Below are 72,089 nucleotides of genomic sequence, written 5' to 3'. Positions count from 1 at the left end.
GTAACTAAATTTGCACTTTCATCTATATTGCACATGTGAGAGCCTTGAGGAATTGATATGCAATAAAATTGCTAGATAGGCATAGTTGGGATGGATGAATCACGAGCATGATTTAAAATACTTCCCAACAAATGCACTCATCTCAAATTACTCACATTCACAATAAAGAGGTTTCATTAAGACTTTTGCAAGAAGCACAACATTTGCAAATCAAGAGATTCATGCCAAGATGCAACCATAAGGTTGGATACAAGAAAAGTTTGCATGAGAAGATACTTGTTACCAAGATAGCATTGGTGTGGATGTAGTAGATATGTGTTCGTTGACCATCCTAGCTTGACTCAAGTTACCATTGAGTCACCACCTCTTTCCAAGAGTGAGACAAGCATCCAATGCATATCCATTGTACCTAACACAAAGGTAAGTACAACATGGTCCCCAAACTAATTGGGTCCGAAGTAGTTAGACACACTACAACATATAGGACAAACTCCACAATTCTATGTGCGTATAGATATGAAATTGAATTTCATGCACATCTTAATCAAATTAGGATTTGATGGAGTTTACCCTATATATTGGATCAAAGAAAGTAACACATGCCATAAGATATACATATATTAAATATGCATGCATAATACTTTCAAGAACCAAAGAAAGATATAATTTGTACAAAACACCAAATAAATTAAGAGACAATGGTTGTCCAAATTATATCAAAGAATCAAATCAACACAAGATTGACTCCAAAGAATTATCTCATTATAAGAAGCTAATTAAACCTAAACACAAAGGAATGAGATAACCAACTCCCAAGAGAGCAAGGTTCCAACAAATAAACCGAACCCTCGAAACTTTTTATGATGGCACAAAGTACCAAAAAGAAAATTTATGTCTCCCAAAACCAAATTTTTGATAATGATCAAGAGAAGTTTAAGCATTATAACAAATATAGAAGAGCTCCCCCAAGATTAGTGCATTATCTAGGATTTAGAATATGGATACAAAATGCACAAACCTAGGATCATCACACTACCTATATCTACTAAAATTGCCAAGAAGTTTGAATAGACAAATTAGATCCATAGGATGCAAGGAAGACACATGGGAATCAAAGCACAAAAAATTCATGGCAATAAATAAGGCAATTTGAACACAAGAGCCAATGTAAATATGATCAATAAAAATCTACCTCATAATAGATTACCAATTGTCCTTGGACAAGAGGTATTAGGAAATATTTCCCGGTGGTAGTTTGTAGGTATACGAAAGATCATATTTACAACAAATAAAGCATATGGTAAAAGATAAGAGTTAACCATCATGCAAAGATAGTTTCTTGATAGCTTCATTTAGTCATACCAACATGCAAAGCAATTAATCGTATTCATACCAACATGCAAAGCAATTAATAGTATTCATACCAACATGAAAAGCAATTAATAGTATGACTTGAAGCACATGGTTTTCCAAAAATGTATTGAGGGACACATTGTGAAAGACCATGCCAAGAACAACTTTCACAAATAAGATCCACAAAGGTATTAGCAATGAAGCAATTTAAGCAAATTGGAACTTGTTTGAGCAAACATGCCACATAGGAGAGAGATAATTTACGGTATCAATTCTATGTGACACAGCCTCAAATGTTCACATTTTCTAGGCTTGTAATATGCACAAAGCTTATTACTCCCCCATAATGTGATAAGGAATTTATTTTCACAAGAGGCAAATAAGATCCAACTAGAGATATTAATGGACATTGGAATTTGAATTTCTCATGAAGATGACATACTACATAGCGACTAGATAATCTCGCAATATCAATTCTAAGTGATATTCCTCATGTACACACATTGTTCAGGATCATGAAATTCCCAAAGGAATATCACTCCCCCAAAATGGGATAGTCCATTAATCGCTCATAAGAGCCATATAAGATAGGGATTTCTATTTTCGTGCCCTCAGTTCCTTAGTTGTGCTCAGTTTTCCCCAGCTCTTTAGTTTTTCCTCGGTTTTCCCCAAGTGCTTGTTTGAAACCCGCAGAAGGCAGCTCAGACGGCAGGATTCCCGTTAAGTTGACCGCTCCGTGCTGACGTGTGGGGCCGCGTCGTGTGGGCCCGTGTCGCGTGGGGCTGGTAGAAAGGGACCGCGTGGGACAGGACGAGATAGCGTTTGGTTGCACGTGAGCAGGAGCTGGGTTTTGTCTCTCTCGGCCATTGGCATTTCCCTTTTAAGAGTACCTTTTCTGCCTCCTTCTCTCTGCCTTTTTTCACCTAATTAGTATCAAATCTAGAGAAGCTTGCATTTCTGTCTTGCTTCAATTATTATTTGTGCCTTTTGGCCCTCGTTGTTTGCCCAATATGGCAGCAAATCTAGTAGGGAGCCCAATCTAGTACTCCATCTGGTCCATATGTATGTAGTTAAATCTAGAAGCAAATCTACAGGGAATGTACGATAAATTCACAAGGTCATATAGTAGAATAGGGATAGATAATATAGATAATAAGCTGCATTCAGCAGCCAAACATAGTAGGGTTCGAGGTTCTTCACAGCAAGACAAAGCACCATCATACTAACAACATAACAACGAGGGATCCCTAGCTAACAACAAAGGGATCCCAACAACAAAATGGAGGAGGCAGCAGCAGCACACGTCCAGGACTCCGCCTACCCCATCTGCCTCTGCCTCCACTTGTTGCTCCCCTTGGGAGCCTTGGGCTTGAGCGGAGGCATGCGCCCGCCGGAGATCTCCACCCGCTGGATGCTGTGGAGGTGCATGCCGAGCGCCAAGTGCTTGGCGCGGAAGGAGTTGGGGTTCACCGACGCGCCGACCTTGGGGTTGGTGTGGCCGATGTTCTCGGCATGCGTGAGGATGCAGTTGAAGTTAGTGCCGCCGAGCCTCCTAGTGCAGAAGGGGCACCTGTAGACACCCTTGGCGACGTCGAGGTAGGAGACGTACTGGCCGACCTGCAGCCTCCGCAGCACCTGGCGAGTCTTGACGTCATGGTGCTCGTCGTCGCTGCCGACGTCGCTGCCAGACAACTGATCCATATCAAACGGGAATTTATTAGTGAATGAGTTGCAAACATGCATGATAACAAAGTTAGGAAAAATATGTGCCCACCGATTCATCATAGGCAAAGAAACAGATTCCAGATCTAAACTTGAACACATTCCAGATTATTTGCAAAATTAAACGGTTGATATCTTTTGATTCGTGAATAAAATAACTGATTGAGATCCTATGATTACTTGCATAAATTAACTGATTGAGATCCCATTATTACTTGCATAAATTAACCGAACGGCCGAACCCCAAATCTTAAACGAAATCAAGGAGGGATCAAAGCAAAATGGAATAAAATCGGCGCAAATATTAGCCCAATACTCATCCATCCACAAATCCATCTACACCAGCACAAATAGGGTTCAAAAAGGAATGGGGAACAAAAAAGGAAGCAAACCGTAGTTACCTCGTTCCATGGGTCCTCTATGGAGGTGTCGTAGCTGTTCGGGGGCGGGACGTACGGCACCGGCTCGTAGGGGTCCCATCCCGGCGGGATCTGACCGCGACCGGTGACAGCAGCCTCCGATGCACCGGCGGAGGCGGCGGCAACGTCCGTTGAGGGGACGGCGGCGACGTCCGTTGAGGGGACGGCGTCGAAAAGGGAGGCGTCGCGCTTGGAGCCGACGGCGCCGTGGACGATGGGATTGGCATTCTCCTTGTCCATCTCGCCGGCAGAGGAGAGGGAGAGGGAGAGGGTTTTTTGCTTTGGAGAAGATGATGGGACGTGAGAGAGGCGGCGTTGCGTAGGCGAGTGAGAGTGACAGAGATAGTGGGAGGAGGCGTCTATAAAGGCAAGGGGTGGTTAATGCGACCCGCGTCCTACGCGTCCACCGCTGCACGTCTGCACGTCTTGGACTTCTGCAATGCGCCACGCGTCCACGATTGCACGTCTTCGACTTCTGCACCGCGACCGGCGTCTACGCGTCAACAATTGCACGTCTTTCATTTCTGCACCGCAACACGCGTCCTCGAGTCTAACCCTGGAAATTTAGATATACTCAGGTATAACCTCGAGCATTATACTAGCATTTTTTGTGTGCTCAGTTTTCCCCTTGAGTGCTAATACTGGCTAGTGCAATATGCTCAGTTTTACCCTCAAGTAGCTGGTCAACAGACAGTCAACAAATGGGATTAACTAGTTAAATGAGTCATTTAATGTGCAAAAATTCCGAAAAATAGTGGCACATACTCATGGAGTCTTTACCACAAATTGCCAGTTCTCAAAACATAGATAAGTCATAGATAAATCAAGTTTTACCACAAATTGCCACTTCTCAAAGGCCTTCTCAAATCACCTAGTAGCTATGAAGGTGCATGGTTTTCCACAATAAGCCCTTCCCAAAACAGCTTTCCCCAAAACATACTTTGTCTAAATGAGGCCACAATTCTCACACTCATGTATATTTGTATTGCAAATAGTTTGAGATAGGCCAAGATGGGTTTTATTGTACAAAACACGCATTTTCCATTTTTTAAATCTCATATTTGAATCCCTTAGTCTGTTTATTACATAGGTGCCCTTGGTTTCTTGATACTACTCAGTTTTGCCCTCTCCCTCCACAAATTCTCTCACACGTGCAACATTGCCCTGATTGGTCTAGCCCATGTCACGCGGATCGTGCCCGCCGACCGTTGATCGTATGATCTGATGGGCAGGATAACCCCTCTCTCTCTCTATCGGTGGATACCTTCCACTCTCTAAGTATGCTAAAGGGCGGTTTTCTGTATTTATTTTCACGCGCTAAAAATTATAAACTCTTTTAGGCATTACTTTTCACGCAAAAAATGATAAACCATCACCGATTTGTTGTAGCCATAAATTTTCACGCAAAAAATGATAAACCGTCACCGATTTGTTGTAGCCATTAATTTTCACGAAAATCCCAAATGATAAACCATCACCGATTTGTTGTAGCCATTAATTTTCACGCAAAAAATGATAAACCATCACCGATTTGTTGTATCCATTACTTTTCACGCAAAAAATGATAGACCATCACCGATTTCTTGTAGCCATTACTATTAACGGTAAAAATGATAAACGAACCAATCTATCTATCTCTGTATTTGAAGTTTGGAAGGGTTCACCATCTAGTTATGTTAACTTTCGAGGTTTTGACCTGAAAACAAATGGGTATTATAAAGGGAAATAAAAGTTCAAAAAATGTAAAAACGAAACAATCTACCTATCTTTGTATAGAAGATCGTCTGTATGATTTTTGAGGTCATTTAGAGAAGGTAGAAAAAAATCCCTTTTGAGAAGGTCGAAAAAACCTAACTTGTTACAAAAGCTGGTTTCAGCGAAACCTAACCAAATTTGGCATACATTATGCCATATCTATAACAACAAGGAATATCTAAAAGGGAAAGTTTCACAAAATTTGAAATTTATGGCGAAAATGATGCCATACATGATGCTGTTTTTCGAGGTTTTGACCTGAATTTAAATTGGATATTTTAATGGGATATAAAAAGTTCGAAAAATATAAAAACGAAACAATCTATCTATCTATGTATAGAAGATCAGCTCTATGAAATTTGAGGTCATTTAGAGGAGGTAGAATAAATCACCTTGTTAGAAAAGCTGGTTTCAGTGAGACGAAACGGCATGCGTTTAAGCAAAGTGATTTTTTCGAACATCTCCAAATGATCCCAAATTTGCCATACATGATGCCATACGTGTAACAACAAGGAACCCTATCTAAAAAGTGTCAAAAAAGTTTGCCCAATCGTATAGCTCTATCAAAAAGAACCTCACCATGGCGCTAGTATAATTTTGGGCTTAGTTACAAACTTTCGTTACCTAACCTTCAACACGAAACTTGTTTCAAATCACTTTTGGCGTACAAGAAACAAATCCCTCCTTGATTCGAGCACCACAGCCTCCAAACTTTGTTGATGCCGATATCGGCATGGTCAGAACGGCTATGCTCGACGCCACTGCTAGGTCACCGTCGGGATGCACCCTCAATCCCGTCCCCTCATTCGATCACTGACACACCAGAGATACCGCCGAGGCCAATGCCGAACGTACATGCTGATGCCAATGCCGAACATGCATCCACGCCGATGTGGGCACGGCCACGCCGCCCGCTATGCCGGACGCCACGTACCACCGCGAGGTCTTTCCCTTCGCCACCACACTCTTCTAGCACCCATCTATACACGCCAGAAAGGAGAGACACTAGTTTTCTCTACATTGCTCGCGTTCGTGTCGGACACGGTCAGTCAAAGTTTTGAGGTAGTCGTCGATGTCGTCGACCATTTCTTCTCTTCTTTGCATGGTTAAACGCGTCTAGTTCATATCTATCTAATGCGTCTGGTCTCGCCTCATGCAGTTCTTTGTGGACGTCGATCTCATCTCGGCACCCCGTAGGCCACCTCCTCCGTGCCATCGCTGTAGAGCTCCGTTTAAAAATCTATTCCTACCCGTGTATTGCCCCTTGTATCAGCGCCATGGCCCACTTGTCATTCGATATACCGAAGCCCCACTCGTGCGTGTTTTGGTCAGGGATACAGCGGTGCTTACGGTCAAACAAAGATGGATGGTCTGACGTGTCTTTGCGGGCTCTACGTGGCCCCACTAGTCAGAAGATAATGGTCAACCGTCGGGCAACCGGCCGTTACAGCATCTGTGATGGTTTCAGACAAGGTCTTGGGGAAAACTGAGGAAAAACTAAGGAGCTGGGGAAAACTGAGCACAACTAAGGAACCGAGGGCACGAAAATAGAAATCCCTATAAGATACAACAAGATGCAAAGAGGCTCCAACACAAACACAAATACATGGTGTGCAACCCAACATGCATAGACTTGATTTCTCAAACAAAACAATTAGGAAGCACAACATATACAAACACATGTTAGGAACAAAACTAACACATGCAAAGGGGCGCGCAACTTTCAATATAAATGAGTTGAGCACATGTTACCGCAAGGATGAACATTGGGTATATGATAGAAGTAAGATAACCAAAAGACTTGGCTTGAGATAATATAAATGATGAAGATCCCTTAACTCTTCATGATGTAGCCAAGTCTCCAATGCCCTCCAACAAGCACCTATTGATCAAGTTTTGGATTGTTGGTCCCCAACTAAGTTGGGTCCTAAGAGGTTAGTCACAATAGGCTTGGCAACCCAAATGGTTCTTTTCTTGACACCACTTTGAGCACCAACATATTTGGCAAACACATTGCCACCCTCATCCTTACGAAGAGAATAAACATCATCAATGGTGATAGAGTTGGATGAGGTACCAATAGTGCAAAAGGAGGAGATGTGGCCCTTCTCACGGCATATGTAGCAAGTTCTTTTCTTCTCCTTCTTCTCACTAGATTTCTCCACAATGGGAGCATTGGCTTGATTCTTCTTGGGAAGTGGCATTTCTTCAACTTGAGGTTGAATATGAGTTTGAGCTTGAGGCCGCTTCCCTTTTTTCTTCTTCTTCAAAGGGCAAGATCTAACATGATGCCCTTCAATTTTGCACTTGAAGCAAACAATCTTAGCCGGGTCTTTGACTTGTACTTGGCCCTTGTTGTTGTTGTTGTTGTTGTTGTTGTTGTTGTTGTTGTTGTTGTTGTTGTTGTTGTTGTTGTTGTTGTTGTTGTTGTTGGACTTGTTCTTGTTGTTGGATTTGAATCCAAGTCCACTCTTATCATTGGGGGATTGTTGCACACTTAACATCGTGTCAAGTTTGCATTTCCCTTCATGACTCTTTACCAAGTCATTATTCAAAGAAGTGACTTGGGCCTTGAGCTCTTTGATTTCCTCTACATGGTTAGTAATAACACGAGTACTAGAGGGAGTAGAACCTTCATTGTTAGAGCAACAAGGCAAGGAAAATAATTCATCACAAGATTTAGCAATACTATGAGTGGATGAATTACTAGGACTAACACATGGCAATATACAATTTTGAGTAGTAGTGCTAGTATCCACATGAGGCTCACAAGGTGTTGCCTTTGATATGATAGCCTCATGAGCTAACTTTAGCCTATCATGGGAGGCTAGAAGATCCTCATGGGAGCTAGAAAGTTTTCCATGATTTTCTTCCAACTTCCCATAATTACTAGTTAGCAATTCAAGTTGAGCCCTTAGCTCAACATTCTCTCAAGATAGATGCTTCACAAGAAGTAGAGTTAGTAGCACAAGCATCATCACAACACATATTAAGAAGAGATGGTAACATAGCATACTCTTTTAAATAGGAAGCTTGAAGTTGCTCATGGGACTTGGTGAGGATAGAGTGTTAGCTCTCCAAGACCTTGTGGGTCTTGTCTAGATCATCTAGATCCTTAACAAGTTTATCATGACCAACACCAACTTTGGAATTTTCCTTTTTAAGCATTTTTACTTGAGCTTTAGCATGGTATCTTTCCTTAGTGAGTTTAGAAACTATTTCATTTTGAGACACTTCAAGGGTTTCAAGTTGCTCTTCAAGAGAGGCTACGGTCTCTTGTTCTTCTTCAAGATCATTCTTTAGGGATGCTACATCATTGGCATACTCTCGTTCAAGAGCACCCTTTTTATCAATGGTGTTCTCATGCATCCAAATAAGTTTTTGGCTCTCAATAGCGGTAGTCAAGATTTCAAAGAAGTGAGAGCTAGCAATTTTATCTTTGCAAAGAACCTTGAATACACTCTTACCCTTATCGCGTAGAGAGACAACCCAATCCTCTTCTTCATATTCATCCTCATCGTTATCATCACGAGAAGTATGAGGTTTCATGGTAGGAGATACCGTGGAACCCTTGGCCATAAGGCACATATGAGAACCGTGAGATAAAGATGAGGAGTTACTTGAGGCTTATTTCAAGATCTTGTCTTGACCAATAGAATTTTTGGTTTCCTCTACAATGTTAGTCACACAACAACTAGAGGAAATAGAAGCACTTGTATCATGGCCACAAGACAAAGCAAGCATATCATCATTAGATTTATTCAAGCAACTTACACATGATATGCAAGGACTATCAACACAAACATGTAAATCATTTCTAGTGCTAGATGTGTTTAAGTCCAAAGATGAATCATTGCAATGAGATATAGATGAAGGATCATCAATAGTAAGCTCAATATCAACATTGCAATTTCCATCATCACTCACCATATCATTACCTTGTGTCTTGACACACATTGGTGAAGTGGATGAAGATGAGAACTCATCACGGCCGGAAGTGGAAGCAATACAATCATCCTCAATAATATTGGACACATCATATTTATCTTGAAGCTTTGTCCATAATTCATGAGAGCTCCCAAAAGGCATGATTGAAGAAGTAACTACATTGCTCACAACAATGGAAAACACATGAGAAGCAAGAGCATCGAGGCAAGAGTTTTTCTCCTCCTCAAGAGATAAATTTTGAGGATCCTTAGGAGAAGAAAAACCCATGCTAAGAAATCGCTCCATGTCCGGGGACATACCCCGCAAGATTTTGAGCACATAAATTTTCCAAAGATCAAATTTTGTGCCATCAAATATAAACAAGTTATTGTGCACTAATCCCCTAACCGACATCTTTACTCTCAAGGCGGTGAAGCCTAAGAATGAGAGACCTTGCTCTGATACCAATTGAAAGGACACTGATGTCGCCTAGAGGGGGGGTGAATAGACGATTTAAAACTTTTACGAGATGGGCTTAACAAATGCGGAATAAAACTAGTGTTTACTTTGTCAAGCCCAAAGCCTATATCCTATGGTTCACCTATGTGTACCAACAACTTATTCTAAGCAATGGTTCACCTATGTGCACCAACAACTTATGCTAAGCAATACAAGCAAGTATGTGATAGCAAGATATATATAACTTCAAGCACGATGGCTATCATAAGGTAAAGTGCATAAGTAAAGATCTCGGGTATAGAGATAACCGAGGCACGCGGGAGACGATGATTTATCCCGGAGTTCACACTCTTGCGAGTGCTAATCTCCGGTGGAGAGGTGCGGTTGCTTAGTGCTCCCGAACGCCACAAGAGGCTCACCTTGAGGTGTGGTTGCTCGATGCACACCAACGCCACAAAGGCCTCACCCCAAGATGCGGTACTCACACCACACACCGAACGCCACGAAGGCGCCTCACCTAAATCTCCGGTGACCCTCGCCACAAAGGCCTAGGTCACGGTTCCACTAAGGGATTTCCTTCGAGGCGGAAACCGGGCCTTACACAAAGATTGGGGCACACATCCACAACTTAATTGGAGGCTCCCAACAAATCGCCACAAAGGCCTAGAATCCGTCTAGGGTTCCAAGAACTCAAGAGTAACAACCTTCTTGCCTTCACCACCACGAATCACCATGGAGAACTCAAACCGATGCACCAAATGCAATGGCAAGAACACCACAAAGATGCTCAAGTCCTTCTCTCTCAAATTCCAACAAAGCTACAAAAGCTATTGGGGGGATAAGAGAGGAAGAACAAAGGAACACCAAGATCAAGATCTAGAGAGTTCCACTCACAAAGAGATGGATTTGATTGGTAGAAATGTAGATCTAGATCTCCTCTCTCTTTTCCCTCAAATGGGGGCAAGAATCATGGAGGGATTGAGAGATGGAGCAAGCTTCTCTAGTTCAACAATGGAGGAGAGAGAGAGTGAGAGAAGCAACAGCCCAAGGAGGAAGAAGGGGGGTATTTACACCCCCCAAGAAAATCGAGCCGTTGGGCAAAACCAGGGCCGGATAATCCGGTCTAAGTAAGGGCCGGATAATCCGCCCCCCCGGATAATCCGGCCTTAGGGACAAAACCTGGTAAAAATCCGGCCAAAAGTCCAGCCCCTGTCCAGAGCTGCATTTGATTTCGAGGGGGCCGGATATTTCCGAAATATCCGGCCCGGAAAATCCGGCCCGGAAAATCCGGCCCAGAAAATCCGGCCAGGCAAACTGCAGAAACACCAAAACTAAAACGGGCATAACTTTAGCATCCGGACTCCGATTTTGATGATCTTGGGCTTGTTTTGAAGCTAGGAACAAGCTCTACAAGATCATGCAGGAAACCATCATAGTCCAACTAGGGAGGATAGAAACAAATGATGAAAGGTTTGACCTATCTAAAAAAGACATACCGGTAAAACCTCCAATCTCGAAAATGCAACAAGTTGCCCGTGCAAAAACCATTCTTGATGAACTAGAGCTTGTCATGAGAATAAGCACAAGCTCTAAATCATCACATGGATAAGATCCAAATAACAACCAAGAAAGATGATGAATCAAACTCGAAAACGCAACAAGTGATCTATGCGAAATCCGTTTTCGATGAACTAGAACTTGTCATGAGAATAAGCACAAGATCTAAAACATCACATGGATAAGGTCCAAATAACAACCAAGAAAGATGATGCAAGGATGCAAAGGTTTGAGCTCTCTCCGAACGATACGATCGAGTTACTTACTCGAGAGCCCTCTTGATAGTACGGCAACTAAACTATAAACCGGTCTCCAACTACACTATGAGACCGGTGAGAAAGAAACCCTATCAAGAGAAAACCTTATACTTGTGCATTCCACTTGAGCTCGATGATGACGATCTTGACCTCAACAAGATGGAACGCCTTTCTTGCTTGTGCTTGCTTGACGAAGTCTTGTGGATTGCTCCCCCATAATCCACCATGGGAGAGCCTCTTCTTCGGCGCATCTTCACATATCCATGAACACCATATGGATGGCAAGAGTCAATCAAAGGATCTCTTCGAGATGGCTCATCTTGAACTTGCACTTCATTTCTTCATTCTTCATCATGTTGATGTCTTGAAGTAACTTGAGGGCTCACTTCATCTTCATCTTCAAGACATTCTTGACACTTGATATCCTTTATCAATTTCTTCTTATTGCAACCTAATACAAACATGTTGATGTCTCGAAGTAACTTGAGGGCTCACTTCATCTTCATCTTCAAGACATACTTGACACTTGATATCCTTCATCAAATTCTTCTTATTGCAACCTTGAAGCCAACATATGGTTCAAGAATTGCCTATGGACAACTCCTACAAATATAACTCAATGCAAACATTAGTCCATAGGGATTGTCATTAATTACCAAAACCACACATGGGGGCTCCATGCACTTTCACCCTAGACACCAACACGAAGGCGGCTGCCCCAACCAGCCCGCCTCCTCCAAGCGGCGACATCGAAAACCTAAACGGCATCATCAAGGAAAACCAGCCTCAGGAGGAGGCCGTGATCAATGCCAGTGCCATGACCAAGACGAAACCTGTTGGTGATGGGTCATCTTGGAAACGTCAAACTAGGGTAGATCATGTCTACCAAAGGAATAAGAACAAGGAACGCGCAACCCAGGCCTTAACCCTAGGGGCTACGCATCAAAGGGAGGAAGATGAAGAAGAAAGCGAGGGACCCCAACCCACTCCAAAAAAAAAGATCATGATGGAGGTGCCCAGCCTAGAGGAATGCCTGGGCATAAAGGGGCTTCGCAGGCTGAGAGATTTAGAGGGCCTAAACCAGAAACTGTATGACCGTAACACCATAATGAACCAAAAAGGAACTGACCATGTATCTAGTCTGCAGACAGGGAACAATAAGGACGGAGAACAGGTGGATACGGGGACTGGGGAAAGCACGGACAAGGAGGCAGCCAGCCATGCGGCCGCTGGCCAACTGACCGGTGTGAATGAGCGCACCGGTCAGGAGCCATGACAACATTATGCTGGAACTGTCGTGGTTTAGGACGTGCTGCGACAGTTCAAGAGTTGGAACAGCTGATGCGTGTCCACAATCCAAAACTTTTATTCCTTTCAGAAACCCGCCAGAATAAGGACTACGTGGAAAACCTTAGATGGAGACTAGGGCTTAAGCATGTTGTCACCTTTAGTGGCAAGGGCAAAGGCGGAGGTCTTGCCCTCTTCTGGGATGAGAGTATCCAGTTTAGTCTGTTTAAGTTGGGTAGGAATCACATCGATGTAACAATCTGTAATCTGCCCAATATGAATAAATGGAGATGTACCTTTGTGTATGGTGAGCCCCGGGCCCATGAGAGGCATAACATGTGGAGTCTCTTGCGCAGAATCAAACCCATGCTGCATGGCCCTTGGGCGATGATGGGGGATTTTAATGAATGTCTCTGGCAATCTGAACACTGGTCAAGGAGAAGAAGAAACGAAAACCAAATGGATCAATTCAGAAACACTTTATCCTTTTGTAATCTTCATGATCTGGGATTCAAAGGGATACCCTGGACCTATGATAATAAGCAGGATGGCAGAAACAATGTTAGAGTGAGACTGGACAGGGTTGTTGCCTGCCCAAGCTGGACCAAGTTATTCCCTAATTATCAAGTTCTGCATCTGACTTCATCCAGGTCTGATCACTGCCCGATCTTGCTAAATCTTGATACCTCTGCTACTATGACCAGAAATGTTATCCAGCGCAGATATGATGTCTTTTGGGAGAGAGAAGCTAGCCTCACTAAAGAAATCAGTTCTGTCTGGAAGATGCACAGCAAGCCAAAAGACCTGGGTGATGTGGCTAACAACCTGCAGGGTGTGATGTCTTACCTTCACACCTGGAGCAAGGAAAAAATTGGTCACATCCCAAGACAGATTGAAATTAAAAGAAAGAAACTGGAGAAAGCCTACAAAAAAAATGATAATAACAGCCGTGCGCTGGCCAAAAAACTTTGTCTTCAAATTGATGAACTGCTGGAGAAAGAAGAAATTCGCTGGAGACAAAGATCTAGGGTTAATTGGCTCCAAGCTGGTGATAGGAATACTAGCTATTTCCACAGGAAAGCAACTTGGCGTGCAAAGAAGAACAACATTGCTAAACTCTTGGATCAAAATGGCAAGGAAGTTAAGGATCCAAGAGTCCTGCAAGACATGACCACTGCCTTTTTCAAAGACCTATATAGAGAAGACATGTCTGTGCAGCCCGAGGTTATTACCAGTGTTCTTGAACAAAAGATAACTCCTGATATGAATGCTGACCTGTGCAAGCCCTTCTCTGACGATGAGATATGCTTTGCCTTATTCCAGATAGGGCCCACAAAAGCCCCTGGTCGGGACGGTTTCCCTGCTTGTTTCTACCAAAGGAACTGGGGCACCCTCAAAGATGACATAATCCAAGCTGTCAAAACTTTCTTTGAGCAAGGAGTCATGCCCGAGGGAGTGAACGATACCGCCATTGTGCTAATCCCTAAAACCAAAAGTCCCACAAATTTGAAGGACTATAGACCCATCAGTTTATGCAATGTGGTGTACAAAATAGTTGCTAAATGCCTGGTGAATAGAATGAGACCGTTGATGCAGGACATCATTTCAGAAATGCAAAGTGCATTTGTCCCTGGCAGGATCATTACTGACAATGCTGTCATCGCCTTTGAGTGCTTCCATGCCTTGCAGAAGGGATCAAAGAATGCGGGGAGTTTCTGCGCTTACAAACTTGACCTTATGAAGGCCTACGACAGGGTGGACTGGAAATTCTTGGAAGAAGCCATGATAAAGATGGGGTTTGCAGATCAATGGATAAGTTGGATCTTGGAATGCATCAAATCTGTCAAGTTCTCCGTGAAGCTCAATGGAAAGTTGCTGGACAAATTTACCCCATCAAGGGGTATCAGACAGGGCGATCCCCTCTCACCCTATCTATTCCTCTTTGTGGGGGAAAGCCTTTCTGCTCTCCTAAGACAACAAATCGCCGCTAGGAACCTCCATGAACTGAAAATCACAAGGAAAAGCCCAGGAATTTCCCACCTTCTTTTCGCAGATGATAGCCTGCTATTCTTTCAAGCAAACTTTGATCAGGCTACAGTCATCAATGATGTTCTGAGAAAATACGAGAAAGGGACTGGTCAGTTACTTAGCCCTGCCAAATGTTCTCTTATGCTGGGTCAACATTGCCCGGCTGATGATGGCAACAGAGTTGTCGAAGTCCTAAAAGTCGAAACCATGACTATGGATGAGAAGTATCTAGGCCTTCCTATCCCGGAGGGCTGCATTAAGGAAGGTAAGCTAAAATCCTCAAAAGAAAAGCTGAGCAAAAAATGTTCAGACTGGAATGAGAAGTACATGTGTGCGGCAGCCAAGGAAACCTTAATCAAATCGGTGGCACAAAGTATCACTAACCATGCTATGAGCGTGTTTAAATTCCCTACAGGATTGTGTGATGACTTAACTCATATTATTAGAGACTTTTGGTGGGGTGATGAAGAAGAGAAAAGGAAAGTCCACTGGATGTCTTGGGATAAGATGACTAAACCGAAATCTCATGGTGGCCTAGGTTTCAAGGATTTGAGGGTATTTAACCAAGCTTTGCTTGCTAGATAAGCCTGGCGCCTGATAAACTCCCGTAATAGCCTGTGTGCTAGACTGCTGAAATCAAAGTACTACCCCTCCGGCCAGCTGACTGACACTACTTTTGGCCAGAATATTTCGCCATGTTGGCAAGGTATCTCTCATGGTCTGGATCTTCTGAAGATGGGAGTTATTTGGAGAATTGGTACTGGATCTATGGTTAGAATTTGGAGAGACAACTGGCTCCCTAGAGGAAACCATAAGCCCTTTGGTAATGCTAGTAAAAAAAGAGTGAAATGGGTCTCTGACCTCATCAACTCGGACTCCAGATCTTGGGATGAGCCCTTGGTAAGATCCATCTTTTACCCTCCGGATGCAGATGAAGTTCTTCAGATTCCCCTTTCCTCCGCTCCAAACGAAGACTCTATTGCCTGGGCTCATGAACCAAACGGACTATTCTCGGTCAGGAGTGCATATAGACTCGGTATGCAAATGAAAAATTGTGCTAACCAGGAAGCCTGTAGATCTAACCATCGCGGTGATAGACCGCTCTGGAAACTCGTTTGGAACACTAATGTCCCTCCAAAAATTAAAGTGTTTGCTTGGAAACTTGCCTCTAACACCCTTGGTGTCCAGGAGCTTAGGTGCAGAAGAAATATGGACCTGAAGCTTATTTGCACTATTTGTGGCAGAGAACCTGAGACTGCACACCATGCAGTGGTGGGTTGTACTAAACCAACCGCCTTGAGACATTACCTAAGGAAACCTTGGTCTCTCCCAGACGAGGACATGTTCTCCTTTACTGGGGAGAACTGGGTTCTCAATCTGCTTGACCAATGCAATGAGGTTACTAGGGCAAAGCTGCTATTCCTATGGTGGCGCTCTTGGCATTTGAGAAACAATGCCATTTGCAGCGATGGTAAGTGTGGCATTCAGCAATCTGCTAACTTTATCCAGTCCTATCTATCCACCTTCTTACAGGTCAATACCCATGAGATGGCTACTGATATAAAGGGCAAGAAACCTATCTTGGCCGAGATCAAAACTACGGTTAAAGCAAGGAAAAGTGAGGATACCTGGACGGCCCCGGCCCCAGGTTGGCTAAAGTTGAATGTTGATGCTGGCTTCTGTGCGGAGACAAACTCTGGGTCCTGGGGTGCCATCCTTAGAGATGCCTCGGGGTCGGTTATCCTTTTGGCCTGGGGTATTCTGGAACACTGTCAAGATGCTGCTACAGCCGAGTGCTTGGCCATGCTGGAAGGGTCTAAGGCTATCTTTGCTAATGCTACCTCCAGTGTTATTGTTGAAGGGGACAATGCGTTGGTGATCGAGGAACTGAAGAGCAGTGGTCCTAGCAAGTCGAAGCTGGCCAATATGGCTACTGATACAAGAAACTCCCTTCGGATGCTCCCAGGTTTCGAGATCAGGAAGATCAACAGAACTGCTAACAAGGCGGCCCATGCTTTAGCTAAATTTGCTAGACTAGGAAGCTCAGGGGGTGTGTTTTCGAATTATGTCCCTCCCTGCGTGCTGGGACAGATTCACCGTGATTGTAAGGGTATGTCTGACTTTGTTGCTTGAGTAATATAATCCCCAGTTCAAAAAAAAAGTGTGACACATCTCTTTTCATTCTACACCGTGGTACCCACATTGCCTACCTCCTCCTATACGTAGATGATATTATCCTATACGTAGATGATATTATCCTTACAGCCAACACCACTTCACTCCTCCAAACCATCATAGCATCCTTGTCCTCTGAATTTTCCATGTCAGACCTTGGCGAGCTACACCACTTCCTAGGCATAAATGTCCATCGCACAACCGCGGGAATGTTCCTGTCCCAACACCAATACGCGCTTGAAATCTTGGATCGGGCCAATATGCTCAATTGCCACTCTGTATCCACTCCCGTCGATGCTCGGTCTAAACTGTCAATCACTGACGGTTCTCCGTTCCCTGACCCATCACTGTATCGAAGCTTGGCCGACGCCCTGCAATACCTCACGCTCACCCGTCCCGACATCACCTATGCTGTGAACCAAGTGTGCCTGTTCATGCACAAACCCACCACCGCCCACTTTGGTCTTATCAAAAGAATCCTTCGATATCTCAAGGGCACACCACACTTTGGTCTTCAGTTGTTTCGCTCTTCAGCGCATGATCTCGTTGCATACAGTGATGCAGATTGGGCGGGGTGCCCCGACACACGCCGATCAACCTCGGGTTTCTGCGTGTTCCTCGGCGACAACTTGATCTCCTGGTCCTCAAAACGACAAGCAACTGTCTCTCGGTCGAGCGCGGAAGCCGAATATCGAGCTGTTACAAATTGTGTCGCCGAGTGCTGCTGGCTGCGGCAATTACTGGAAGAGCTTCGTCGCCCTCCGCGCAAATCCACTGTCGTGTATTGCGACAATGTCAGTGCAGTATATCTCTCCTCCAATCCAGTACAACACCAGCGCACCAAGCACGTGGAGATTGATCTTCACTTTGTTCGGGACAAAGTCACCTTGGGAGAAGTCCGCGTTCTTCATGTGCCCACTACGTCGCAGTTTGCCGATGTGTTTACCAAAGGACTACCGTCGCCAGTCTTCAATGACTTTAGGTTCAGCCTGAACATTGTTCCCTCCCATGTTCAGTCTGAGGGGGGCTGTTGAAGTGCTCTCTGTATAGCTGTATATGAGATGTACGTATGCCTGTACAAAACGGCACGACCTAGTCCTTAGGATAGATAAGGCTTAGCGTCAGAATAGTCAGAATAACGAGAGTGGCTTGGCCACCAACGGCACGATCTCATGCACGATCGCATGCCCCTGTATATGTATGTGTGTTTCTGTAATGCAAAGACAGTGATTGAGTGCCATTATTCAGTTTTAATATGATAAAAAACAAAGTTCATGTATGTATTTTACATGCGTCAGTAATCCAAGGTATTTCGGTTCAAAATCTTGTTGTACCACATTGAGAACCGATCAGACCCTCTCCTATTTTTCTTGTTGGCATGCATTGCCACTGGTAGAAAAACAGGCTTCGGGTGAGCCCCATAAGTCGCGAAGCTGTAGGAACCGCGACTAATGGTACCTTTAGTCGCGGTTCGGGAGGCGAACCGCGACCAAAGGCCTGGGCCCAGGGCGCTCGGTGGCCAGCCGGTGCACGTGGGGGTCTTTAGTCGCGGTTGGCCTGGCCAACCGCGACTAAGTTCTCCGAAGGCCTTTAGTCGCGGTTGGCCAGGCCAACCGGGACTAAAGCCCCCCCCCCCCTATATATACCCATCCAGCAGCCAACACTTAGCCATTTGGTGCCATTCTCTTCACAAACTTCACAAGTGGCTGTTAGGTTTGCTTTTGGTTCCTCTTATGCACATAAGGTGTTTGATGAAATGCCCCAAGAGCATGAAACAAACATGATATGAAGTGTTGGAGCCACACTTGAGCTTTCTCATTTATTTTTTCCTCCTCGATCGCGGTTAGCAACTTGAACCTTTGATGTGTCGTTGATAAAATGTGCATGTGCATGTGTGTAGTTCATTGTTTAATTTATATTGTTTGTAGCTAGTTAGTTTAACAAATGCATGATGGTTAATTATATATTTTATATTATAATAATGCAGATGAATCGACAATGGATGTACGGTAACCGACTCTCCGGCGAGTTCAAGATACGGGTTTGAAAGATTTCCTCGTAGTGGCTAATGCGAACAAGGTGGGGGTTTTGTTATCTGTCCATGTGTTAAATGTAAGAATCAGAATGGTTACTCTTCCTCAAGAGATGTTCACATGCACCTGCTTCGGCACGGTTTCATGCCAAGCTATAATTGTTGGACCAAGCATGGAGAAAGAGGGGTTATAATGGAAGAAGATGAAGAAGCGGATGATTTCATCGATGAAAGCTATGTTGCTCATTTCGGTGATACTTTCATGGAGGATGCTGAAGGTGAAGGGGAAGGTGAAGGGGAAGGTGAAGAAGAGGCACGTGATGATCCCGTTGATGATCTTGGTCGGACCATTGCTGATGCACGGAGACGCTGCGAAACTGAAAAAGAGAGGGAGAATTTGGATCGCATGTTAGAGGATCACAGAAGGCGCTCACCCCGGATGCGATGATGGTCTGAAAAAGCTGGGCTGCACACCGGATTTGCTTGAGATGGAAGGCACAGGCAGGTGTAGCTGACTCGGCATTTGAAAACTTGCTGAAAATGTTGAAGAATATGTTTCCAAAGAATAACGAGTTGCCCGCCACTACGTACGAAGCAAAGAAGGTTGTCTGCCCTCTAGGTTTAGAGGTTCTGAAGATACATGCATGCATCAACGACTGCATCCTCTACCGCGGTGAATACGAGAATTTGAATGAATGCCCGGTATGCACTGCATTGCGTTATAAGATCAGAGGCGATGACCCTGGTGACGACGATGTTGAGGGCCAGAAACCCAGGAAGAGGGTTCCCGCCAAGGTGATGTGGTATGCTCCTATAATACCACGGTTGAAACGTCTGTTCAGGAACAAAGAGCATGCCAAGTTGTTGCGATGGCACAAAGAGGACCGTAAGTCGGACGGGGAGTTGAGACACCTCGCAGATGGAACGCAATGGAGAAAGATCGACAGAGAGTTCAAAGATTTTGCAGCTGACGCAAGGAACATAAGATTTGGTCTAAGTACGGATGGCATGAATCCTTTTGGCGAGCAGAGCTCCAGCCATAGTACCAGGCCCGTGACTCTATGCATCTACAACCTTCCTCCTTGGTTGTGCATGAAGCGGAAGTTCATTATGATGCCAAGTGCTCATCCAAGGTCCGAAGCAACCCGGCAACGACATCGATGTGTACCTAAGGCCATTAGTTGATGAACTTTTACAGCTGTGGGGCAGACCTGGTGTCCGTGTGTGGGATGAGCACAAAGAAGAGGAATTTGACCTACGAGCGTTGCTTTTCGTAACCATCAACGATTGGCCTGCTCTTAGTAACCTTTCGGGACTGTCAAATAAGGGATACAATGCATGCACGCACCGCTACATGAGACTGAAAGTGTACATTTGCCAAATTGTAAGAAGAACGTGTACCTTGGGCATCGTCGATTTCTTCCGAAAGGTCATCCAAAGAAGAAAGAAAGGCAAGCATTACAACGGCAAGGCAGATCACCGGCCGAAGCCTGCGGAACACACCGGTGCCGAGGTATTTGATATGGTCAAGGATTTGAAAGTCATCTTTGGAAAGGGTCCTCGGCGGACAATCAGTTCCGAAGGGAGCTGACGGGCACGTAGCCATGTGGAAGAAGAAATCTATATTCTGGGAGCTAGAATATTGGAAAGTCCTAGAAGTCCGCTCTGCAATCGACGTGATGCACGTTACGAAGAATATTTGCGTGAACATCCTAAGCTTCTTGGGCGTGTATGGGAAGTCAAATGATACAAAGGAAGCACGGCAGACCAGCAAAGTTTGAAAGACCCCGATGACCGGCATCCGGAACGGTTTCAAGGTCGTGCCGCCTACGCTCCGACCAAAGAAGAGAAGGTCATCTTTTTTGAATGCCCGAGCAGTATGAAGGTCCCGTCAGGATTCTCGTCCAATATAAAGGGAATAATAAACATGGCGGAGAAAAAGTTCCAAAACCTGAAGTCTCACGACCGCCACGTGATTATGACGCAATTGCTTCCGATTGCTTTGAGGGGGCTCCTCGGAAAATGTTCGAGTAGCCATTGTGAAGCTATGTGCATTCCTCAATGCAATCTCTCGAAGGTAATCAATCCAGAAGTTCTACCACGGTTGCTACGTAACGATGTGATCCAATGTCTTGTCGCTTTCGAGTTGGTGTTCCCGCCATCCTTCTTCAATATTATGACGCACCTCCGGTTCACCTAGTCGATGAGATTTCCATTCTCGGTCCCGTATTTCTACACAATATGTTCCCCTTCGAGAGGTTCATGGGAATATTAAAGAAATATGTTCGTAACCGTGCTAGGCCGTAAGGAAGCATCGCCAAGGGCTATGGAAATGAGGAGGTAATTGAGTTTTGTGTTGACTTTGTTCCTGACCTTAAGCCGATTGGTCTTCCTCAATCGCGGCACGAGGGGAGACTAAGTGGAAAAGGCACGATCGGAAGGAAATCAACGATATGTATGGACGGCCATTCTCTGACTGAAGCACACCACACGCTTCCGACCAATTCCAGCTTGGTGGCTCCGTACTTTGAGAAACACAAGAATATTTTACGCTCGGACAACCCCGGGAAGCCCGAATCCCGGATTAGGAAGGCCCACATGGAGACTTTCGCAGCTTGGTTGAGAAAACATTTAATGCATGACAATAAGGTTGTAGATCAGCTGTACATGTTGGCCAAAACACCATCTTCGACTATAACGACTTTCCAAGGGTACGAGATAAATGGGAATACATTTTACACGATCGCCCAAGATAAAAAGAGCACCAACCAAAACAGTGGTGTCCGCTTTGATGCAAAGAACCGAGAATGGGCAAAAGGTCACATATTATGGTTACATAGAGGAGATATGGGAACTTGACTATGGACCCTCCTTTAGGGTCCCTTTGTTCCGGTGCAAATGGTTCAAGCTAACAGGAGGTGGGGTAAAGGTGGACCAGCAATACGGAATGATAATGGTGGATTTCAACAATCTTGGTTACCTTGACGAACCATTCGTCCTAGCGAAAGATGTCGCTCAGGTTTTCTATGTGAAGGACATGAGTAGCAAACCGAGGAAACGGAAAGATAAGAAAACGATCGTACATCATGCGATGATTCAAAAGCGCCACATTGTTCTTTCAGGGAAAAGAAACATCGTGGGAGTGGAGGACAAGACAGACATGTCAGAAGATTATAATATGTTTGCTGAAATTCCGCCCTTCAAAGTGAACACCGACCCAAGCATTAAGTTAAATGATGAGGATGCTCCATGGATACGGCACAATCGTAAGCAAGCATGGACACAAGGGAAGAAATGATGTGTAATAATTTATTGAAACAAACTTTGTTGAATGAATCATGTGAATTATATTAGACGTGATGTGTTTGGTGGCCATTTTCGAATGATTCAAGTGACTCGAGATAGCAATGATGATACATGAAATTTGGAGTGATTCGATCATACTCCCGCATACAAAAGAAATTTGGAGTGACTAAGTCATACTCCTGCATACATGAAATTTGGAGTGACTAAGTCATACTCCTGCATACAGGAAATTTGGAGTGACTAAGTCATACTCCTGCATACATGAAATTTGGAGTGATTTAGTCATACTCCTGCCTAGGCGTATAATATGCATACTCGTAGTCTTCATAGCCGCCGCCGTTGTACTGGTAGTCGTCGCCTTCTAAGTTGCCGAGCGTCGCTGCCGTCTTGTCGCCGTCGCTGTCGAGCGGCGCTCGTGGCTCGAATCGAGGGTAGCGCAAAGTGGGGATATCGCCGGCCGTGATGTAGTCCATGACGCTCGCAGAGTCCGGCGGTACCACCATAGCCGACGGCCGGCCTCGTGGAAGTTTCCAGAGGCACCGTCCTCCTCATACCGGCGAGCGCCCTCTCACGCCGATTGATGAAGAAGGCGTCCCAAGTATGCTGGTTATCGGGATGCTGGCGGGGATTCATCCACCGCTCCGGCGTCGGGTCGAGGTAGTAGTGGTTCGTGATGGCCGCCGGCGCGGTACTCGAGGGACGGGGAGGGACCGGCACGCCGCCGCGCTTAGGCTCCAAATGCCGGTGGACGCGGTAGCCCGGTGGGCAAGGGTAGTTCGAGGCGCAAAGCTCCTCCACCTGCTGGTAGGTTAGAGTGGGTGCGGTGGAAGCCATGAGAGAGAGTGATGAGAGATTGTAGAGATGTGATAATGCTGGCCAAGCCGGGCTACCTATATGGCGGGAAAAATGGGAGCGGGAAGACACGAGGCGGGAAGAAAGAGGCGGGAAGAAAGTGACGGGAAGAAAGAGGCGGGAAGAAAGTGGCGGGAAGAAGTGGCGGGAAGAAAGTGGCGGGAAGAAAGAGGCGGGAAGAAAGTGGCGGGAAGAAAGTGGCGGGAAGAAATAATTTTTTGATATATTATTTTTCTGATTTTTTTGATATATTATTTGTATTTTTAAGAATTTGAATTGAATTAGTATTATTTTTTTTGATTTTTTTGATATATTATTTGTATTTTTAAGAATATGAATTGAATTAGTTTAATTTTTCTGATTTTTTTGATATATTATTTGTATTTTTAAGAATTTGAATTGAATAAGTTTTATTTTTCTGATTTTTTTGATATATTATTTGTATTTTTAACATTTAGAAATGAATTAGTTTTATTTTCCTGAATTTTTTGATATATTATTTGTATTTTTAACATTTATAAATGAATTAGTTTTATTTTCCTGAATTTTTTGATATATTACTTGTATTTTTAAGATTTTTAAATGAATTAGTTTTATTTTCCTGAATTTTTTCATATATTATTTGTATTTTTAACATTTAGAAATGAATTAGTTTTAATTTTCTGAATTTTTTGATATATTATATGTATTTTTCAGATTTCGAAATGAAAACTAATTTGAAAAATAGCCTTTGGTCGCGGTTGGGGTCACCAACCGCGACTAAAGGGTATTTTTCCGCGGGAAACGAAAACCCGGCGAAAATACCCTTTAGTCGCGGTTGGGGTCACCACCCGCGACTAAAGGTACCCCTTTAGTCGCGGTTGGTGACCCCAACCTCGACCAAAGGTCGTTCCCTATTTAAACTCGCGCGTGCCGCGAGGCGGTTTCATCGCTTCATCTCCTCGCAGACGACGCCGCCGATCGAGAGCTCCTCCTGCACGACGACGCCGTCGGCTTGCGCGCGCCGCGCTCCGAGCTCTCTCCTCCGCCGACGACGCCGTCGACGAACCGCCGCCGCCGTAAGTCGCCGCCGCCGACGAACCGCCACCTCCGCCCGGCCGCCGCCGTAGTCGCCGGCCGTGCGCCCACACGCACAACGAGACGCCGGCCGCGCGCCGCGCGCGCTCACGAGACCGCGCCGTCCGCCTCCGCCGTAGGCCCGCGCGCGGAGCTCGCCGCCGTTCTCGGCCGTGGCGCCGCCGGCCCTCACCACGCAGCCCACGCCGGCGGCGTCCCTCTGCCGCACGCACGGCGGCCGGTGCGCGCGCTTTGCTCTCTCTGTGAGGAGAGAGATCGAAGGGGCCGCCGGGGCTTTTTTTTTCTTTTTTTAGTTTTTTTCTTGTTAATTTTGAAAGAAAAAATAACTAAAAAAACTAAAATTTGACTAAAAAGAAACTCAAATTTGACTTAACAAAAAAAACTACAGTTAACAAAAAAAACATAACTAAAATTTGAGTTTAATTTTAACTTATTACAATAAGTTTAAACTTAATACAATAAGTTTAATTTTGAGCTAGCCAACGAAACGAAACGAAACGAAACGAAACGCATTCCGCCTCTCGGGCCTCTCTCTTCCCGAAAAATCGAAATCAAACGAAACGAAACGAAACGAAACGCATTCCGCCTCTCGGGCCTCTCTCTTCCCGAAAAATCAAAATCAAAATCCGCGCGCGTGACCCCAACCGCGACCAAAGGTCGCCCACTATAAATTCCGCGCCCGAACCGCCGCTGCCCCCATCTCGTCTTCTCCGATCTTCTCCGCGCGCACGAAGACTTCTCTGGACGCCGTTAGGCTGCCCGCCGCCCTCGCCGACTGCGTTGCCGCTGCCGCCGCCACACGCCGCCGTCGATCGCCTCAGTACGTCGCCGTCGTCCGCCGCGCGCCTCTCCGGCCCCTTCTCACTTCGATCCCGCGCGCCGCCACCGTGCCGCGCGCGCTGTCGCCGCCGCTGCTCTCGGGCGCCGCGCCGTACCGCGTTGCGCCGCCGCCGCCACACGCGTTGCGCCGCTGCCGCTGCGCTGGCGCCCGCTGCTGCTGCGGCGCCCGCTGCCCGCCGCCACACGCCGCTGCCGCGCGCGCGCGCTTGGCAGAGGGAACGACGACGAAGAACAGAGAGGGAGAGAGAAAGGCCAGGGGCGCCGCCTGGCCCACTTTTTTTTTGTTTTTTTGTTTTTTTACTTTGTAACTAAGTTGTTTTAATTAAAAACTAGTAAAAATGCCAACTAGTAAATTATGTGAAGAACTAAAAAATTGAACTTCACAAAAACTTTAATTAACTTAACAAAAAAATTGAACAAGAAATAACTTAACAAAATTTAACAAAAATAACTTAACAAAATAACTTAACAAAAGTTTGTCAAAAAAATGAACTAAATTTTCACTTTTGTATTTTTTCACTTTTAAAAGAACTCAAAAAAATGAACTAAATTTTCACTTTTGTATTTTATCACTTTTAAAAGAACTCAAAAAATGCGCCGCCCCCCTCGCCGCCCCTACGTATATGCGGGTTTTTTTTGTTCGCGGCGAGGGGGCGGCGCCACCGCCACCGCCACCCCCCTTTCGCCACCGCCACCGCGCGCCCACCTTCCGCCGCCCCCCTTTCGCCACCGCGACCCCGCATATATGCATGTGTTGTGTCTCGACTCCGCCGCCGTAGGTCCCTAGCCATCGTCAACCCATTGCCGCTTCAGTCAAGGAACGCATGCGCGCGCACACTATATAATCCTTGTCATATCGGAACTCGTCACGCCTCGACGACGAGATTCTCGTTCGGTAGACATATCCGAGAAAACTCTCTCTAAGTTGAAAAAATGTATACTCTCACACACTAAACAAACGCCCCGTCTCGCGCTCTACCGCGACACCCTCTCCCACCCTTTCCTCGCCCCCTCCTTTTGCCACCGCCCTTTCGCCACCGCCACCGCCCCCCTTCTTCACTTAATTAATTTGTTTTGACTACATGTTTTCAGGACTGACATATGGCGGACGATAGAGCTGACCCGATTCTGGACAACTATGATCCGGACCTTGAAGACCATATGTTTGGCATCATAAAAGGCGATATTCTATATGTGCCGACCGGACAAGAAGAAGATGATATCTCTTCTTATCTGAACCTTGAGGGTGAAGATGAAGGGCGCCGTCAGCAAGATGATGCCGAAGAAACGTCGATAAACGACGATCTTCAATTGGAAGTAGCAACCACCTCCGGCGCCGAGGTATATATATACATTGAGCCTCTGGTGATACAAACTAACTGATTTGAATAAATATGTGTGTACTAACGCGCGCGACTCTCTTTCTTATTTTAGCCCTCGGCCGGATCGTCGAAAAAATCGAGTACGTCGTCAAAGCGTGGCGCAACCAAGACGATGAAACCAAACGAAACATGCACCATCGAGGTTGTCGATGAAAAAACCGGCAGGCCGCTGGAGCCCAGCAAGAACGCCACCAAGTTTATCAGCCAATGCGGAGCCGTTGTTAGAGACAACATCTCGATCACCTTCCAGGAGTGGAATGAGCCAAAGAAGGCACGTCTTGGTTTCACTTTTGTCGATAAGAGAACAAAAAAGATTGCTTCAACAAGCTTATGGAACATTTCGTTCTACCTCCGGAATACCGCAAATACGATGAGGAGGGTAACAAGATTCAGGAAAACAAGGAGAGGTGCAAGCTAGTCAAACAGTTCGCTCTTTCTAAGATGGCCAACGCATTCCGGAAATACAAGCAAAATCTAGCCCATGACTTTGTCAAGCAGGGCAAGACTCCGGATTTCACAGGACAATATGAGAAACTGCAACATGATTGGCCAGAATTTGTGAAGCAAAAGAAATCGGAGCAGTTCCTTGAAATATCGAAAAAAAATAAGGAGAATGCGGCCAAGAAGGAGTACAATCATATTATGGGGCCAGGAGGGTATCGCTTTTGGCAGCCTAAGTGGGAGAAGATGGAGAACGAGCTGAGGGCGCGAGGAATCCGTCCAGGTACGGAGGGATGGGACCCAAGGGCCAAAAGCTGGTGGTACGGGCATGGGGGATCGCTGAACCCGGAGACAGGGGAGTGTGTTTATCAGGGCAAAATAATTACACCCACCCAAAAGCTTATTGAGGCAATGAGGGATGCTCAAGAGGGGAGGATCAAGTTCAACAGAGAGAATGACGCCCTGACAAAAGCCCTCGGGAATCCTGAACACGGAGGACGTGTACGAGGCATGGGGCCCATTCCGTGGAAAGTAGGGTTCCCCGTAACGATGACCCGTACGGTTACGTAAGCCGTAAGAGAAAGATGGATCGGGATGCAGATGTTGTGGCGAAGTTGGTAACGGAAATGGATGTGATGAAGAAAACTGTGAGTGTACTAGTAGCCGAAAGAGATGCAGCTCGGGCGCAGCATGAAGATCATCCAATGGATCTCGGAAGCCAGCAGCGGGGAAGAAGCAGCGTGGCTTCCACGGAGGCCTCACCGGCTGGTGCACCGACGATAGAAATTACTGCACCGGAGCCTCTGGTGGTCGAAATTACTGCACCGGAGCCTCCTCGCTACCCCGTGGACGATATAAAGGAGATGAAAGCATGTCATCTCGTATTATCCTATCGGGAACATGTCCATGAAGGTAGCCATCGGCGGTGCTTTGCCACTGGAGCACTCCACCACAACAACCCCATTCAAGATGGCTATGCTCGTGTCACGGTGGAGGAGATAGTCCAAGGGTTTGAGGACCCGGACATTGACATTGCTACACCTGAAGGGGTGAAAAGACTTGGAGATGTCAAGCGCCAGTTCATTCTATGGCAGAAGAAATTTATCAAGTTTCCAGGCGAGGCGCCAACAAGTCCACCCCCGTACGGTGGTGGTGGTGGCGGTGGCGGTGGCGGTGGCGGTGACGGTGGCGGTGGCGGTGGTGGTGGTGGTGCTTCACCTACACCTCCTTCACGTCAGCCGACGCCGCCCCCCAATTCACCTCCGGCGGGTAGCGACGCCGCCCCCGCCTCCTCGTCCGGCGGGTGATCAGCAGACACCGCCCCAATCCACCTCCGGCGAAGAAGCGGCAGTCCTGGATTATTAACCCGGACCCTTATGTACCTAAGACCACAAAGGTACCGGAGCCATCACTGAAGCCTCTCCCCACAAGGCCTTGGGAACGTACTGCCGAGGAAGTCGACGCGGCCGCGGCTGCTGATTTGGAGAAATGGAAGGCGGCCTGCAAGAAGAAAAGAGAGCCCGAGCCCAAGCCAGTATATTCTGATGAGCAAAAGAAGTGGGCTAAGTCATTTTTGAGCACACCATCCCAAGCCGCGAAGAATCTGCCTGACGACTATGCACGTGAACTTCGCGGGCAGGCACTCATGTTCAAGGAGAAAACGGAATTAGAAAGTAAAAAAAGCGGGAAACGAGTTGCCCAGCTCGGGGAACAAAGTAAACAATCGATTGCCCCGCTTATAGTGAAAGCCGCCGGTCCGGATGACCCCGATATCATAGCAGCTGCGGCAGCACAGGGATTGACTGTAACGAGTGCCAGAGAACAAGCGGCCGACTTAGGTATCACTCTTCGTGCACCGTTAGGCCTTGATGAGGCGCCAATGAAGGACGTAGTATTTACATATGTGAAGAATGGCCCTCTCGTCGAGCTGCGCAGAAGAGGATCTACCTCGACAAATGAAAGGTCTCGCTAAATTGGTACAAGGGTTACATAAAACATAAAAACGCCAAAGACTATATCTATGCGGAAGTTAGACATGAGCATCACTTCAAACATTACTATGTGCAAATTCATCCGAGTGAATTGTTCCATTTATTCAATCACGCGACCTCGACAAATCTATCATCGCTGCTACGTTCGTAAGTGATTTATTAATTTCTACCCCATCTCGTTCAGTGCCTGCACTATATATATATATATATATATATATATTGTCCTAACTATCTTGTTGTGTACGCTATTATGCAGAATGAAGAAGCGGGAAATGCGAATAAGGAACATCCATGATGTTGGGTTCATTGACCCACAAATCGTTAATTCATATGTGTTAGAACACCACCCCGCCGACGTGGAGGATGACCTGTGGCGGTTTATTAGAAAACAACTCAAAAGTGATATTCTATTTCCTTACCATTTTGGGTGAGTGTTTCTGTCTTGAGCACATTCTCTTTTGTTTACTCCATGCATGGTATGTGGCTAATCGATGAGTTATGCATGACTGTGCATGTATCGTGTCCACAGGTTCCACTGGATTCTTATGGTAATTCAAGTTCAGACCTCCTCAGTTCTCGTCCACGACTCTCTGAATATGGATCCGGCGCTTTGGGGCGACATGAGAAAAATGATGCAAAAGTAATTATTTTCATTCATTTGCGCTCTATATCGATCGGCCTATTTCGTTCATCATTTCCTAATATCAAGTAACTAATTAATAACTCTCTTGTTCATTTAATTTTCTTTGCCTCGTAGGGTTTGGAGACGGTTCGTAGATACCAAGGTCGGTGAATTCAAAAAAGAGCTACATTTTAAAATGGCAGTGCGGACGACTGGGGATATTCAGCCACCGGGGACCAATCTATGTGGATACTATGTTTGTGAGAGGATCCGGAGATACTGCAATGAGCGGGACCAGCAGTGTGAGAACAACATCCTGAGGAATAACCTCCGGAAGACGCTTAGTCCAGAAGCTCGCTTCCGACCACTTCAAGAGGAACTAGCTAGATGGTTGGCGAGGGAAGTCATCGATCCTAGAGGAGAACACCATTACGATGACGTAGAACTTTTTATGCACTAAATTATGGATGGAAACTTGTTCAAAATTGTATATGGTCATCCGATATTGAATATATATTGTATATGGTCATCCGATATTGAATATATATTGTATATTCCTCTTGAATTCTTTTTGGTTCTAATTTCAAATTTGTTTGAAATTGTACATTCATATGCATGTATGTAGTACCGTAGAATATGTGAAACTCCTTCAAAATTAAAACCCAAAAGAAATAAAACAATACAAATTAAAAAGAAACCAGATTTAGGGGGAGGGGGCTAAAACCCTAAACCCTGCGGAGGCCTTTAGTCGCGGTTGGCCAGAAGAACCGCGACTAAAGGTCCTCCGCCCTGGCGCTCGCCTGCGGCCCACGTGGACGGGCCTTTAGTCGCGGTTCGTAAGGAACCGCGACTAAAGGGGGGGGCCTTTAGTCGCGCTACTTTGGTCGCGGTTGCGCCACCGCGACTAATGGCAGTTGCCAACCGCGACCAAAGCCCCTTTTTCCACCAGTGTGCTGAGTAAAATAGAGCACTTCATGGGATTTATCATCTGCCTCGTACTTCTCTCGAAAACACTTATAACATGCTTAGCCCGTAGTATTTGAGCTTAAGTAGCGCGAAAGAATAACATTATGTCGTCTGCAAATAGCAAATGGGAAATACCAAGGGCATTTCGGCAAACTTTACCTGATGAAATCCCTCCAGCTTCAACCTCCTTTTACAGCAAGGCCAACAAACCATGTGCTACACGAACAAAAATGGAGAAAACAGATCTCCTTGGCGAAGACTTCGAGATGGAGAAAAAGCTTCCAACGGAGTTTCATTAAATTTGATTGAATATTTTACCGTGGTTACACAAGCCATGATCCACTGAACCCAACAGTGAAAGAACCCCATTTAATGCAATGTACTCTCCAAAAAAGACCAGTCCACCTGTCATATGTCATATGCTCGTGCCCTTATGTGGGAGTGGCCGTTTTCTATTCCTCGTGCCCTTATGTGGTGTGCACCGTGTTAGAAAAGATACATACCCGACTTTCCTAGCAGGATCACACTTTATTCATGTAGCAGCAGCTTGCAGAAAAGACCCTGACACTTCTTTTGGTTTGATCCTAAAACTGAGCCTCCATGGCCTATGGGGAAGCAAGTTCAAGCAACATGTTGGCCATGCCCTAAGGATCCTCCATCGATTGCATAATTTCATAAAACATATGAATATATCAAACACAGAATTGAGATGTATCGTGAATTCTAAAGGCCTTTTTGTTTCATTGGAATAGTGAATAAGAAAAATGTAGAAATAGCAAAATTTTCTTTAGTGACACTTTATGCATTTTGATTCAAAGAAATGGTGCATATGAAAAATAGATGACCTTTTATTTGGTTTAGGTTTCAAAGGGAAAACAAAAAGAATCTACAATCTACTCAAACTTCTTTTTTACATTGCTAATCACGACAAAGGTCATAAGTTGCATGACATAATCTTACATTTGTACTTGTATTATCTTGATTTGGTTATTAGTTGATTTGATTATGCCTTTTAGGATTCCTATGTTTTTTCTATACTTTCGAATCATACATCCAGACTCGTAAAATTGATGTTTTTCACATCATCTATTTGAAAATGCGGTCTATCATATTCATGTGTTTTTTTTTATTCTCGCGTTTTCAGAATCCTGCACATAAATTTGGGAGGATTAAGAAAATGATGTGAGGTGAAAAAAGAGAAGGTCTGAACTCATGTATATTCCCGAGTTTTCAAATCTTGCAAGGTTCAACATGTCATGATATTGTACAACTATGTTTTTCCTATTCCCGCCTGATGAAAATCCTCCAAACCAAACAGGCCCTTAGTGGCATCCGTCCTATATCCAAAGAGCTTCCATAAAAAAGGAACTTCCAGAATTACTCAGCCTGTTTTTACTAGAGTTATGCAATGGATAATGTAATTTTGTTCTAAACTCTAATGACAAACAAATCAAGATTAAACAGAATTGAATACTGTCTAGATACTAAAATCTTATAATCAATACACACTATGTACAGGACATCAGCAATTTTTCGAAGAACTTCAGATATTTATTTTTTTCAATAAAAATCGAAGAACTTCATATATGATTTCACAGTAGATAAAAACAGAACTTCCCATTTCGAAAGATACACCCGCAATCTCACAATGCAGTCCAAGTGCACAACACCATATACCCATGACCACTCAAGATTTGTCCAAGCAACACAGGAGCCCAATGGACATCAAAATTTTCATACAACCTCAGTCAAAGGCCTAAGCCAACCGGAAAAGATCCTGTAGATCAATTATATCAGCAAGAACTCCTGCGGCGGTGGTGTCGTTCCCGGCTCCTGCACCCTGGATCACCAGCGGGGAGCTCTCATAGCATCTGCTATATATCTCCACCTGATCAGGAGAAAGAATGCATTTGTAACATCACAGCAGTAATGGGCAGTCCACAAAAGAAAAATTGCAGTACGAAATAATCAATTTTGTGGTAGTTAAGACATTGGTTTTCAGAGGACAAAAGCTGATTTTTCAAAAATGTAACAGAGCAAAAATCTGGACTTTGAAAGGATTGGTGTGTCACTCAGGATAATGCCCACTTTGCTCCATTGATTGCTAATTCACAGCATGGGACCATTTGAACATGATTCTGCTGTTTTTTTTCAAAAGACATATATGCAAACTAGAAGCTGATTTTTTTATATCAAACTATTTCTAGCAAACGAACAGAATTTAAGCAATATAGACTTTGTATTCTTAGTGTAACTCCGATTATTCAGAATTGTCAACAGTACCAAACAAAGAGGCTCACAGGTCACAGCAGAGCACCAACTAAACGCTAGAGTATTATTTGCATCAACAAAAGATTTAAAAGGGAGAACAAGAGTGAGACGCTTGCAGGCCCGTAGAAGGAAAAAAGATACCCTGCTCGGCTCTTTTATTAAGAGCTGAAAATAAGCATATGTTGGGCTGCTGACCGAGAAGTGCCAGATGACAATGACTGAACAAGAGAAAAGGAAAGAGGAAAATATTAACATACCACATTGTCACTTCCCCTCAATCTCCCCAATGCAGAATCTTTTGGCACCTCTTGAAGGCCCACTTGGCACCTAGAAAATGAGGACATCAAAAAGATTGAGCTAATGTTGCCACATGCACAAGATAAGCATTTGAAAAACAATATCAAACAAGAAATGTCTGTGGTAATGAAGGACCATATGTCAAAAATATCCTCCTTTGTTTTCCAGTTAACGGCCTTTTAGTGTACCAGAAAGGTTTTTTAGTTGGACAAATGACTGATGATGCAAATGGACACTGCACAGTCTCCAACGGTAATCACATTGGGCAGGGTACATACCCTGTGTCTCCAATGACACAGACATATCGAAGAACATTTCCTCTCAATGATGCTGCCTTCACTCTTTCTTCAATCTTCTCATCAAGTTGTGCCAATCCACTTTCAAGGAAGTCCGTTGTGGACATAACCTCGGATCCTAACTCACTTGGATATAAACTCTCAACCTGAAGAGAATTACAAAAATTAGCTCGCCTAAATAATACAGAGTCCCTATGCAATTACACACACATATTCACTGGATGTATGGAGTAGTAAGAGCACAAACAAGCAATGATTTCTGGAGGTTACAGATGAAAATTGCGGGAACAGTTAAATAATAGCTTTACATGCATTCAAGGGTATTCACAGTTTTTCAAACTGTAGCATATGATTTGTGATATTTAACCCAATGTTATATATCTAGTCCCTAGAAGACAAGAGGAGTCCTATGCATAACAAACACGTGCTAGCATATGACAAGAGGAATCTTAGTAGACAGAAACCATCACCAAACTAGAGTGATGTGAAAAGGAGCTGATTCATCTAGAATCTAATTGACTCTTGATGAACAGTCAGAGCAACTGTAAAGTGGAACGTGCATATAGATTTAAGCAACAATGAAAATACCATCCCATGCAAAAGGAATAATATTAGTACAAAAACAAGTTCATCAGAATAATCATTGATCACTGAACAATACTCCAGATAAGCATACATTGATATTCTCCATGCTGATCTGTTGCCCGAGAAGCCTAGCTAGGATCAGTGCCTGCACACAAATGAATGTCTGACTAGTTAACAAAGAATCAAATGAAAATTGTGTAATATGTGAACCTGAATATGAATGTCCGTTTTAAACCATATGCAAATAGCTATCTGGAAAGTGAAGATACTGAACTTCAACATTAGGATAAGTAGATAAAGTAGGCCTGGCAAGAACTAGATGGATTTCAAGATTTTTGTTGTATTATTAGTTAAGTTATTCATTTTCTTTTATCAAATCCTAGATTTAAACATAAACACGTAGAAAGTAACATGCAGCAGCAGTTCATAGAATATGCATATCAGTTGACTACTTCAACTACAAAAGAAGAACAAATACAGCCAGCTAAAAAAACACAAATTCAATGAATTAAGTTGACATTCATGAGTACCACACAGCTTACTAAGTCACTGCATGAAAAACATGAGCTATCTAACCTTTCTAGCCACATCCATCCCACTGAGATCATCACGCGGATCTACAAAAATTGAATTAAATAGCAGAGTAAATGCACTATCAAAAGCAAAGCATAAGTTAAGCAAATTATATGCATCCTATTCCTTAATAGTACCTTTAAGATTTACTCCACAAATAAAAACAAACACAAAATATAACTCATTGGTTGAATCTGCAGACTTCTCATGGTGTCCCACCCTATCTTATTTTACAGTAGCTCTAGTCTATTGCTGCATTATAGAATCTTATGCCTTAAGATCAATTTAGAACCCTGAAGTACATGATAGATTATGTTTTATACGTCAACTAATCAGGGAAGTCGAGCCCCTGAAATACAAATATTAGCAAAAAAAAAAAAAGGCAAAACCATATATAGGATGACACTATTATGTCTTAGCTTACCTTTTCTACAGGATTTGGCTTACTCGTTCATAATCATCATTGTTTTGTTGTAGTGGCTAATGATCAAACAACTACCTTTCTCAGAAGCTGCATCTTTGAATGAGTAACTTTTCATGTCTTCGGGTGAATAACATAACAAAATAACCCATGGTAGCACAACATAAGTCACATGAAAACATGCACACACAAAATTAACCCATCCTCACAATTAAAGATGCAAACACAAAAATATCAATCCGCATATATAAAAACAAAATCCATAACAAAAAAAAAACAGAATTTCAAAAAAAAGAGAACTACTTATTACTAGAATTGGCACACTCACTTAGTCACACTTGTGTAGGCCACCTTTTCGGTTAAGTTGGATATAGTGTTTGAGTTCGGTTTTGGGTTTCATATAATGCTCCAATAGGATTGATAGTTTTCAAGTTGTACAAAACCAATACAGTGCGTAGAAGAAAAGGACATGTCATGTGTTGAAACAACATTCCAATAATAAATGAGTATGGCAAAAAAAAATACAATGTCAACATTTGGTAAATCAGATATTGCATCTCTAAGTACAAGATCTTTCTTATCATATGTAATGAGAAATTGCTGAAGGCATTAACATTCAAAGATTTGTCCTTAGGGAAGCAATATCAGATTTACCGAAAGTTGACATTGTATCATTTTCCGTCATACTCGTTTATTATTGGAATATTGCTTAAACACATGGGATGTTCTCTTCCTACATGCATTATATAAGTTTCTATAGTTAGAAAATCATAAATCCGAAGATGTATTAGAGCATCATATCAAATCCAAAACCAAACTCCAACACTATATCCGGCTAAACCAAAAAGGTGACCCAGCTAAGTGTGACCAGTTAAGTGTGTCAACTCTATTAATAAGTAGCTTTGTTTTTGTACTGAAATTAATTCCATTTTTCTTGTTATGTTGTTTGTCTTTATATATGCAAATTCACGTTTTCTGCTTGTATCTTAAATCCTGAGGATGGGTTAACCTAAGGTATTTAATTTTTGTGCGTGTTGCATGTTCTCTTGATTATATTCTTATTGTGACTTATTTTGTGCTATTGTGGGTTATTTTGGTATGTTATTCACCTAAAGACATGAAGGATTACTCATTTGGAGATATTGCTCCCGAGGAAGGTAAGTTGTTTGATCATCAACCGATACAATTAAACAATGATGGTTATGAGCGAGTGAAGCAGATCTCTATAGAAAAGGTAAGCTAAGACATAATAGGGTCGCCTTATTTATTGTTTTGGCTTATTACGTATTTTTTTAAAAACTTTTTCTTGTATTTCAGGGGCCATCTTCCATATACTCAATCCGATGATAAAATTATCCATTCCTTAGAGCACGATAACAACAAACTCTTACTTACCTACCATCTAGTTTCCTGGAAATATCTTATGAAACTATTTTTCTTCTCACTGGGAAATAGTAAGCAACTACACATATAAAAATATCGTGATGATGAATATCAGGTGAGTAGTATATCTTTTATACCAGGTTCTGTATAACCAAGAGACTTGGCAGTTTTCACAACTTCACTAAATCTTTTTCCATCCTCCAGCTCACTCATCACGTAGCCAAGCGTACCTACAATAATGTATTAAGGAAAGAGTATGGTTATTTGTAAAACAAGTACATTATCATAACAAAGATGGTACTAAATGCATACCACTAAGGCTGCCAACGATTCGAGAAATTGGATCTCCAGAAGCAATAATGCGGGTCACAGAAGCTATTACAGGCAAACCTGCTCCTACCTGAAAGCAAGGATTGCAAAGGTCTGAAGAGGTCCATTGTAAAAATGAAATATCAGAAAGCAAAAGAACCACGGAAACAGCCAAAAAAAGGTAGTCTGAATATACATGGCCTGACTCTTACAGCCCAATCGTTGACATTGAAGCGAAGAAGAAGAACGAATGAACATTAGAAGTTACAGAAAATGAAGAAATATACAGACATGAAACGAGCAAGACATGAAGAAATGATTGCTGGCAGCATGTACATACAGTAGATTCAAATCTTATCTGACGGAAGCGGGAGGTCAACTTTTCATAATCCTCCTGCATAAAAAGCAAGCAGATCAGTTAAGCAGGTAGGAACCTTACCTGATTGACTGGACATAAAACGATGCGGTATTATACAGCATTCAGACTAGGAGCCAAGATGGCCGTACATAAGCACATGTAAGAGGTTTCTTGTTTGCTAATACAACACAGCATCCATGGCTCACGGCATCCGTCAGCAGAGCAACGGTATCATTCGTTGCAGAACAGTCAACTAGCACCAGACCTACAAAAAGTATTCAAGTATAATAACACAAGCAGTAAGGAAGATCCGTAGACAGACACAAAATGAGAAATAAAGTTGAAATCATCGCAGAGATCAAATCAGTGATCCTATTTTTATGTTTTCTATCGATTGAAACATATAGCCTGGCCAGTATAACACATTGTACAACAAGAATGGATAGGTGTGTCGTCAGTGATTTGTGAGCAACTGAGCGCAGAACTGACAAACCTGTGGTCCTCCCAAGCATGGTGGCAGCGTCGATGACTTTCCCCATAGCCTCTGGCTTGTTGAACACCTGACAATGCCCTGAAATTCCGGCCCCAATCCAATTATACATTTTATACATCGAATCGATACCGTACTGATGGAACCGAACTCCCAGCGAACAAGAGACGACGCGTACCGCGAGAGAGCAGGGAGGACAGGGGCGAGCCGGCGGACTTGGCGGCGCAGAGGTCGCCGAGGAGCGCGTCATCGAGGCCGCTGGCGCGGAGGTCGTCGGCGACGAGCAGGGAGGAGCTGTCGGCGACGCCCACCACCCGGATGGCGACGCCCTATCATCGGAAGCAGTTAGCATGTAGCGCGCCGCCGAATCGAGGAGGGGAAAGCGGCGGCGGCGGGGCCTGACCTGGTTGGCGTGGAGCGGGCGGCAGGAGACGATGTGGCGGAGGAGGTGGCGGCCGACGCCGCCGCAGCCGAGGAGCACGACCGGCAGGACCGACCTCGCCTGCGCCTGCGGCATCTCGACAGTCGGATCGGCTTCGGTTCGTCTCGTCCAGAGATCAGGGCACTGTCAGTGTTTCCTAGCGCTGGCAAGGAGTCTTTTGGCTCCTCCGTTCGGGTTTGGGCCGTACCACCCAAACTTATATAGCGTGACAGGGCCCACTCGTGGTGAATGGTTATCTCCAGGGAAAATTGTGGTCTCGGAAATATGATTTGATCTCAAAACCCTAAAACATAAACCTAGCCGCCTCCACCTAGATCTCATAAAAGAAGTAGTTTAACGATCTTGAAGATTTACTTGTTTTTTTAGACCTTACTTTGTAAGAGCATGTATAATGAGGTGACACCGGTTTTTTCCTTAGAACAACCTGTACTATTTTTTCTGAGTTGGAGGAAAGAGAATAGAGAAAGGAAAGACCGCCTCCTTTAGCTAATTCCTTTGAAAATAAGGGAAGATCCATTTTACCATTGTATCATAATATGTCTTCCTTAGCAACATGATTTTCTACCAAAACTAATTGTTTCTCACCAATTATAAGGAATGATAATAAGACAATGCATTATACACGTTATATCTATTATCTTCTCTAAATGACATGGAGGGCTAAGATTTAGAGGGCTAAGGGAAGGTATGACTTCTCTACCATCGTATATGTTCTAATCGCTAGATACTTTTGTTGCCTTCAAAAAAATACAACATTATGTCATAAAAAGAAAGCTAGTTTGATGACCTCAATATTTGCTCGCTTCTTTTAGACTCTATTTTGTAATCGGTAGAGGCTGCTTATACATGTCTACCATGTACTATTCGCAACTATAAATATATCATGGTATTGATCGTTAAAAAGAGCATCCATCCAACAATAAAATATGTGAAACCAGCTCAATCAAATCGAACTACCAGAATGCACAAATACACAACGCAGAGTTCGCTCAAAGACAACACAGGATAAATTATTCTAAGAATGAGATTAATCGTTTGCAGAATACATCTCCGTACACACTACACATAACCAGGGCAAGGTGATCATCAGATTCGGGAACAGCTGGGCATAAAAGTTCACATTATAGCAGAACAGTTTTTGTTTTGTGTACATTCAACCACCCATACAGCATTCATCCGTGACTAACAGTGTGATAACAGCACAAAGATTGAGTTTCAAAGACATGTCAAAACTCGACATCATTTTAACATGCCTATATATTACAGTCATTTCTCCAGCCGCCTGCTGCTTCGGCCAGCCCAATGGAAGCATTCATGACTGCAATGCAGTGAAGAAAATAGCATTTGTTAGTGTCTTGCACCATTTCTGAACATCAAAGTCAAAATGCATCTATGCTAACCATAGGAAAAATCTTGAACTACTAAAACCCCCCAAAATGTAAGCACCAGAGACAAGGTGACAAAATGAGAAGTGACCAGAGGCTAGACTTAAAATGCCAATCAGGAGAGTAAAGAAATAAACCTTGCTGGCTATGTTGCTGGAGAGCCAGTCCAGCCCTTCATACAGACCCTCCCCACTTGTAGCACAAGCACTCTGAATATACCTGTAACAGAATAGAAAGTAGGACCACGCTTATCGACAATTCTTCTCCAGCAAGCAAAACATCAACAAGGTATAAAATCAGCGAAGGGCCAAATACCAGTGTCGCTGACGCAGAGAGTGGAGACCAAGTTTATCTGTTATTTCAGCAGCATTCATAGCATTGGGCAGGTCTTGCTTGTTAGCAAAAACAAGCAATACAGCATTGCGCAGCTCATCCTAGTAAGAGTTAAAAAACAATTACTATGGGAATTAACATCATGGAGATAAAACTCAAAAGAATTATTTACCATCATAAAGTGTGAAAAATGTGGTCATAAGTTATTATTGGTGCAAAGCCAAGTTCAAAAAAATCGATGTATGTAAAGCATAGTTGTTTGGAACATTATACTATATCTGCAAGATATACCGTGCTGTAAATTTTCATGAATTACTGAAGGTAATGTTGAATGCTTCTATATACACAAATTCTTGAAGGTTGGTGTGTGTGTGTGTGTGTACAGAAGATAAGCAATCCAACATTACAACAGGTAGATGCACTTGCCTCATTCAGCATTCTGTGGAGCTCATCTCTCGCCTCAGCAATACGATCTCTGTCGTTGCTGTCAACAACAAAGATAAGGCCCTGAGTGTTCTGGAAGTAGTGCCTCCACAAAGGCCTTATCTGTTTTGAAAATGGCAGACATAAATGGTCAGCTCAACTTTACATAAAATAGGCTCATCATCTTAAGACTTGACAAGGAAACGCTTTAGTAACTGTAATCAGGTGATTATCATTTCACTTGTGTGAGCGCAAACAAGGAAACAACAACTATATAGGAAGACGGTGTTTTTAAGAACCAACAAGTGATCCAAGAAGAAAAGAAAAAAGTAAAACCCTCACCTTGTCCTGGCCCCCGACATCCCAAACAGTGAAGCTGATGTTCTTGTACTCAACAGTCTCCACGTTGAACCCTGCGTTGTGCACACAAATTTCAAAATGCTATCATCAGCAATGTAATCCTACTTGTGATTCCCAACAAAAATGGAAACACGATAGCTAAGCAACCACAACATTAACCTATACCGCACTACATGTGTTGACAAACGGAAGATAAATTGCATGAAGCCATGAACAATTAAACATCCTTGAATTTGCAGGTATATTCCGCTAGTAACAAGAAGTAGCATCTTGAAATAGACAGTTTGACCAGACCGTTGCCCTGGAGCCATACTGCAATAGAAGACCCTGACTAGATCGCTGCCAATTGTTTGCCTCTTAACTCTTAAGTGCGAATTGCTCCTTTTTTCTACTACTACTAATTATTATGGTCAAAAGTCAAAAGCATGCATGTTTGCTCCACATGGAATATAGGACAAACTAATATTAGTGACTTGAACTGTTGGACACGCCAAAACATCTACAAATCAAACGAGACTAGCTCAGAATTCTTGATTGCAAGTCTAGATATAACAAGGACAACGTATGCGGGGTGGAATCAGAGACAGACAAAGCTAATACAGCAGCGAGACGGCATGATTCGATTCGCACACGTACATAAACCAACTGGTACCAGCACAGAGATCAACGTACTAGGTCAGACATGAGTGAAACAACGCATGTGTATGCCTTGAGCCATACTGCAATAGAAGACCCTGACTGGGCCGCTGCCAATTGTTCGCTTGCTAAGTGCGAACTGCTACTTTTCTCTACTTATTATTATGGTCAAAAGTCGAAAGTATGCATGCTTGCTCCACATGGAATCTAGACCAAAGGTGTACTTGATTGCGAGTCTCAAGCATACAAGGAGGACAACGTGTGTAGCGGAGAATTAGAGACAAACAAAGCTAATACAACAGCGAGACAGACGGCATGATTCAGTTGGCACAGGTACAAAATTCATGGTTGCAAGCACGTAAACCAATTAGTACCAGCACAAAAATCTAACGCGCTAGGTCAGACAGAAGCGAAATAAAGTAGTAGTCCATATGTATGCGCATAATCCCACTTTTGCTTCATCTGAAGCTACTGGTGTTGGAAGAAATCTAATCGAGCCAACCGTTCTTGCACCACCACCGCATATACGATTTGGGCGCGCGACCGAAACAAAAGGAATTGAAGCAGAAGGGAGCGGCGGGGAGAATAGGAGCAGTACCGATGGTGGGGATGGTGGTGACGATCTCGCCGAGCTTGAGCTTGTAGAGGATGGTGGTCTTGCCGGCGGCGTCGAGCCCCACCATGAGGATCCGCATCTCCTTCTTGGCGAACAGCGCCCCGAAGAGCGACGAGAAGGAGAGCCCCATCGACGATCTGCCTCCTCCGCCGCCGCGTCTCCCCTCTCCGGTCCTCCGCTCGCTCGGATGGAATCGCCCGAAGCAAGAAGCGAGTAGAGGCTTGAGGTTGAGGGGAAGATGCAGCCAAGGTGTGGTTGGAGAGAAGAGGGGTCAAAAGAGAGCGTGCGTGCTTCCTACGCGAGGACAGCGACGGGATTCGTTTTGGCTGGCGCGTGGGCCCCGCGTGTCAGCGAGGGAGATTCCCGCAAGGCACGTTGGGTTTGTGGGGCAAGGGTGTCGGTGAGTTGGTGGAAGTTTTCATGGGGTAGGTAGGGTCTGTCTTCCCTCCGCCGCCGCTTCACCTGTTGCCACGCCGCTCGACGGCGGCGGCGGATGAATGCTGGGCCGTGGAGCAGCAAGCGGGTGGCGGCGGACAGATCTGCCGGAGAGGGGACTCGTCCTCGCCGGCGTCGGTCCATCGGCCGATTCGGGGTCCCATCCCGGTTCGTGTCTCCTTGTTATCGAGCCAATTTCGGCGTGCTCAATTTGCTTCTCAGTTATGTTCTACTTCTACTCCTCTGATCTGTATTAGTTGCCACTAATATAAATGTAGATACGTTTTACTTTTAGATATATCTACATTAGTGATAAGCATTATAAATTGGAGGGAGTACCGTATTGCAGAGATATGCTTTACAGTAATTTCTCTCAAGAGGTTTTTTTTTTTTTGAGAAAAGGGGTTCCCTCCATTTCCATTAAAGAAACCATTGAGTTCATTACAAGCTAACAAAGGAGAAGAAAAGAAACACAACGCAACGCAACGCAACATAAAAAAAAGTCCAACCACCATTACACATCTATCCAAATTCTTTTTCTTTTGCTCATACAATAGTAACTTTGTAGCTTCCTCGTGGAGAGAAGTACTATTTACACACACACACCCCATAACTTGTCTCAAAGTTCAACTTACAACCCTCAACTTTATTTTGGTTTAACTTTCAACCCTGAATCCTAAAAACGGCTCAAAAATCACCCCTTCATTGTATTAAGCTGGTTTTTCTTATCATGTAATGTGTTATATTAGTAAAATAGTGCGTACAATGTCTTTACCTCTTCATCTTCAACTCTATGCTTCAACTTCAACTCTTCCACCTGCCGGAATAAAAACGCCTCCCCCGCGGCTCGCAGCGCTGCATGGTGGTTGCCTCGTGCTAGCGGAAGGTTGGGCACGACAGGTGATGTAGAGGGCAGACGCCAGAGCCTGGTATTATTGTCCGGCGGAGGCACCCCTCCGTGGTCGTCATGGCCTCGTTCTAGGGAGGAAGACGATCATGATGAGACATGGGGTGATCATGCGATATGGAGAGAGAAAGTGCATGTACCGTGTATGTTATATGTTGATGAGTTGGCACAGTATGTAGGAAGAAAAACCGCTAACTGGCGAGAAAAATCGGTTCAAAACATGTCAAAAAAATAGTAGAAGGTTCAATTCCGAACGGTATATAGAATTCAGGATTGAGGATTGAACCAAAGCAAAAGTGAAGGTTGTAATCTGAACTTTAAAACGAGTTTAGGGGATAAATTGGACTTCTCTCAGCCAAGTTTATCTCTTGCAACATTTCTCCTTCCAGCAGCCGGCGAAAAGAGAGATCATCCGTGTACAGAAAAATGCAATCCACCGTCAGTTTGCGGTTCTCTGTACAATTGGCCTCCAACCTTTCGCCGCCTGGAAGGTTTTACTTGATAGCCGCACGAACAGCCAGGCTCTCCAGATAAGCGCATGCCTGTTTTCCTCCTTTACCTGCAGAATCGCCCAAGAAGACACCAACTTTCGTATTAGATCTGAAATAAGCATTATTCCTTGTTTTCCAAATAGCCCATAATATAGCAGCCACCCCCACAGTAACCGAAAAAAATTCGCTTTTCCTAGTAAATGTTGACACCCAGTAAATGTTGCACAGACACAGGTTTGTTTTTAAAGGAATTGACACAGCTTGCCAAATTCCAAATATATCTTGCAAGGGGACAAGAGAAAACAAGTGTATAATCGTTTCATTACCACCACAGAATTGGCACTTCTCATCCCCCCTGCACCCTCTGGGTTGCAGCATGTCTTTCATCAGAATACTTTTTCTAGCCGCTAACCACATAAACACTTTGATTTTCATTGAAATTTTAAACCTCCACAAAGTTTGAAATGGAAACCCCGAGGAATTCCATCTAAGAGCTCTGTACATAGACCTTACAGAGAAAACCTTTTGAATCAAACTTCCAAGTTAAGGAATCCTCTTCATTATTTAAACCAACGATTCCTGCTTCAACCTTTCCCACAACCGCAAGGTTTCCCCTGTCAAAGTTCGCCTGAAATGCAAACATTGCAATCTAGAAGTCAACACTGTGACTTCCGTCACTTCACTATCTTGTATAATTGACCGAATCTAATTGCAAAAGGTTTGATTCCCCGCCAAGGATCTTCCCAGAAATGAGTTGGCTTACCATTTCCTATCTTGCGATTGCAGAAGGTGTAGAAAAAATCTCGCACTTTAAGGAGTCCACGCCAAAACCAAGAGTCACCTTGAACTATTTGCACCCCAGACATAGTTTTCTCCTTTAAGTATTTGTTATTTACTAGTTTGTGCCACAAACCATCAGTAGTCTACATTTTACAAATTAGTTAACAGTATAACCTAACCAGCTAGGAGGGCTCACAACGATTTGGCACTCCTCACCGTCCGATCAAGACGCTCAACGCTGCAGATCGCTTGAAATCTCTGAAACGCTGCGTGGACCTGTTTACGCCCGCAGTTCACGTTACGTGGGCGGGTTCACATTACAGGGCTGGTTCTCCGCAGGCCGAGTTGGATGTCCTCTCGTTCACCGGGCCGACAAACTACTCTGCCTGTTAGATAGGCCCATTAAGTATGAACAGAAAACCCATGCGTGCAATCCGGCTGCTTCTCACCTCTTCCGTCCGGCGCTGGCGCTTCTACGCCGCCACGCACGATGTCCTCCGCGACCCCCTCCAATCTCGGCGTAGGGAGGAACCTGGGTTGCGGCACCGCCGGCTGATGCCGAAGGGAAAATTGAAGGGCAAGGGGCCGTGGTAGCGAACCCTAGCACTTGGCCAAACGCCGCATTGATTGGTGCGCCCATCGCGACGAGCCAGCTTATCCGGTGGTGGCGCCCAGCACGACGAACCAGCTTGTCCGGTGGTGGTTCCACCAATTGCATCATGTTTTTCTATGAGTTCAAGGAAATTATGTGAAAGCCTCATAGCTAGCTATTCTCTGTAGAGATTAGATGATCTTGATGTTCCTTTCTCTTCCCAAGTTCGTATATCTCACCGCTAGAAATCCTTTTTCTTATATGCGACCATTGTTTATATTGTTGATTGCTGATTAATTCTGTGGGACTGAAATCTGCAGGGAGTTTAGCGGTGCTAAATTGTTGTGTGGTTTCCTGATAGACATCTCGGGGGGACCTAGCCTGAAAGTTGATGTACTGTTGGCTGGTTTCTTGATTTTTAACCTCTATCCTGAAGGTTATGCTCCCAGGGATAGGCTTCTATTATAATGGGCAAGCTAAGAAGTTCAGTTAGTTCGGAGGATTGGTCAGTTGCCTATCCATTTTCTTTGTTAAATTGTTCCTTGAAGAATACACCTTTTGATATTTACCATCCACTATGTCAGTTTTGCAAGTTAAGTTTGAACTTCTTATTGTCTATTTGATTAAATGCTTGTGTCACCTAAAAGATTACCTGACATCCTGTATAGTTTGGTGTATGTGATGCTTCTGTATAGTGAAAGTTCCTGATATATTTAAACAGCTAGGCCATGGGCATATCAAGTTTAGATGCCATTAACTAGGATGTTCAAGCCATTGGGTGAGCTTGGGTGTTGACAACCAAGTTATATTCTAATTCCAACGCCAATCTTCATATATCTGTCATCGGCTCATGTTGGCCACACTTATTCTATGATGCTTCATTCGCAGGATCTTACCGTTTTATGAATTGGAGAATTTTCATTGAAGCTAGCAGACTTTTCGAAATCAGGCTCCAATTTTCGTCAACCAGTAATAGGAAACATGTTCTAGAAAAATAAAACAAAAAACTCGTTTACTGTTGTGAGCTATTCTGTACCAGTTGAAGGTTAACTGTACTTAGATAGTTCAATGCCATGTGGCATTTAATATTAAAATGTTGATAGGCTATTGCAAAATCATGTTGACAATATTTAAGAATTGCAATAAAGAGTTGTCCAATCGGCTCAGTAAAGCTAGGTAACATCATATTTGTCAGCTTTAGGCTTTGAATTAGATTTCATCCTTGATTTTTTCTTTACACTTCGTAAAGTGGACCGCATCATAAAATTTCCTACTTTGGAATTCGAAATAAGATCCTGTATTTTTCAGGTGCCACTCTTGAATTACCCCTTTGACAAACAAATTTGACTAGATTTTAGAAATTAGTGTTTTCTCTTTTCCTGACATTTTTTCAATAGTATAAAAAGTTTCGATTGAATTTAGGTCTGAAGTATAGTATATATATCAATGGAGAGTCATTTGAATTTATCATGTGGCCATTCATCAACTAAACTTCGAGAGTATCTGATGTGTAATAAGTACGAAATATTCATGAAACTGACATTTAGCTGGGCATCATGATCCCATCTTATGTGGTTATTGTTTTCATTCAGGTGTTAAAAGTAGATTATGAAATTGTATTGTTTCACAGAAGTACTAACTAATATCAGCTTCCTTTGCATATAATTAAAATATTGAAGTTAATTTTCACCTTATCTTCCAGCTGCTTCCTTTTGGAAGTTCAGCTTTTGCCATGCGCTGAGATCAAACCTCTTGCATGCACATGCAACCAGAGAGAATATCCAATACACCAAAGTAGGGCATTATGCGGAAGAATAGTAAAGCTTTGTTGCAAGTCTTTGCCTGGTACTATTCATTTCAGATTTTAAATCTCCAAAATATACCCATATTAGTTTGGCTTCATATTTGAGGCACTGTAATGAATATTTATTAAATGGAGCTTCATATTTGAGGCATTGTATTCTCAGACACTCATATTTGGTAAATAACATGTGCAGTGTGAATTGTGGTAGATATTTCAATTGTTCTTATATTATAATGTATGGACGAGGCAACACGCGCCTTTGTGTAAAGTTTCACGACCACACGATGAAAATCTTGCTAGAAGCCTAGAACTTAACCTTGGTTTGTAATTTCTATAGTGTCTTGACATTCTTTGTATTTTTTACAGTAGAATTTATGATGGTACTCCTTATTGTAAAATACCTTCACGGCCTGCACGGGAAGAGTTGGGATTGAAATCTAATGGTCTAATTGGCAAGGAAGAGATTTTTCCTACCGTTTGACAACATGATTGTATGTTATTGCTTCATGCTATTCAAATGTTAATTGGGGCTTAGGCTATTATGTTTCGTGATCTCTGTCTACATTATATATCTGGTGGGAACTTGTTAATTGAGGGACTGATCATATAGTATTTTTGCATGTGTGCACTTTACTCATTTTGATTATTGTTGCAAATATGACTATCCGCATAGTATGTATATTGATTCTGCTTTTTCGCTCTACAAACATGCATCCTTCCACCTAATGACACAACTTAACACCCTTTTTGATTTCTTTGCTCCACGCCAAAGTTTTTTGACCCGTGTTGTTTGCACCGTATCATCATGTTTAACCTCATTTATTTGCTTTCTGTTCATTGCAGGTTTGCTTATGTCTAGCCGAAAAAAAGGAGTGGTGTGGTTCTGGTGATAAGGAACTTGTCTTATCTCATTTAGATGGAAGACAATTGTGATTGTTAAAATGCTTCCATGTTTCTGAATAGTTTATTTCTTTATTGTCTGTCTACCATTTAGACAATGGAAGAAGGGAGAAGGGATTATCCGAGAATACAAGCAAACATTCAAGGTTTGTACTGCTTTTATTCTAGGTTTTTTTAGATGTTCAAGGTATTCAACAACACTTACAAGCTTATTACCCCTGTCTCCAAACTATTTACATATACACATACATGATTAGTACATCTGTAATCACTCCCTTTGCCATTACTATTGTTGTCATTCATGTCATTTCGAAATGTGTTATTATATGGTCATTCTCTTTAGTCGATGACATGATCGGTGTTGTAAATGGCAAAATCTGTACACCCACTTTTTACCTGTGGCAGAAGACATGTTCATAATTCAGACAATCAAATATTCATTTTTATGCTCTACACTCTTCTAGATTTTAAGTTCCACCACAATATGGACACATCTTATTTATTTGTAATATCAGTTTTTTTATACAAGTTTGTTCTTCTTTCCTCAAATATGGACGGGCGCGGCAAAGCGCGCTTCTATGGTCTAGTCCATTTACATAGTAGAGCAATATTCATACACCCCAAATCCTTAAACCCCTAAGCCACCACATTCTTTAGGGGAACAAACTACCGGCCATTGGACCAAATGTGGTATTTGAGTATTTCTTAACACCAAGGTTCTCCCCAAAGTAATCTGGCCCCAAAGTAATCCAAACGTTTTTTTAACTTTTTTTTGGTAGGGAGTAAAAGGACATCATGTATAATGGGGTATTGTTGAGGATAGAATCAACAAGAATTAGCATCCCTCCAATATGGCATATACTTCCCTTGCCAACAACTCAATCTACCTTCCATATTCTCCTCTACCTTATCCCAGTACTTAGTAAATTTTTCTCGAGAGGTGTATATCATGTTCTACGTATACGCACTGTTGCAGCAGATGCTTTCTTCAGGTTCATATTAACTTGCTAGTGATAGTTTTCCACCAAAACTGACTGTTTTATAGTCACACTGAATGCAGTTGCATGCGACTGTACAAATAGCATGTTTGCTAACCACAACAAGCACTCTCATGAGAAACATCACCACAACCAAAATCGATTAAAACAGAACAACAACACTTATGCCACTAGCTCAGTCACAGCGATCAAAGGCATATTCTACATACTGAGATAGTGGCAGAGATTACATGAAATCAAGTGGGTATCATCTTTTTTCCTCATCTAGTGGAGCATTGCATCACTATTGCTGACGGACACATCTTTTGCTTGATCCTGAGGAAACGCCCTGACACCTCTGCGCCTATTAATGTTCCACCGGGAAAACGCATTCTTCACATGCTGAAAAAGTTGTGTTCGTCCTCTGAAAGGTTGCAAACTCCGACCAAGCAGAGTATACAAAGTTTTATCTTGATGGCCATTCATTGCTTGTGCCAGATTCTATAACCTCACGCACTTCCCCTTGAAGCTGGCTTTCCTCTGTTCTCTTCCCTGTACCATTTACTCAATCTTTGCTGAGTAACCTCTACCTGAAAAATTAGAACACAAGCCATAATTGAGTATATCTGCTACACTCTTCCAGCACTAAATATATGTCCGTACATAATGAACTTGTGTTTAATGGGTAAGACATAGGAAGGCTATGGGAACAATGTTTTAGTGTAGTGATGATCGAACAGTTAACCACGCTAACCTGTTTATCCCAGTCAGTCCTGATTGTTATGCACAGAAGTACAATTGTTTGGACCAGTGTTCCGAGCAGCATGCCGACCCAAATGCCCTGTAGCCACAAACCAAGTAGAGTTAGGACCACAACTTAGATCCAAGAGGCACAAGGATAATGAGTACAGTAACTGATTGGCTGATACAACAACATAGTCTTAAATAACTATCTTACCTTCACATGATAACCAAGAACATAACCTAGGATTGCTCCAAGAGGGATACCGATCAAGTAGTATGTTGTGATGTTAACATAGGCAACTACACTTTGCCAACCTGCTCCAACAGCAACACCTACCCAATGATAAAACGGGGTTATAGTTTCAGTAAACCAAACAAATCTTTATTTTAAACATAAAGCCAAGTATTTTGCCTTGCTTCAGAAAAAAAAGTAAACCAAATTAAATGATTGTAATTCAGTCAAATGCTGTAGCAAACCTGATAGCACTGGTTGAACACTGTTCAACAAGATGGAGAAGGCAAGCAGAGGCGACAGGTCAGAAACTGCAACAGCCACCTCTTCACTCGTGGTGAATATGTATGAAAGATTTCCTCGGAACACAAGGAAGACCACGAACAACACAACTCCTATTGAGAAAGAAGTGGCGACAACGTTTATGATGGCGAACTTTGCCCTTCTTGCACTTCCAGCTCCCAGCTCATTTGCCACACGCACTCTATAACACACCAAATCATTATCATCAAAATTCTGAAACTCATTCGATCACATGATACAGTAACCGACAGGCTCTTAGATCAAGAAGTTACCCAGTTGCGGCCAAGAAGCCAATAGAAATCATCATCTCCCAACCATTGATGTTAAGGCTGCAGATAGAAACCACAGTACTTAATTAGTGTGATATGCAGCGACAAGGAAACGATATGGAATTATGCACCAGTGACTAGTCACCGTTCTTTGAACTGATAGGAAAGATCCAGATTGGAAAACCAAAGCTTATGTAATGAACTCAAAAAACAATGGCATAGTGAAATGTGAAGTAAGGTATAGTAGTGAACATTACCATATTGAAAGTGCGTCCAGTGCAACCTCTGGATTTGCCATGTACCCGGTTAGGAGCACCAATATTGTGCTGTACCACAATTCCAGACTGAAGAAGTGGGCAGGGAAAAAAACATGTATTATTCCTAGGTGCATCCGAAATTTTGATATGGCCAATAAATATAAAGCGTAGGTGCATACATTTGGGCGGCGGTAAGTACTTTGCTCTTTTGTTACGGGAAAAAAAACTTATGTATGTATACTAAATATTTAAGCTTATTCTTACCAGAGCATCACACCAGAGGATAGAGAGAGCTTGAGGATGGGAACAAGGTCTGTGAGCGCCTCGGAGGAGAACCCCGTCCACGTGAGAGGGCAGGCACCGCAGAACACAAAGATGAGCTGCCCTAGCGCAGGAACCCACATGGCGATGACCATGGAGGTCATGACCCCGGTAAGCCCAAGCTGGAACTTGACGGTCAAGAGCCACGAGAGGAACAGATGGACGCCGAGGTTGGCGAATGCGAGGTAGGTGATGATTATGTTCTTGCTCTGCGCCTGCAGGTACATCTGGAGCGTGAAGTTGACGACGCTCGCGAACGTGACGGGGATGTACCAGACGGAGATGACCCCAGCGACGGCGGAGATCTTCGGGTCCTGGCCGATGAAGACGAGGAGGGGCTCGGTGAATATGAATATGGGGAGCATGAGAATGGCGCAGCCGGTGAGGATGATCCAGGAACGCTGCAGGTAGATGCCCATCATGTGGTACTGCTTCGCCCCGTACGACTGCCCGCACAGCGTCTCCAGCGCGCTTGCCATGCCCAGCTGCATTCAGTTGAAGCACGGTTAGTTAACTAACTGTTAAAACCATCATCGGCATTTTTCTACATTTAAATATTTTTTTTTCTGTGGCAGCGAAGACTCTGAAATCCGTGAACCGGTGCAAATTGCAATGGCAACTGCACTGAAACAGAAAGGTTGAGATTTTGCATGAAAAAGTCTCTGGAAATGCTTGCCCAGGGGACGCGAACAAACATGGTGTTAGTTAATTCAGACTGGGCGAATTTCATCGTTGATTGTTCTCGCCAAAAGTCCGGTGGGGCTGTTCCGTTTGGACACACTGACAGCGAGTACTCTACATTACCTGAACAAGTAAGACTCTAATGACTCACTGACAGCGAGTAGTCTACATTACCTGTGCAAGTAAGGCTCTAATGTTCCTGTGCAAGTCCATATCAGACTGAACTTCGTCTTTTAAGAAATTATTAAGAACATGGTGCCAAACATGGACCACGACATAGTTGGCGTGTAAGTTTCGCCCGCACATTTTCCTATCATGTTTGTCTCGCATATCATTATCAAAATATATGCCACTTAAAGCTAGAGATACAACGCTCCTACTCCTTATTCCTCCGAGATTGTTTAAGTTACGATGAAACTGGCAACGCGCTGAAGCAGCTGGTTTGATTGAAGTTCCTAGATCAGAAAACCAGAGCGCGCTATCTGCATTCAGCCGAAGCACATCTTAGTTGAACTGTTAAAAACCATGAGCCTTTTTGTCCTTTGCAGAAATTTGTCACTGCTGCAGCGAAGAAGACTCTGAGATCTCTGAACTGGTTTATGGCCCAGCGCCACAGGAGTTACTAGATTGGGATTTTTCAGATTTGTCTCTGGAAACTCTGGGCCAGGACTTTGGAGGCACGAACGCAGTGTAAAATAAATTACTACAGTAGTTGAGACCACGTCAGGCGGATGGAAAAGAAATTAATGCCCTACGTGGCTGTCTGTGCTCCCAAGAAGTCCAGCGGGGCTAGCTGCCCCGTTTTGACACTGAGACTGCTCATAGTGGGAGTAACATAGCTAGTAACATCACACATCTCAAGGCATTTTGGTGACATGGCATGCGAATAAATGAAGAAAGAGAGTGAGGTGGTAACTAGCTATGTTACCATAACATCACAGGCAAAATGAGTCTACAACATAATAAATGACACAATACATGACATCACATATAAGTTACTACCCACTATGAAGGTAGTAACCTAGACTAGTAACATGACATATGTTACTAGTCTAAGTTATTCCCCACTATGAGCAGCCTGACATCGAGTGCTTGACATTTCGTGTACAAAGTAATTTATACCAGTATTCCCGTGCAAGCCGACATCGAACTGAGCTTTTGTGTTTCCAAGAATTAAGAATACGGTGCCAAACATACATGGACCACGATCGACGCAGCTGGCGTATAAAATTCGCCCGCGTATATGTTGTCATTTTTGGCACATATCGTTATCGAATTATGTACGCTATTTAAAGCTGGAGATACGGGTGTTCCTTTTTTGTTTTTTGAGTACAGGAGACACGGGTGTTCCTAGTCCTAACTACTCCATCGTTTTTATGTTAGTAGGATGATGAAACCGGCAACGGAGTGAAATCAGAGGCGAGCTCCTGGTTTGAAGGTCTTTGATCAGAAACTAGTCCTAGACAAATCAAGCAGTTTAATTATGGTCAAACCTTGGCTTTAAGTGTGTTGTTAGCAATGTTTGACAGGACTAGCGATATAACAATTGATGTGTGCCACGTATCGCTATCAAACATATATATTCTAGAGTACCTTTTTTGCTGGGGGAAAATTTGTATGGTCGCTAGTACATTTTATTACTGCGTTGTTTATGCTGTGATGAAACTGGCAACGGGCTGAAGCAGCAGCTGCTCTGAAATCGTCGGATCAAAACTAGTCGCAGATGCGCATGTGTACAACTTACTTATGGGCGGCTTTTAAGCGGTTGTCGTGTAGCTAACTACTGGTAATAGTGTTGTGTGTTCTTGGAAATGTTTGACAAGACCAATAGACTATAGTGATATGACAAGCGGCTCATCTCATGCAGCTCCGTACACGTGTAGTAACTGCATCGTCGGTCGATCTCTCTCAAGGACGTGTGGCAGGACGAAGAGGAGCGGTGGTATGGTATGGTAATCATAATCAAAAAGTTTTTGCTTAGATTAGGAAGGCAGTTACCAGTCCCTGATCATCATCAATAGGTAAAAAGGAAGGGGGTTATTACCAGGATTCCGTTGCTGAACCGCATGAGGACGGTGGAGACGAGCGCGTATGCGGCGAGCTCGGTCGGCCCGATGTGTCCGACGAAGGCCTGGCTGATGACGGTGACCCCGAAGGTGGAGAAGCGCGTGCAGATGGACGGCCCCGCCACCTTCCACAGCTTGCGGTTCTCGTCCAGCAGCCGCCGCCCCAGCCCCTCCTCCGCCTCCTGCTCCGCCTCGCTGCCCGACCCTTCGCCGGCCGCCGGCGCCGCCGGTTGCGGCGGCCTGGGCTCGAGCAGCGGGGCCTTGCTCTCCTCCTCCTCCTGCCTCGTCTTCCCCATCACGCCGATCGAGTCGCCGACGACCGAGAGTATGTACTGCAGGAGCGAAATACGGTGTGGGGGGCTTGGTTTGGAAGCGCGCGGTCGACGTAGCGTAGAAGTGGCGGAGCGCTCTTATAGAGAGGAGCTGTGGCTGCTGGCTGCTGGCTGCTGGCTGCTGGGTAGGTAACGCGCGCGCGAGCGAGGTAGCTGGCGCTGCGTGCTAGCTGATTAGTGGTGGCTGCGAACGCGCGCAGGAAGTGGCGGACGCGTGTGTGGACGAGTCGGCCCCCGTGGCCGCGGCTGCTCCACTCCTCTCCTGGGCTGGCCGGAGGGGGCAGGACGGTCATGCCAGTTTTCTCCACGCTCTTGTTAGATTTCCGAGGGAGCCACGGTCATGTCTTATCGCTAGTACATAGAGAAAAAAAAATCTATTTTAAACCGGTACGGCGAATCAAACTCCAAATTCTCCTAGTTTGTACCCCAATTAAGGCCCTGTTTGATGCATAGGTAGGAATGTTGGATGAAAATCATAGGAAATAGGAAATGTGCACAATAGGTTCAGCTTGGACCAGGATTAGATTGTTTTCGGTACAAACATGAATTTCAGGTTCGAGGTTTGATTAGCAGAACCTCTACAAAATGATGGCTTTTTCGTGCATGGTACGGTGCCATCGCCGGATCGCCCCGCGCGCGTGGTTGATGAGACGTGCGGCGTGGGCTGCGGCACGTCACGTGGACTATAATGTGGTTATGTGGTGGTCACGCGCTACACTTGCGCGAGGAGTTGAACACATGAATTGTGGATGCACGGGTGAGGAAATCATGAATGCATCGACGGATCGACCGATCTAGACTACTCCTCCAGTATCTCTCGCTGAACACAAAGTCATTGCTCGCACATGGTGCCGGATAGTGTACTACAGTAGTTGCAGCTCGATCGTACAATCGGGCCAGGGCAATTAATTTGCCTATGATCGATCCACGTGACGGACGTACTCATCTCTCTATTCCGGCGCCTATATGCATGTCTTGTCAGTCACCCGCGTATAGCAGATGAACGACACGATTCAGATGCCGTATTTTCCTAACGGGGAAATGCTTGTGCTCTATTATTAGTACGGAGTAGTTGTTAAAATAATACATTGTTTTGTTAATATATGACCTGCCTTATACTCGCACAAAATGCATAAGAGCAAGCGTGGTGCATCTAGCGCTTACATGAAAGGGAATTCTTCGGCTCAAAAAATATATATTATTTTAATCTTTATACCATGCTTACATCACTCTGTTGTATTTGATGTTATCACGCCTTCCACAATACATTGGCTCTTAGCAAATTATTCTAGGTAGAGCTATAAACGAGTCGAGTTCGAGCGAGCTAGACCTAGCTTAGCTCAGCTTGTAAAAATATTCGAGCGAGCTCATGCTGAGTCGAGTTAAAGATCAAGTTGCAACTATTGGTTCATACTTAGTTTGTAACGATCTAGATCCGACCTAGAGCGGGTTACAAGCTAAGAAAAATAAAAATAAAATCAATTACCAGCATGCATATAAAACGAACAAAAATACCATCCACGATATATACAAGGAATAAATTGACCTTTCCTATTCTCTTAATCAAACCTAATCCAGATTACAAGGAATAAATCTCATCTACAACATATAAGGTAATAGTTTTTAGATGTCCTTCAATTATATAATTTTTTACTATACGCGATTATAATTTTCTGAATTGTCAAGCTAAAACGAGTGAGCTAGTGTTGAACTCATGTTTCAATCAAGCTATATAAGACACTTATACTCGACTCATTTGTTTCCGAGTAGAGCTAAACAAAAGATTCAATCTCTAGCCGCTCACGAGTTCGAGCTTTTCTTGCAGCTCTAATCCTAGGTAGTGGTGTATCTTAAGATACAACATTTCCAATATGGATAGTATAATGTACTAGTATCATGCATATGATACTACTTTAGAATATTATCTCTGTAATGCATCATCTCATTTAGTAGTTTCATATTCTTTATTATATTTATTATTTTATAGAATCTCAATGAAAAAATGATGTACAAGATCTATTTAGCACTATTTTCTTGTGATATGCGTTATGATATACTAATATCCACCTAGGTTACTCTAATTATGTCTCTCTTCATTAATTAGCTTCCATGTTAGCCTTTTTTGTGGGATTGGGTTGCATGATAGTATTGTATCTGATTAAGATACTAGCACTATGGCTAGGGTTGCATGATAGTATTGTTTTTGAAACATGCATGCATGTGATTGAGTTATGATTGTGTTTTGCCTAAGGATCCATGCAAGTGTTAGGCCTATCATAATGCATTGTGTTTTAGCATGTTATCCTAGGTATTGGTGTATGTTAAGAGACGGCCACTTAAATGCATTGTCTCTTGAGTGTTATATTTACATTTAATGTTTTTTGTACATGCATGTATGTGATTGACCTAGCAATGCATTTTGCTTATGGTTCCATGCAAAAAAAAATTGTTGAACTGTTAGTGGGCTTTTCATTTCTATCCCATGTGGCTCATCTATTCTCTGTGGAGTTGAGCTATATATACTTGAACCTCCTTTGTTGTAATCATAGACTGAATAGAAGTTATCCACCCACCCACAAGGTTAGCCACCACCTCTATACTCTACATCGTATCAGAGCACCAGAAGATGGAGGCGCTGGAGACTAGAGCAACAATAGAGATGAAGATAGAGTGAATGGATCTGTTGCAGCCTGCAGCGGATCTAGGGAGGTTGCATCAGGAGTGAAAAGGGAGTGTTGTGGCAAGGCTGGGCCATGGGAGATGACTTGGCAAAATGCCTTCTTACATAGCGAAGAGGTATATATGGAGGTGCCACCAAGAATGGCTGTAGCTAGAAATGGAGGTAAAGTGTGCAAACTAAAAAAAAAAAAATCTCTTTATATTCTAAAACAGTCTATAAGAGCCTGGTTTGATCGGTTCAGAAGGGTCATGTCAGGCATGGGATATGGACAATGTAATGGTGATCACATTGTGTTTTACAAACATTCAAACTAGCAGTTTATGTGGATCATATTATAATTACTAGAGATGATAAAGCCGAAATACTCAGATCGAAGAGGTTTCTAATTAGTAAAACATTGGAGGTGAAGGATCTTGGCCAACTCAACTTTTTTTTTTGTATAGAAATAGCACGATCTACAGTTTCTTAGCTAAGATATAACATCAATATCTCTCCTTATTAATTAGTAATTAGAGTGGTAAACTTTAGACAAATCCAAGAGACGGAAAAAGTGGTATGTTATCAGAAAGAGCCGTATAGATTATGGAGGGGTTTTAGACCCGCTCCGTGCAAGCATTGCATGGCCGATACGTCCACACGTCCGTGCCTAGTAGGCGTGCGTGGAGATCCATCGGCGGAGTCGGCTGCGTGGAGCACACAGCAGAGGGCGTACGTGTATGAAATGCACTGCACGTAGTGGCCACGGCCACGGCACCAGGCCATGGGGCGTGGTAGCTAGTGTACAACTTAACTCACGCTACTTGAGCAGACGGTGGGCCTCGACCGGCCGGCGCCATTAGTGCCGCTCGTCGCGGCGCGCGCTCCGGCCGATCTACCTCGCCCACCGTGCGCCGGCCCTTCCATCCTCCAGGAAGGAAAGAAACAACCCTGGCCACTTCCCCGTGGTGCGCACGGTGTCCGGTCGCGTCCACATGACCTGCTCGGAGCTCGATCGGCTGCTCCATGAACGGGCGGCGATCCAGCAACGGAGCAGCAGCAGCCGTGCCGTGCACCAACGGGGGACGCCGCGCGCCGAGCCACGAGTGCGCGGCCGCTTTGCGCGTGCAGTGCATCAAGCCGCCTAGGGCTGAGCGCTATCGTCGCGTTTTTTTTTTAGCTTGTTGATAATCTGGAGTGGTACTATATCGCTAGGACGATCGAGTTCCGCGATCCCAGGGATTCAGTCTAGGCATCTCCCGTCCGGTCAGACCATCCATGCCTCCCAACCGCGTGGGTCTCCTACCTGTAGTCTCTACTATTAAGAGCAAACTGGTGAATGCCTGGTGTCACATTTTTAGGATGGACAATAATACCCTCCACATCCAAAAATTACAAACAACATGCCACCCCGCACTCCCTCCAATTCTCTCCTAAAAACGCTCTCACCTCTTTATAATCCCAACTGCATATCATAATCCGCTCATCTCCCCTGGAGTGTTTTTTCTGTTGCAAACTAACCTCAACGGGAGAGATATAAGGAAGACTTATCTCACACGACTTGGCATCTAACAAACTCTATCTGATTCTAAAGAAATCCGCTTAACAAACTCTCTCTGTATCTTTGTTTCAAAAAAAAAACTCTCTCTACATCTTTCTGCACAGCTGCCCAAACCCACCGTCTCCGTCGCAAATCGCCCCGTCTCCGTCGCAAATCGCCTGTGCCTATGAAACCCTCCCCAGCCGCTGCCTGGGCTTCGTTGCGCTTGCGTGCCGACGATCGTTGGTGCCCATGAGGTCGGTCTTGGACTACTCTCCTTCGCAGTGTGGGTGCGCTAGCCAGCGCGACAGACAAAGCGGTAGTCATCAGCATACCGTATTACAAGATGCTCGAGCAAGAGGCATGCTCCGCTCACTCGAGTGCAAGTATGTACCACGACATGCTCCGGTGAGGCGGCGCAGCAGGGGACAGGTTAGCGGCAAGTCGGCAACATGACTTGGAGAGAGGAGAAGAGTCAAAGGTGGCTGGGACGGTGTCGATACTTGAGCGTTGGGTGCAGGCGTTTCCGTTCTGGTCAGGTTCTAGACCAATAACTATGTATTTCGCAAGGTATTTGGGGCTGATCAGAGTCCAAAGATGGGTGGAAGCAACGACGACTGAGGAATGCACACATCACTTACTTCGCTTCTTGTTGTTTGCATATGACAGTCTCACCATGGTCGTTGGGGAACCGAAGGGACGCCGTGGGAAATGTTTTGGCTCTCATATGCGGTGACTGCTTGCTCCCTCAAATTTTCCTGCACGCTCCAGCGTCCAGCCCGTGAAGAAGGCGGCCGGGGGTAAAACTAGCACAGCCAAGGTCAAGGGCTCAAGGCCAAGCTCTCCAAGACTCCAACGCAGACTTAAAGCTATTTGTGCTGGGTGGTGCCTGTCAGCCTACGTTGTCCTCTCCCGTGCTGGTGGAGGCCTCCATGGGAACACACTAGAGTATGAGCAGTCACTCCGAGGATGTTTGTCCAAGAACAATCAGAGGCTCAGGCTCTGCATGCACATCGTACAGGAGGAAGCTTCGCTTTCTTGGGTGTCCACAAATCTGAACTTTTATAGTTGTATGTGCCTTCTGTCAACCTTCGGTCAGACGATGGTGTGGTACTATTCTCCACAACACGGATGCCAAACGATGGATTACCGGTGTGACAATACATGGAGTTGGACATGGTTTTGAAGGTGGCTTTGAACATGCATATGATCAAGAGACAGGGATATTGCTCTACATGTTTCCCCTCTTCATCACTCTTCCGCTCAATCGAATACTATAGGTGTAATGCATGATGGTGCAGTGGTGTCTCTAATGCACAGAGATGGAGATGAGCAATCATGGTGTGGTGTCGTCCTTGTGCTTTTTTTTTAGATGACCATCCTTTTGTGTTGGTAAGCATTCTGGGTTTCTTTGTTGCCATATGTTTAATACTTTGTTCTAAAGTACAGAGGATTCTCTTTGATCCGGTACGAAATAGAATGCCCGTGCGTTTGTGTATGCTCAAAGGAAGCATTTATATTTAAATCGGATGTTTACATGGTGTTCTAACTATCATGCACTTAATATTTTGTCATATCTCCGATGAAGAATATATGTTAATTTGTACACAGTGAAGGACTGAAGGTTAAATATCCTTGTCTCTACCGAACAAATCCGTCCTCTTAACAAACTATCTTTTTTTTTGAAGCCTTAACAAACTATCTTATTACAAAGAAAATTCACGTAATAAAATTTATCTCTATTTTAAAGCAAAAACTCATGTAACCTATTAAGTCTAGAGAGTTCATGTGTATCTTCTTTTTTCGATATTTGACATAGATTGACAGGGTCAATGAGCGTGAGGAGCACCATCTGGTTGCTCAATGGCGGGTTGGTAACAAAGGACTCGAGAAAGTGAGCTGAGATTGTTGGCAGGCGAAATTTCTCTAAAATTGACAAGTTCCAACTTTACATAAAACGTGTTTTTATGAAAAATAATAATAGGGATAGGGAAGCTGGCTGGAGGTGCCGGTGTTGTGCTGCCCAAGCGAGCTGTTTGGAAGCTTGGCAACAATGCCAGCGAACGGAAGCTCCAAATAATTCATTTGTAAATCAGTTTGTTTGTAAAGGTTATTTGTCACGTGCTTCTAAAGGTTATGTGACATATACCCGAATTTGTGGTGCTCGACGATGACGAGGAGTAGACTAGGTAGCAGGCGTTACATGCACCTTTTAGTATTATATTTTTTTATTTTACTTTATTCCCTATGTAAATTATGTTTATATTGAAAACGTAGTACCAACTCACACTCGGCGTCTAAGAACAGACATTGCAACAAGCTGAGCGCTATCGTCCTCCCCAACCTGGTCATCAACAACAACTTTCAGATCGTTTGGCTTAGATGGAGTCAGCCTCATCTCACACCAGATTCATCCACATAATAGAAAATGAACCCGTAGCAACTGCACTGATATTTGTGCTATATAGGCTGTAGGGAAGTTTGATGTTATTTTTTCCGTAGTAACCAATCATACAACCAAAATGAGTTGTATATGGCATTTCACATATTTAACGCATAACTAATTAAGCATAAATTTTATATTTTACAATTAATTCTTTTAGTTGGATCAGTTCATTGAGCCGTGGCGAAGCACGGGCATTCAACTAGTACTAGTAGACTACAAATGTACTGGCGTTTTATACGGACGGCCGCTCTCTACCTCCATCGCTATTTTTTCTTTCCGTAGCCGCGCGCTCACCCCTCCTAAAACACAATCATGTGTCCTGTTAACTGGTATGTGTTTTCTTTTACGAATTACAATACAAAGGTAGTTGTTCACACATACACATATCCCTATATGAATGCACGTAGGTACATCCAATTGACCACAAACGCCTCACTATTAATGCTCGACGAAAACATCGCCTCCCACTAAAAGATATTCCACGTTTTAATATGGAAATTTAAACTATAATCTCTACTCACCCCTTTAGTTTTACACAAGTATATTAGTACTTATATATATATATATATTATCTCCTCCGTCCATCTCAGATCGCCTGGTCATCTAGTACCCTGTATTCAAAATTTCAAAAATAACTATAATACTTTGCGCAATCCAAGACTTTTCAATTCGAAAGGATATATCAACCAACCCCTCTCAACATCAAATTGGGATCAACATACAATAAAATATACATACACTCTGTTGTATTCGCCAAAGTACAATATATATAGTATCACGATGAAGAATATGTGTCGGCATTTTTTTCCCGTAAATGTATCGGTGGGTGCTACTACTCCGTGAACGATGCGTATTTTTTTGAGTAGAGCAGCAGGCACGAGACAAATGTAGAGGGGAGAAGTGGAGACCTGCTCGATCGGAAATTGCACAAACCACCACCTTTTGCTGTCTTTGTTGCGCAAAACACCACCTTTACATGTTTGTTGCAGAGATCACCACCTTTTGATGTAATGTGTTGCATAGAGGTCCAAATCTGATATTGGAGTCAGATTAAGCTAATTAACTTTAAATTTGACTGCTGGCCCCATAAAACAGAGATGAGGTGGCGTCCACTATGTCATCTAGTGTGTTTTCAAACTTTTTTAAAAAAGAAAATCTAATAATTAAAACAATATTAAAGAATAATTCTGGGAAAGTTTGAAACGAATCTAACATGCCGTCTGAAATTTGTGTCAATTTTTTTAGATCCGATAACTGTATGATGAAATTTTCAAAAAAAATCAAAAAAATATGAGAAAAAATTGAGAAAATATTCACGTGCATGTTCGAATATTCTATGTTGGCCCACTAAATTTTCGGCATGAAAGAATATTATTTGTAACTTGAGTAAAAAAGATGAAAAAGTGTCTTATATGTATGAAAATATAGAGTCGCAATTTGTCTTTTTACAAGGAACACAATGTTTTTCTTTCATAACGAAACTTTTATGGGACAACATAGGATGCCTGCATGTACACGCGCATATTTTTTTTAGAATTTTTAAACATTTTAAAATATGTTATTTTATATTTTTTCTAATAGATCCAAATGCACCTATGAGCCAAAAAAGTCATGTCCGAAAAGCTAGTATCAATAATTAGGTTCAAACGCTATCCTAGATATGTGAATATGAAGGACCTTTAACTTCATCTTCTCCCTGATTTACTTCTCTAAATTATTTCATTATTTTTGAAATTATTTAGGTCATATTGTTTTAACTGCTAGAATATTTACATTGTTTTTTTTTTATTTCATCAAATGTTGTCCGAATCTAAAAATGTGATACAAATTTCTGACGGCATGTTAGATTCGTTTTAAACTTTCCCATAATTATTCTTTAATATTGTTTTTATTATTGGATTTTCTTTTTTAAAAAAGTTCGAAAACACACTAGGTGACTTAGTGGACGCCACATCATCTCTGTTTTATGGGGCCAGCTGTTAAATTTGAAATTAATTACCTTAATCTGATTCCAATATCAGATTTGGACCTCTGTGCAACACTCTGCAACAAACATGTAAATGTGGTGTTTTACGCAACGAAGACAACAAATGGTGGTGGTTTGTGCAATTTCCTCGGAGAAGTGGCACTCTTCATACGTACGTGTCCACGCGCGCAGACCATGTGCCGCGGCTCCGCATCTCCACGGATTCCCCTCCAGGGCTCCAGTGATCCCTGCTTGCTGCCGCTGATCGAGCGTGGATACGGCGCAGGATCCAAGCAATGCAAGCAGCCGCCATAGAAAACGAACGAGTACCAACTACGCTGCGCGGGTCAGAGCTGCGTGGGAAAACGACAGCTGACACCATAAAATGCACGGTTGCAGCCGGGTTCATATGATCATTTCCCACCTATAAATCTGTTCTGACATCTGTGCTGCTATATGTACATTAAGCAGGTATTATTGACGTATCAGCCATCCACATGTTGTAGTTATCTTGCTGACATATTCAGTTTGTGAGCCCTCAGACCTCGGCCATAAAATTCATTCCGTCCGTATCTTTCATCGTGGCAACAAACCACCTACCTCCATTCAATTTGCTTTGTTATCCTACTCTCACTTCCTTTAACATAGAAAATACATATTTGATGATTTCAGAAAATGAAGCTTGCGTACTACAAATTGTGGGATTTTTGAAGTTTAGTTATAATTTGTGGAAGTTTCTCTCATAATCAGAATTGTTAATATGAACCACTTATTGGAAGTTTCAACACAAATTGTATCATGTCTTGAATACACTTTCTAATTGGGAGTCTTGGGTTATGTTTATTTTCTTCTATACTCAAACATATTTCTTAGATTGCCAAAATTTCTTTGAATTTCAATTGGAAATTTGGAAACTATATGGATAGATTGCGCACGAAAAATAATCCAAATCATTCTAATGCACACATAGTTATATTTCTAGAATGAGTCAATGTCGAGGACGTAATATGTTCGAATATTGGTAGAAAAAACCAGGAGCATATCCGCCACTAATTTATACTTTGTCAGTAGCACTAATGACACGCTAATAGTCTTCCATGCATGTGCAAAGAAAATTCTCGCCGACACAACATGCATGTTCTTGTTTCTACATTTAAGACAACCTAAGACGGTGTTGTTGTGTGGCCACGTTTAATTTTCTCTCCCACGATTCCATTACATTCTGCCAAGTCTTGTGAGCTTCCAAGTCAACTAATCCAGGAGTATCAGCTATTATGCATATCGAGCAGGGAGCAGCCCCGTATCAAAAATATATTCCCAAAAAGAACTATATCGGGCACCAATCTTTAATGGTACTTTGAGAGCCTATATTCGTTGTGCACATACAACCGGGTTCACAACGTCCGCGTCCAACCAACAGCCATTCTGGAAGGGACGGGGATTCAGGGTCTTGTAAACACCAAGTCACCACAAACCTGCCTCCCTCCCATCCAACGTCCAGTGGCTATCCAATAGCCCACGACAACCTGACCAAAACTGAATCAAACATCCACTCGTTCTACGCTCTAGCTCAGACTTGCACGATACATGCACAATGAAATCGCATCAGGCAGCAACAGCTAGGAGGTAAACATTCTCAAATAAAACAGTCATCACTGCAGACTGCAAACTACAGTTTTCAAAAATCCAAACTGCATACTGCATTTTTCTCTATTTTAGGCTGCAGTTTGACAGTCGAACAATCTGACCAGATCTAAAGCAAAACTAAACCACAAAAGAATACGCCATGCATTCGAAATGAATCAGATCATGCAAAGATATGTACCGCTTAACACTGAAATCCTCCATCACTTAATACGTAAAGGAGGTCGAAGTTAGCACTCAAATCTGTAGCAACGAGTGCTATCATTTAACAATGGTTTTGCATACTTAACAAGACATTTCACTTCTACAAATCAAATGCCTGCTACCTTGCTCTTCGTCTACTTAGACTACTCATAGTAGGGAATAGTAGAAACATTAACAAGATGCAATGCAAACTAAGTAAACATCTAGTTTTACACTAGTACTTATATATATTCTCTCCTCCGTCCATCTCAAATCCCCAGGTCATCTAGTACTGCGTATTAAAAATTTAAAAATCTACTGTGTAATACTTGTTGCTCAATCCTAGACGATCAGTTGGAAAGGAACTATCAACCCTGTCAACATCGAATTGGGATCACGAGACGTACAACGAAATATACTATAATACGCTCTGCATTAACATTTACTACTCGTATATCCGTCAAAGTATATCTATCACAATGGGGAATATATGTCGGTATTCTTTTATTTATTTTTTACCCGTAAATGTATATAGGTGCTGCTCTGAATGATCCGTATTTTTTTGTAGAGCAGCAACCACGAGACAAAGATGTGCTTCAGATCTTCGCACGTCTCCACGCGCGCAGACCATGTACCGCGGCTCCGCATCTCCACGGATTCCCACCACTGATCCTGCTTCTTCCTGCCACTGACCGATCGTGGATACGGCGCTAGATCCAAGGTACGTGTCTACTTGGAGCATGTTGCTTTGCTGGTTGCACTTGGTTGGTCGCTTGGAGCATGTACATTACTATCTACATTCTAAACCATACAGCCAACTCCAACGGGCCGACACATTTCGAACGTTTAAATTATCTACACGCGTTCGTTTGCGTCAGCCCAAGAATGCCATATCGTCCAGGATGACCGTTTGCGTCAGGGGTACGCCAGAAATCGTCGACGCCGGGGCGGAACTCCGGGCCGAGCTCGCTGAGGCCAGGGAGGAGCTCGCCGAGGCGTGGGCGGAGATGGCGGTGGCTCCTCCGTTGCTGGCAGCCCCACTCACGGACACCGCATCCGCTTCCAGTTCGGCAGCGACCAACGGTGTCGAGGGTGCTCCTCGGCAATGCCCACCTTTTGGGGCTTAGGGTTGACGGAATCCTGTAGGCTGACACGAGACATCGGATACCAAACAAACGGGGAGAGAGATTTACCCAGGTTCGGGGCCCTTGATGAGGTAAAACCCTTACTTCCTGCTTGTCTGATCTTGGTTATCGAAATTATCATGTTACAATGGGGTAGCCGAAGGCTAAGACTAAGATCTCATCGAGAGGCTAAGATTTCTAATGACCTATCTCTAGACTTGAGGGGATTTTGGCTGTGGTGATTGTGTGTCTGATACGCGTACAGCACGCGTCCGTTGGGAACCCCAAGAGGAAGGTGTGATGCGTACAGCGGCAAGTTTTCCCTCAGTATGAAACCAAGGTTTAATCGAACCAGTAGGAGCCAAGAAGCACGTTGAAGGTTGATGGCGGCGAGATGTAGTGCGGCGTAACACCAGGGATTCCGGCGCCAACGTGGAACCTGCACAACACAAACCAAGTACTTTGCCCCAACGAAATAGTGAGGTTGTCAATCTCACCGGCTTGCTGTAACAAAGGATTAGATGTATAGTGTGGATGATGATTGTTTGCAGAAAACAGTAGAACAGTATTGCAGTAGATTGTATTTCAGTAAAGAGAATTGGACCGGGGTCCACAGTTCACTAGAGGTGTCTCTCCCATAAGATAAACAGCATGTTGGGTGAACAAATTACAGTTGGGCAATTGACAAATAAAGAGGGCATGACCATGCACATACATATTATGATGAGTATTGTGAGATTTAATTGGGCATTACGACAAAGTACATAGACCGCTATCCAAAGATGCATCTATGCCTAAAAAGTCCACCTTCAAAGTTATCATCCGAACCCCTCCAGTATTAAGTTGCTAACAACAGACAATTGCATTAAGTATTGCGCGTAATGTAATCAGTAACTACATCCTCGAACATAGCACCAATGTTTTATCCCTAGTGGCAACAAGACATCCATAATCTTAGAGATTTCTCACACTTCCCTGCATTCACGGAGACATGAACCCACTATCGAGCATAAATACTCCCTCTTGGAGTTACAAGCATCTACTTGGCCAGAGCATCTACTAGTAACGGAGAGCATGCAAGATCATAAACAACACATAGACATGAATTGATAATCAACATAACATAGTATTCTCTATTCATCGGATCCCAACAAACGCAACATATAGAATTACAGATAGATGATCTTGATTATGTTAGGCAGCTCACAAGACCCGACAATTAAGCACAATGGGGAGAAGACAACCATCTAGCTACTGCTATGGACCCATAGTCCAGGGGTAGACTACTCACACATCACTCCGGAGGCGACCATGGCGGCGTAGAGTCCTCCGGGAGATGATTCCCCTCTCCGGCAGGGTGCCGGAGGCGATCTCCTGAATCCCCCGAGATGGAATTGGCGGCGGCGGCGTCTCTGGAAGGTTTTCCGTATCGTGGCTCTCGGTACTGGGGGTTTCGCGACGGAGGCTATTTGTAGGTGGAAGGGCAGGTCAGGGGGCCACACGAGGGGCCCACACTACAGGTCGGCGCGGCCAGGGCTTGGGCCGCGCCGCCCTAGGGTGTGGCCACCTCGTGGCCCCACTTCGTCTCCTCTTCGGTCTTCTGGAAGCTTCGTGGCAAAATAGGACCCTGGGCGTTGATTTCGTCCAATTCCGAGAATATTTCTTTACTAGGATTTCTGAAACCAAAAACAGCAGAAAACAGCAACTGGCACTTCGGCATCTTGTTAATAGGTTAGTTCCAGAAAATGCACGAATATGACATAAAGTGTGCATAAAACATGTAGATATCATCAATAATGTGGCATGGAACATAAGAAATTATCGATACGTCGGAGACGTATCAGCATCCCCAAGTTTAGTTCCTGCTCGTCCCGAGCAGGTAAACGATAAACAAAGATAATTTCTGGAGTGACATGCCATCATAACCTTGATCATACTATTTGTAAAGCATATGTAGTGAATGCAGCGATCAAAACAATGTATATGACATGAGTAAACAAGTGAATCATATAGCAAAGACTTTTCATGAATAGTACTTCAAGACAAGCATCAATAAGTCTTGCATAAGAGTTAACTCATAAAGCAATAATTCATAGTAAAAGCATTGAAGCAACACAAAGGAAGATGAAGTTTCAGCGGTTGCTTTCAACTTATAACATGTATATCTCATGGATATTGTCAACATAGAGTAATATAATAAGTGCAATATGCAAGTATGTAGGAATCAATGCACAGTTCACACAAGTGTTTGCTTCTTGAGGTGGAGAGAAATAGGTGAACTGACTCAACAATAAAAATAAAAGAATGGTCCTTCAAAGAGGAAAAGCATCGATTGCTATATTTGTGCTAGAGCTTTGATTTTGAAAACAAGAAACAATTTTGTCAACGGTAGTAATAAAGCATATGTATCATGTAAATTATATCTTACAAGTTGCAAGCCTCATGCATAGTATACTAATAGTGCCCGCACCTTGTCCTAATTAGCTTGGACTACCGGGATCATCGCAATGCACATGTTTTAACCAAGTGTCACAAAGGGGTACCTCTATGCCGCCTGTACAAAGGTCTAAGGAGAAAGCTCGCATCGGATTTCTCGCTATTGATTATTCTCAACTTAGACATCCATACCGGGACAACATAGACAACAGATAATGGACTCCTCTTTTATGCATAAGCATGTAACAACAATTAATTTTCTCATTTGAGATTGAGGATATTGTCCAAAACTGAAACTTCCACCATGGGTCATGGCTTTAGTTAGCGGCCCAATGTTCTTCTCTAACAATATGCATGCTCTAACCATAAGGTGGTAGATCGCTCTTACTTCAGACAAGACGAACATGCATAGCAACTCACATGAAATTCAACAAAGAGTAGTTGATGGCGTCCCCAGTGAACATGGTTATCGCACAACAAGCAACTTAATAAGAGATAAAGCGCATGAGTACATATTCAATACCACAATAGTTTTTAAGCTATTTGTCCCATGAGCTATATATTGCAAAGGTGAAGAATGGAAATTTAAAGGTAGCACTCAAGCAATTTACTTTGTAATGGCGGAGAAATACCATGTAGTAGGTAGGTATGGTGGACACAAATGGCATAGTGGTTGGCTCAAGTATTTTGGATGCATGAGAGGTATTCCCTCTCGATACAAGGCTTAGGCTAGCAAGGCTATTTGAAACAAACACAAGGATGAACCGGTGCAGCAAAACTCACATAAAAGACATATTGTAAACATTATAAGACTCTACACCGTCTTCCTTGTTGTTCAAACTCAATACTAGAAATTATCTAGACCTTAGAGAGACCAAATATGCAAACCAAATTTTAGCATGCTCTATGTATTTCTTCATTAATGGGTGCAAAGCATATGATGCAAGAGCTTAAACATGAGCACAACAATTGCCAAGTATCACATTATCCAAGACATTATAGCAAATTACTACATGTATCATTTTCTAATTCCAACCATATAACAATTTAACGAAGAAGAAACTTCGCCATGAATATTATGAGTAGAGCCTAAGGACATACTTGTCCATATGCTACAGCGGAGCGTGTCTCTCTCCCATAAAGTGAATGCTAGGATCCATTTTATTCAAACAAAACAAAAACAAAAACAATCCGACGCTCCAAGCAAAGCACATAAGCTGTGATGGAATAAAAATATAGTTTCAGGGGAGGAACCTGATAATGTTGTCGATGAAGAAGGGGATGCCTTGGGCATCCCCAAGCTTAGACGCTTGAGTCTTCTTGATATATGCAGGGGTGAACCACCGGGGCATCCCCAAGCTTAGAGCTTTCACTCTCCTTGATCATGTTGTATCATCTCCCTCTCTTGATCCTTGAAAACTTCCTCCACACCAAACTTAGAACAACTCATTAGAGGGTTAGTGCACAATCAAAATATACATGTTCAGAGGTGACATAATCATTCTTAACACTTCTGGACATTGCACAAAGCTACTGAAAGTCAATGGAATCAAAATATCCATCGAACATAACAAAACTGGCAATGCGAAATAAAAGGCAGAATCTGTCAAAACAGAACAGTTCGTATTGACGAATTTTATCGAGGCACCAGACTTGCTCAAATGAAAATGCTCAAATTTAATGAAAGTTGCGTACATATCTGAGGATCACTCATGTAAATTGGCATAATTTTCTGAGTTACCTACAGAGAAAACAGCCCAGATTCGTGACAGCAAAGAAATCTGTTTCTGCGCAGTAATCCAAATCTAGTATGAACTTTACTATCAACGACTTTACTTGGCACAACAAAACACAAAACTAAGATAAGGAGAGGTTGCTACAGTAGTAAACAACTTCCAAGACACAAAATAAAAACAAAGTACTGTAGTAAAAACCATGGGTTGTCTCCCATAAGCGCTTTTCTTTAACGCCTTTCAGCTAGGCGCAGAAAGTGTGTATCAAGTATTATCAAGAGACGAAGTGTCAACATCATAATTTGTTCTAATAATAGAATCAAAAGGTAACTTCATTCTCTTTCTAGGGAAGTGTTCCATACCTTTCTTGAGAGGAAATTGATATTTTATATTACCTTCCTTCATATCAATGATAGCACCAACAGTTCGAAGAAAAGATCTTCCCAATATAATGGGACAAGATGCATTGCATTCAATATCCAAGACAACAAAATCAACGGGGACAAGGTTATTGTTAACGGTAATGCGAACATTATCAACTTTCCCCAAAGGTTTCTTTGTAGAATGATCAGCAAGATTAACATCCAAATAACAATTTTTCAGCGGTGGCAAGTCAAGCATATTATAGATTTTTTTAGGCATAACAGAAATACTTGCACCAAGATCACATAAAGCATTACAATCAAAATCTTTAACCTTCATCTTAATGATGGGCTCCCAACCATCCTCTAGCTTTCTAGGAATAGAAGCTTCGCGCTCTAATTTCTCTTCTCTATCTTTTATGAGAGCATTTGTAATATGTTTCGTGAAAGCCAAATTTATAGCACTAGCATTAGGACTTTTAGCAAGTTTTTGCAAGAACTTTATAACTTCAGAGATGTGGCAATCATCAAAATTCAAATCATTATAATCTAAAGCAATGGGATCATCATCCCCAATGTTGGAAAAAATTTCAGCAGTTTTAAACAGGCAGTTTCAGCAGTTTTAACAGTTTCAGGCAGTTTCTCGCGCTTTGCATCAGAAGTGGAAACATTGCTAACACCAATTCTTTTATTATTAGTAGTAGGAGGTGCAGCAACTTGTGTAGCATTAGCATTACTAGTGGTGGTAATAGTCCAAACTTTAGCTATATTATCTTATTTTTCATTTTCTTCTCTTTCCCACCTAGCACGCAATTCGGCCATCAATCTTATATTCTCATTAATTCTAACTTGGATGGCATTTGCTGTAGTAACAATTTTGTTATCTAAATCCTCAGGTTTAGCAGCCATTTTATTAATTAAAGAAGATTGTGATGCAGACATGTATGAGATTCGGTTTTCAGCATTAGCAAGTTTAGTTTGCAACCCAGAGATCTCCCTATTCAGATTTTCAAGTTGATTCCCTATATTCTTCAACAAGGTAGATTGCTCATTCATAGTTTTAGTAAACAATTTATTTTGCTCATATTGTGATTGCATAAAAGCTCTTAGTGGATCTTTCAATTTCTAGCATCTTTTCTTCATAAGGTGAAACATATCTACCATGAGAGTTACCATTAGCAGGATATGGCCTAGAATCATTGTAATTGTTATTTTTAATGAAATTCACATCAACATATTCTTTTTGAGCAACCAATGACGCTAACGGAACATTATTAGGATTAACATTAGGCCTACCATTCACAAGCATAGACATAATAGCATCAATCTTATCACTCAAGGATGAGGTTTCTTCGACAGAATTTACCTTCTTACCTTGTGGAGCTCTTTCCGTGTGCCATTCAGAGTAGTTGATCATCATATTATCAAGAAGATTTGTTGCTTCACCAAGAGTGATGGACATAAAGGTATCTCCAGCAGCTGAATCCAATAGGTTTCGCGAAGAAAAATTCAGTCCTGCATAAAAGGTTTGGATGATCATCCAAGTAGTCAGTCCATGGGTTGGGCAATTTTTAACCAAAGATTTCATTCTTTCCCATGCTTGTGCAACATGCTCAGTATCTAATTGTTTAAAATTCATTATGCTACTCCTCAAAGATATAATTTTAGCAGGGGGATAATATCTACCAATAAAAGCATCCTTGCATTAAGTCCATGAATCAATACTATTCTTAGGCAGAGATAGCAACCAATGTTTAGCTCTTCCTCTTAATGAGAAAGGGAACAATTTTAATTTTATAATGTCACCATCTACATCTTTATATTTTTGCATTTCACACAATTCAACAAAATTATTAAGATGGGCAGCAGCATCATCAGAACTAACACCAGAAAATTGCTCTCGCATAACAAGATTCAGTAAAGCAGGTTTAATTTCAAAGAATTCTGCTGTAGTAGCAGGTGGAGCAATAGGTGTGCATAAGAAATCATTATTATTTGTGGTTGTGAAATCACACAACTTAGTATTTTCAGGAGTACCCATTTTAGCAGTAGTAAATAAAGCAAACTAGATAAAGTAAATGCAAGTAACTAATTTTTTTGTGTTTTTGATATAGCAAACAAGATAGCAAATAAAGTAAAACTAGCAACTAATTTTTTTGTATTTTGATTTAGTGCAGCAAACAAAGTAGTAAATAAAACTAAGCAAGACAAAAACAAAGTAAAGAGATTGGGATGTGGAGACTCCCCTTGCAGCGTGTCTTGATCTCCCCGGCAACGGCGCC

At 43.2% G+C, this 72,089-nt stretch overlaps 3 protein-coding genes and 2 long non-coding RNA genes across 5 annotated transcripts; 3 read left to right on the top strand and 2 right to left on the bottom strand.

Moving 5' to 3' along the window:
• Nucleotides 1-17,148: 17,148 nt before the first annotated feature.
• On the top strand, nucleotides 17,149-17,973 carry LOC127303596 (uncharacterized mitochondrial protein AtMg00810-like). Its single transcript, XM_051334308.1, has one exon. The coding sequence runs from the start codon at nucleotides 17,149-17,151 to the stop codon at nucleotides 17,971-17,973; it is 825 nt and encodes a 274-aa protein (XP_051190268.1).
• A 14,077-nt stretch (nucleotides 17,974-32,050) lies between these two features.
• On the bottom strand, nucleotides 32,051-41,898 carry LOC127303595 (uncharacterized). Its single transcript, XM_051334307.2, has 17 exons — nucleotides 41,609-41,898; nucleotides 40,357-40,427; nucleotides 40,018-40,137; nucleotides 39,574-39,692; nucleotides 39,396-39,477; nucleotides 37,835-37,996; nucleotides 37,610-37,760; nucleotides 37,435-37,512; nucleotides 37,091-37,206; nucleotides 36,924-36,977; nucleotides 36,587-36,674; nucleotides 36,412-36,504; nucleotides 34,474-34,514; nucleotides 33,989-34,042; nucleotides 33,295-33,458; nucleotides 32,977-33,046; nucleotides 32,051-32,336 (listed from the first exon to the last, which is right to left on the bottom strand). The coding sequence occupies exons 1-17, from the start codon at nucleotides 41,754-41,756 to the stop codon at nucleotides 32,205-32,207; spliced, it is 1,743 nt and encodes a 580-aa protein (XP_051190267.1). The 5' UTR covers nucleotides 41,757-41,898; the 3' UTR covers nucleotides 32,051-32,204.
• Nucleotides 41,899-41,901: 3 nt separating this feature from the next.
• On the top strand, nucleotides 41,902-47,752 carry LOC127299996 (uncharacterized). The gene is made up of 3 exons (XR_007850824.2): nucleotides 41,902-42,282; nucleotides 45,152-45,336; nucleotides 47,479-47,752. It is a non-coding gene; the product is annotated as an uncharacterized lncRNA (long non-coding RNA).
• An 895-nt stretch (nucleotides 47,753-48,647) lies between these two features.
• On the bottom strand, nucleotides 48,648-53,747 carry LOC127299994 (protein DETOXIFICATION 21). The gene is made up of 8 exons (XM_051330058.2): nucleotides 53,364-53,747; nucleotides 50,582-51,123; nucleotides 50,318-50,404; nucleotides 50,064-50,120; nucleotides 49,734-49,972; nucleotides 49,471-49,589; nucleotides 49,267-49,353; nucleotides 48,648-49,102 (listed from the first exon to the last, which is right to left on the bottom strand). The coding sequence occupies exons 1-8, from the start codon at nucleotides 53,679-53,681 to the stop codon at nucleotides 49,022-49,024; spliced, it is 1,530 nt and encodes a 509-aa protein (XP_051186018.1). The 5' UTR covers nucleotides 53,682-53,747; the 3' UTR covers nucleotides 48,648-49,021.
• LOC127299995 (uncharacterized) lies at nucleotides 51,003-51,977 on the top strand. The gene is made up of 3 exons (XR_011745027.1): nucleotides 51,003-51,143; nucleotides 51,214-51,606; nucleotides 51,868-51,977. It is a non-coding gene; the product is annotated as an uncharacterized lncRNA (long non-coding RNA).
• Nucleotides 53,748-72,089: the final 18,342 nt, after the last annotated feature.

This window comes from Lolium perenne, chromosome 5 (genome assembly GCF_019359855.2).
Source record: "Lolium perenne isolate Kyuss_39 chromosome 5, Kyuss_2.0, whole genome shotgun sequence".
In the NCBI taxonomy this organism is placed as follows: domain Eukaryota; kingdom Viridiplantae; phylum Streptophyta; class Magnoliopsida; order Poales; family Poaceae; genus Lolium; species Lolium perenne.
Note: the sequence above shows the minus strand (reverse complement) of the source record. Positions and strands in the feature narration are given on the sequence as shown.

Excerpts from the sequence above, each read along its gene's own strand:
- LOC127303595 (XM_051334307.2), bottom strand. The coding sequence starts at position 41,756 with ATGGGGCTCTCCTTCTCGTCGCTCTTCGGGGCGCTGTTCGCCAAGAAG. Across the intron at positions 39,693-40,017 it reads TCCACAGAATGCTGAATGAG|GATGAGCTGCGCAATGCTGT; the intron begins GCAAGTGCATCT and ends AACTCTTACTAG. Across the intron at positions 34,043-34,473 it reads GGATGGATGTGGCTAGAAAG|GCACTGATCCTAGCTAGGCT; the intron begins GTTAGATAGCTC and ends ATTTGTGTGCAG.
- LOC127299994 (XM_051330058.2), bottom strand. The coding sequence starts at position 53,681 with ATGGGGAAGACGAGGCAGGAGGAGGAGGAGAGCAAGGCCCCGCTGCTC. Across the intron at positions 51,124-53,363 it reads GGTTCAGCAACGGAATCCTG|CTGGGCATGGCAAGCGCGCT; the intron begins GTAATAACCCCC and ends AACTGAATGCAG. Across the intron at positions 50,405-50,581 it reads TCCTCTGGTGTGATGCTCTG|TCTGGAATTGTGGTACAGCA; the intron begins GTAAGAATAAGC and ends CCACTTCTTCAG.
- LOC127303596 (XM_051334308.1), top strand. The coding sequence starts at position 17,149 with ATGTTCCTGTCCCAACACCAATACGCGCTTGAAATCTTGGATCGGGCC.